We start from the raw sequence: 60142 nt of genomic DNA, 5'->3' as shown, positions 1-60142 counted from the left end.
TAGTAGATTTCCCATGAGAGAGGGGAAGGCCTTCAATGAAATCGAGGCTAACTTGAGACCAAGCAGCCTCAAGAATAGGCAGAGGTTGAAGCAATCCGGGTGAAGCACTATTGTCATACTTAAACTGTTGACAAATATCACACTCTCGAATGAATTGTCGGATTTATTTCTCCATATTTGGCCAATAGAAAAGAGAAGATAACCTCTTATATGTGGCCCAAAACACCTGAGTGGCCCCCAGAACTAGAGTTGTGGAAAAGATGGATGATTTTCAGACGCAATGCTTCATCATTCCCCACCACCAACCGCCCTTTTCTTCTCAACTGATCCCCCATCCAAGAAAATTTGGAAGTGGTAGTAGGATGCTGCCTCAGTTCAGTAATGAGTAGCTTAAGGGAAGGGTCCGACTCCCATGTAGCCTGAATGGAAGGGTACAGATCTGTAGTGACAGTGGTGATGGCCATACAAAACACCTCCGAGGAGTGCACTCGAGAGAGTGCATCAGCAACTACATTCTCCACGCCTTGTTTATATGTGATAACAAAATCAAAGGCCATCAGTTTAGAGAGCCAATTAAGTTGCCCCGGCGTAGTTAACTTCTGTTTCATCAGATGACTGAGAGTTTTATGATCAGTGCGAACTTCAAAGGGCATAGCACTCAAGTAGTGGCTCCAATAAGTAACTGCAAAGACAATGGCTAGTAGTTCCTTGTCATAAACAGAAAGGCTTTTATTTTTTAGAGATAGAGCTTTGCTTATAAAAGCAATGGGATGATTATGTTGCATCAGAACAGCTCAAATGCCATAGCTACAAGCATCCGTTTCCACCACAAAAGGAATAGTAAAATCAGGCAAGGCAAGCACCGGGGGAGAAATCATAGCTTGTTTCAAGGTCAGGAAAGCTCTATCAGATTCAGCGTCCCAATGAAATGCATCCTTCTTCAAAAGATCCGTGAGAGGCTTACATATGATGCCATAGTTCCGGATGAATTTCCTATAATATCCGGTGAGGCCAAGAAATCCCCTTAGCTTGGAAACATCCGAGGGAGTAGGCCAGTCCTGCATTGCTTGCACCTTCTAAGGATCAGTGGATACACCCTGAGCAGATATGATATGGCCCAGATACTCAATATGGTGTTTAGCAAACTCACACTTGCTAGCCTTGGCAAATAAAGAGTGCTCCTGGAGTTTCTGAAAAACCAGCTGAAGATGCTCAAGATGGACCTTCATATTCTTGCTATAGATCAGAATATCATCAAAAAAAACCAACACAAATTTCCTCAAGTAAGGTCGAAATACATCATTCATCAAACCTTGAAATGTAGCCGGTGCATTGGTGAGGCCAAAGGGCATCACCGCAAAGTCATAGTGGTCATCATGAGTCTTAAAAGCTGTTTTAGGAATGTCTTGCACCTCCATTCTGATCTGATGATAGCCAGATCGCAAATCAATCTTAGAGAAAACCGTGGCTCCCCTAACTTCTTCCAATAGTTCATCAATGAGGGGAATAGGGTATTTGTCCTTGATAGTAATCTTATTCAGCCGTCTATAATCAACACACATGCGCCATGTTCCATCCTTTTTCTTAACTAGCACAACCGGGGAAGAAAAAGGACTAGAGCTCGGTTGAATAAACCCTTGCTGCAGCAGTTCAGAAACTTGTTTCTCAATAATATTCTTTTGTATAGCTGAGTGCCTATAAGGCCTCGAGTTCACAGGGGTGGCCTCAGGCACAAGGGAGATTTTATGGTTATGGGAGCGCATGGGGGAAGGGCTGTAGGTTCAGCAAAAATAGACTTATGCTCTTCCAGAAACTCTTGAAGATGAGGAGGGAAAATAGGCTGCTTTGTTGCAGTAGAGTCTTGTATTGTAAGGAGGAATGGCCCTCCACATTCATTTGGATGCAGCACAGCTGGATTCCCTCCGTATGGGCCAGTAGCTTGTTCATCTCTCTCTCAGACACAGCCTGAACAATTTGCTCATTATAGCCACCCCTCAACAGATGTCGTTTCCCATTCAAAGTAAAGTCCATGGTTAGATTTTTAAAGTTCCACTGGATGTCTCCTAAAGTCTCCAACCATTGGATGCCCAGCACCATATCACAATTGCCTAGGGGAAGGAGGAGCACATCAGTCGAGAAGGCAGTGCCTCTCAAACACCATTTCAACACCTTGCACATAAAGTTACACTCAAGACGATTTCCATCTGCCACATCCACAAACACAGGAGTCACAGCAGTGAGTGAGAGACCTAACCGCTTAGCTAAGTGCAAATCAAGGAAGTTGTGTGTGCTGCCCGAATCTATGAGAATATGAAGAGCCTTCTTTCCCATACGACCAGTGACTCTCATAGTTCAAAAATTCCTTGAGGAAGAGCCATTAATAGCATGTATAGAAATCAGAGGATGCTCATCTTCACCACCATCATCACTTAATGGATCAGAAGCTAGATCCTCAGAGTGTAATCCATCATCGATTTCTAATAAGTAAAGTTGCTTCCTAGCGCAACGATGTCCACGTTCAAATTTTTCATCACAGCCATAACAGAGGCCTTTTGCACGTTTATCAGCCATTTCCTCCTCAGTCAGTAAACGCTTAGACTTAAAAGCAGGAGTAATAGGTGTAGGAAGCAGTGGTGTGGAAGTGTTAGAAGAGCGAGCATCAGAAGAATTAAAGCGACGATTACTAGAAGTAAAATTATCCTTCACTGGCACAGACATATCTTGTAATCTAGCTAGAGCATACGCATGAACTAAAGTTTGAGGCATGAACATATTCACCGCCTTTTGAACAATCGGTTTCAAGCCATTAATGAAGTGGTTAATCGCATACGCTTCAGATAGAGACACACGACCCAATAACAGTTCAAAACGATCATGATATTCAACAAAGGAACCTGTCTGTTTGAGCGCGAGGAGTTCAGTCATCGGATCTCCTAGAAGTTGATCTCCGAATCGAGCTTCAAGCGCTTGCAAAAACAACGGCCACGGAGTAGACATAGCTCGATCTTGGTATTTGGACCAATTTTAGAACCATTGAAGAGCTCTTCCTTCGAAATTGATCACAGCTAGGCGGACTTTAGAGTCCTCCGGGGTCAGATCGACCGCGAAAAAATTATCGCAACGAAGGATCCAGCCGGCCAAGTCCTCGCCGGCGAAGATAGGGAATCCGACTTTAGATTGACGCGTAGCGAAGTATTGCTGACGTGGCTGGGGACCTCCGCCACCACCAACACCACCAGTAAATTGCCCAGCGCCCATGCCATGAGCATGGGGAGCAAAACGAGTGAGAAATTCATTTTGTTGAAGTTGCAGAGCAAGGAGACCTTCGCGAAGCTCCTTCATTGCCAGATCGTGAGATCCATCCGTAGTGTCACAGATCTTATCAAGCTCGTCACGTTTCCTATCAGAATCAGCCACGCGATCGGAGAGATCAGCCATAGCGGCATCGAGCATCTCCTCCAATCGGCGCATGTCGCCGGAGCGTGTTTCAACCATCACAGGAGTAGGATCGGGTAAGCTGATACCACTTGGTGCAGAATTGGGGTCGATGGGGCTATGAACGGCGACCGGAATTGCACCTACACAATATGAGTGACGCGAGGGAGATAACAGAGTAGAGGAAGGGGAATTTTGCATTAATTCAAAGCATGACTACAAAAGGAATTGAAAAGCAGCTTATATAGTAACAATGCAACTAACAACAACTAACTAACTCATGCTATGTGTTGATTCAGCTTTGCATCACACAACTCGTGTGTGCATGCACCCCTGCACACGTTTATTTCATGTAGCCACCTCAGCATTTATTTCAACGTTCATTTCATGCATCAGAATCCCAGTGGTGAGGGCAGCGCGGACCTCCGGCAAGAAAGCCTCGAGTTGAGACCCTAAGGCCAACACCCGATCACTCGTCGAGGAGGACTCAACATTAAGCTCGTCGACCATTGCAGTAAACGCCTCGGTCTTCTTGTCAAGATCAACTGCAGTCTTCTCTAAACCCTCCATCCGCGTATCGGTGTTAAGCGTGTTTACCATGATTGAATACGTTCGCCGCACCAATTGATAAGAGTAAAGGTGCGGAATTTCCACAGAGCACGAGAGATGCTCTGTTGTTCAGCGAGAGAAAAATAAACTCACACCAGAATAAACAATAATAGGGAAGATAACACAGAAATCAAATATGGGGGAAACTCGGCTTTATTGAATGAGATAAGCAAACGGAATTACTGAAAGAAGAATCCTCACTATGGAGGCCTACGATATACGATCGCCCAATATCAATTCTCCAAGATGATTTTCATCATTTCAAAGTCCCAATATATAGACTTATAAAAGTGATAATTTTGCAACAGTCTGATCTAGAATATTAACTCAAACCTAATCTAATAATAGTAACTACTAGCCGAGAGTATGTTGCTGCCGCGCCTCATTCCTCCGTCATTTCCTCCGAGTTGGTTGGCCAGATGACCTGGCGATTTCCCCGTTTGTAGACCTTCCACTGTGTATCACTGACTGATGCAAACCAATTCTTTTTATTATTTGAGGTTGTCTAGAGAAATTGTATGGTTGAATTAGGGGTGGGTAGACGGTTCCCAGTTATTCGGTTAATCAAGAACCGAATCGAATAAAATCGATTATCGTTTAACCGATAACCGAAAAGCATGGGTTTGGTTCGGTACTGGTTTTAGTTTAAAATATAATTCGGTTATAAACCGATAACCGAAAAAAACACCTAATAAACAAAAAATATAAGTAATATAATTGAATATTACTCCCACCTTCCATCATTAAATGTCTCATTTTTCCTTTTCCGTACGTCCGCCAATAAATGTCCTAATTCCACTCACATTTTATTATAAACCCAATATATAATAATAGACTTCACATTCCACCAACTTTTCTACTCACTTTACTTCATAAAGTCAAGCAATCTCTTAAAACCCGTGTCGGTCAAATATGTGACATTTAATAAAGGATGGAGGGAGTATAAAAATATTTAAATATCATAAATAAATCTGATATTGAAGTGGGACAATTAATCATCCCACCAAAATCCTTATTAAGAATGACCCATATATTATACTCCCTCCGTCCAGTCTAAGTGGAGCATTTCTGATTCGGTACAGAGTTTTATGTAGTGTTGTTTTGTGTGTAAAGTAAAAAGAATAAAATAAGAGATAGAGAAAAAGTAAAGAGAGTAATGTTCTATTTTTAGAAATGTGCCATTTAGAATGAAAAATCCCAAAAAGGAAAATGTGTCACTTAAATAAGGAAGAGTGGAGGAAGTATTAAATATTAAACTCACTTAAATTTAGACTATCAACATTTATAACAAGAAGTCTTTTCCTCTGTTTCTTTAAAAACCGATGTGGGAATAGTAAGTGTCTCTCTTTAGCCTATTTATCTCCATTGTGTCTCTACTTAACTTTCTTTTTATTGTGATTGTATACATATTAAACATTCATTTTTATAGCACTTCTTAAACTATTTTTTTATGTTCGAATATTTGAAATTATTATACTACTATAAATACTATAGATAATCATAAGGATATTAGTGTAATTTCAACCACATATGACTTCATTTGCTATATGTTACCTGCCTACATCAACTATCAACTAGTCAACTAGAGACTTAAGATGAGAGTTAGAATAGGATAAGCAAAAGTGGAAATAGATTTGTCCCATATTGGATGTGAAACTAATGATGGAAGAAGAAATTGTTATAAATTATGATAAGTGGGTTGCCTAAGCTTGAAAATTCTGTATTTGAGATATGTAATCCACCAACTAAAAGCCCAATTAGTTTAAATTTTATTATTTTGATTTCAGTTTTATTTCAAGAACTGATTTAACTGAAATTTTTCAATACCGGTTCTGGTTCTTTTTTTAGTTCAATTTTTCGTTGGTTAACTAAAATATCGGTTCGGTTATTAACCTCAGTTTCATAATAGATGTCACACTTTCCTTTTTAGTTTATACCACAAAAGATGTTACATGTCCCATAATAGATATCATTTTTAATTTATCCCACATCATTATATTTAGAAATAAAATTTTCAATATTAATGCAAAATTAAACTTGGAACTAAACTCATATGATTATTAATGTTCATTCAATTATTTGCGAGCTGTATTTATAGTATTTGAAATTAATGTGATAATCCATAGTATTCTCATTTATTTTATTATGTTTCTTTTTCTTAAAAAAATAATTTCAAATTTATTTATATATTTTCTACTCCTTCCATCCCAAGATAAGCGAATCACATTCTTTTTTGGGATGTCCCACTGTAAGTGAGTCATTTTCTTTTTTAGCAAAAAAATCATCTCTCTTACTCCCGTTTTTTAAAAATGGCAACTATTTTCATTTAGGGTCGTTCCTTAAAAATAGAAACTTTAGAATCTTTCTATTTTAGGACATGGACCCCACAATCCACTAACTCTACTTTCACTACTTTTTCTCTTCTTATCTCTTACTTTACTCATTTTTCTTTTCCTCTCTCTTACTTTACCAATTTTTCTCACTTACTTTACCAATTGTGCATTAAAACTCATGACGTTTCAAATGTTTCTATTTTTTTAATACGGAGGGAGTAGTTTATTATCCACATACTTTATTCTTTGTTTACTTCTCTACTTTTTTTATCTAATACTTTATTCTCTCCATTTTAACTCTTTAAATATCAATTCCTTAAATCTCGTGCTCAAAATAAGTGTTTCGCTTATCTTGGGACGGAGGGAGTAATACCTAATTATGTTATTTATGTCAAATTTGATAGTTCTACTCATTTTAACTTAATATTTTCTATGTCCGCAAAAATAGTCACATATTTTCATTTCGACCCGTCAATAAAAACTAGTCTCATACTAAAAATATAAAATTTCACCAAAATAAATCACTGCTAATAACGTAAGTCTCATGTTTAATTAATTTATACCAAAATAAATCACTGCTAATAACATAAGTCTCATGCTGGGACAGTGGTACGGGAGCAAGGGAGCGGTCGAGGCGTACGAGTGGTTCAAGCCGAAAGGTGAAAGGTGACTTTGGCACCGTTTCGTGTGGAAGGACTTTGTCCCGCCAAAGTACTCCTTCACTACTTGGCAAGCTCTCAGAGGACGACTTCCAACGAGGGACAGACTGGGCTACAAGAACATCGACCAATGCTGCCCCTTGTGCATGGCGCATACGGAGTCCGTGGACCACCTTTCCTTAAAGGCCACAAGACTTTGGCAGTTTGGAAGGAGATCAAATCCTGGCTGGGACTGAGGAGGAACATCACTACTATCCCGAGCGCCATCAAGTGGATGCTCAAGGAAAGAAGCGGCGCGGCAGTTATGCTTAAGGCTAGGAGACTAGCCCTCATTGCAATGGTCAGCCTGATTTGGCGAGGCAGGAATGCCTTCATATTCGACGGATCAGCATTTGAACCCAAGCACCTGGTGTTTGAAGTGAAGAAGGTAACATATGCAGTCTTATACTTATTTTATCTGCATGATCAAGTGACCGAGCACTTGGGAGTCTAGCGTTGCTCTCGGCCACGAGGGTACTCTTTTTCCTCTTAGGGATTTTTTTCCACTGGGTTTTATCTCTAGGAGGTTTTAATGAGGCCCTACCCCTACCTCCATTGGGGTAACGTGGACGGTTTCAACGAGTACAAGCAAACATTGACGGAAGGATGTACTGGAGTTTGTCGAGTGGATCCCATCATGAAGACTTAACCGATGTGAAGTCCTATGTTTGATCTTTTTCATGTATTGTTTATGTATGGTTCTGGATTGTAATACCGTCTCTATGGGTACCTTTTCCCAAGAGGTTACTTCCCCCCCCCCCCCATCGGCCTACATAGCTTCGGCTTTTAGGCATGTATCCCTCGGGTATGCCCGTGTCTTGCTTGTACTTTAATTTATGTTATATTCCATTCATTGATTCATCAAAAAACAATACTCCAATTAGTTTTTTTCTTTTTAGATCTCTCATGTTTTTCCAATTTCTCATTAAAATATGCATCGACTCCAAAGTCTCTATTTTTAGTGAACAAAGAAAGTATAGTATTTAATTGTTTTTTTCAAGTTCTAGATTATCAGTACCTTTAATACGAATTTAATGTAGTACTATATTCGTTCAACAAAACAATCTACTAGTACTAGTTTTTTTTCTATTTTGGTTCGTCCATCAAACTAGTCTTTATCCATCTATAATATGTTTATCTTTTTAAGAGCAAATTGCTTGTAAAAAGTTATGAACTTTCAAAATAGTTTGGCTTTTTCCGTGAACTTTAAATATTGCATGAAAGTCATGAACTTTACCAGACTGTGTAAATTTCCCATATGACCCGACCCATAGATTTCCGACACAAACATATCCTAGGTGGCGCGCCGGAGGCGTGGCTTGGAAAATGACAAATTTAGGGTTCAATTCAAATTGTGGAATTAATGCTACTTTTATGCTGAATTCGATTTGTAGAATTCGATATGTATATGTTTATGTCGATTTGTATGCTGAATTCGATTTGTGAAATTCGAGTTTTATGTTTTCATTTGTGTTACTTGTATTCGGTTGTTTTACTACAATACTTGGGAGATGAGTAGTTTAATTTGAAAGAAGAGAAGTTGACGTCTTTGCCAATATAATCGGGAGATTTGAGTCTTTGAATGAAGTAAATTTATCTTAGGAGCTTTTAGTAGTTGTTGCCTTAGTTCTAGGAAGGACACTTCGGTTCTAGGTAGCAATCTACAAATTGTATGCTTCGGGAGAAGATATAGTTTTACATCTATGATAGCTTAGTAACTCTAGAGACCGTAATTCAAGGAAGTCTTTTGGATATTAGCTTTTGATTGTGGTTCCTAAAATTCTACATTCCTTTGCCTGCTTTGTATCATTTGTTATTTATATTTTTATGTTTTCTGTTATTTGTTTATTTTTCTTTTGCCTAGTTTAATTAATCCAAAACCTCTTGTGTCTCTAGATAGTATATGACAATTAGTATATAATAGACAGTTGCAATCTTATTCCTTGTGTTCGATATCCCGGTCTTGACCTTTAGCTATACTAGATCTACCTTGTATACTTGCAAGTATTTTTAGTGTTAATAAATATTGCATCAAGTTTTTGGCGTCATTGCCGGGGAATATTATTGCTTTAAGCTGATATTGTAGAAATGTTGATAATACTAATATAGAGTGTAATATTATGGTTTTGTTTTGTTTTATTTTATTTTGTTTTTTCGAAGTACTTGAGGAGAGCAAAGGGCACAACAATGCCTTATTCCCTATATAGTAGGCTTCTGATTTGGACATGGGATTGTGAGAGCTTTGAAGACGTGATGAGTGGATTCTTAGAAAGAAGTAAGAGATGTGCAGAGAAGTTATCTGAAATCAAGGATTGGTGGGACACTGGTATGAAAGCTTTGACAAGTTTTATGGAAGATACAGAAAAGTGATATGATGGGCTACTCAAAGTGATGAGTGAACATATCCATACATTCGACGAATGGGTGATATCTTTCAAACCCCCTCTCTGAATAATTTTAATTGCTTTTATTGCTGACAAAACTGATTTTGTTGAAAATCCACAATCAAGTCATGCATGGGGGAAGGTAGGAGTAAAGCTGAAAAACCCAAGGTTAAGCTGGAATATTATCTGAGGTATAATTTGTGTGGGTTTAATTTTATGTGTCCATGGTCAAATTCTGTGTCTGCACAATCTTCCGCTGCATAACTGGATAAGCTCCGTAGAGCGTGGGTAAGATATAAAATTCCATGTTAACTGCTCTCTTCTTTTTGTTAATTTTCTAGTTGAGTTTGTTTTTTCTCCGTAGAGCTAAAGTTTCTCTCCTTAGAACTGAAGCTCGTACTAGTTTAATTTTGATTTTTCTTTTGCTTAAAAAACCTTCTGTTTCATGTTTAGTTAGATTTTTTTTTTGAAAAAAACCTTCCGTTCTTTTAAATTCTTTTATTTTGAAAAAAAAAAGTTTGATTTTTTGTTTTCTTAATTACCTTCTCCCCTCTCCTTTTATTTTCCACAACTCACACACTCACACTTCAAATTTACATCACCTACTCAAATTCCTTGGTTTCTATCAATGATTCTTGTGCTCATCTATCAACCAACGCAAGGTACATTCTTCTTGTAATTTTTGAGCATTGACCTTTAATCTTTTCATTGAATGACTTTGTTGTTGGTACATATTTTGGTAGAAGTTTGATTGGGGATGATATTACTTGTGATTTATTCGCGGTACAATTGCGAGTATTAGATTTATTGATATTTGGTGTGCTTGAATGATTGATTTTTTGTGATGAAATTTGAATACCCATTTGATTTGATTGTTGATACACATAGTTCATGTTCATAGTATTGTGAGACTATTTTATCTTGCATGAATTGTGTATATTTTAAAGTTTAATTGTTTTGCTTGATTTTGGTCTATTGTTGAAAATTTTTGCGATTAATTGGGGGATAGAGATCATGATGGGGGGATGATTTTAAAATCAAGGTAGTTATTTGGTCTTGCATGTGATTATTTTTACACATTAATTTGATTCAAGTTTAGGGGATTGTCAGATATTGTGTTGTACCCTACTACAATTTCTTAATTATGTGCTCACATTGCGAAATTGTAGGTACAAAAGGAATCACAAAGAAATTTCAAAGAATTGAGGATAACTTATGAGCTAGAAAGAACGTCAAGCTAAAGAAGTTAACCAAGCGCTTGTTGGGAGGCAACCCAACATTGGTATCACATTTCTTTTACATATTTAATTTTGTTTTAGTTTATTTTGTTTTCTTTGTTTACTCACGTCCCTACCGACTTTTCAAACTTATTTTTAACGTAGTTTTGAATAAGTTTGGGGGGATGAAGTGGTGGGCCATGAGTTTAGTTGTTTTTGCTTACTTTTGTTAGTTTTGTTTTTGTTTTTTTAAAAACCCGAGGTGAATATAGTCATGAGCATAACATAGAAAACTTAGAAATACTCATGTTTAAGGACATTAGACCGAGTTGCCTATGATGAAAAGTTCTATTATATTTTGTTGCCTATGATGAAAAGTTCTATTATATTTTGTTTGAGTTGACTTGATACATTGATTTGATAGCTTTGTGAAAAGGTGCATATTTAATGAATTGTTTGTTTGCCTTGAATCATGCTTAAACCTTGTGAGACTTGAGCCATAAATTTCTTTTTGTGTGATTTATCTGCATTCATGTACTTGTTTCTAGAACTTGCTCCCGGTCTGCCTAAGTCTACATAGTGTTTAAATTATAAAAAAAGGACGTTAGGTCATCCTTCTAAGCTACTTTATATATATATATATATATATATCCAAATTTAAGACCTTACTCAAAATATTTTTCCTACTTAGCCACTTTGTGCCTTTAAAGCCTTTTTCTTTGGAAGTTAAATAGAGGGGGAATATCCATACACTCTTGGGGAAAATTAATTTATATCTTGTGAAAGAGTTGGAGAGATAAGGTAGAAAAAAAGTAGTGCATTTAAATGTGAAAGTTGCATAGACATATGTGGTTTGAAATATAAATTTTGTTGTACATTAAAAAAAAGAAAGAAAGGATGCATTAAAAAAAGAAAAAAAAATTGAGGAAGAAAATAAAGAAAAAAATGAAAAGAAAAGAAAAAAATCAAAGGAATTTGGGAAGTGAGAAGAAATCTGGACAAAGTCTAGAATTTATTGAGATTTGAATTGTTGGTTGGATGCTATATTTGATGTAGTAGAAATTGATCATTTTTTCTATGTTGGGTTTAGTCACTTTTTAGCCAAATATTTCCTCACCTTACCAAAGAGCCTACATTATAACCTAAAATAAAGACCTTTCGGATTTTTTATTTTAATCATAAAAAGTAGAGGATGAATTAGACTTTGAGCAAGCCTATGGTAAAGTTTGCATGTTGCATGATCTGAGAGCATATATTCTTTACCTTATACACTATGTGAGTGAGTGATAAACACACTTCTAAACACTTATGAGCGCATGTACTTCAAGGTGATCAACGAGCTAGTAATGAAAGTGCATTAATAAGTTTTTCTTGATTTGATTTGTATTCTTGTCAAACTCTTTATTTTTTGTTATATACTGGGGCAACTATGAAGTCTAGTCCTTAACATCTGTGTTTCTTATTTAATTATTCTCTTGTTTTGTTTGAGGACAAACAAATAATTAAGTTTGGGGGAGTTGATAAACACGGTTTTTGCATGGTTTTAAGGCCTAGATTTGGCTCATTTTAAATGTCAATCTTGCAAATTATGTTCTTAAATTGCGTTTATTATACATTTTGGTATTTTGAGATGTTTGTTGATAAATGATAGAAAAAGATAGAAAAAATGTGCAAAATGGCCAAGGTGCAGCAGCCTCTTTTCGAGCCCATCTGCCAACGAGTTTGAAGTCCAATCAGTGCTTAATATATATCATTCTCTTTGTCTTCGAAAGAGCTTCGTGTGTGGACTTTGAACATCTAAATCAGAGTTCTGTGGAGAAGGTTATGGCTATTTTACGAATGTTGCGCAGTGCAGTCAAAATTAGGCGGAAATTAAGGATGGAAAGAAATTGTTGCCAAATCTATCCTATTAATTGAGGAATTCGAATTTACCATCTTTCCCATTACCCGGAGGATACTTATGACCAATTATAAATCCTTTTCAAGCCTTTATATACCCCATAACTTAATTCTTAATATTCATTTCAAAGCCTCCAATCCTCTCCTTCTTTATACTTCTTCCATCCCATATTCCACATATTATTCTTCCATCTTCCATTGGAACGGAGCTCTGCAGATCCAGGCAAGAAAAGACTGAAAACTGCATAATTCAACATTGGGTTTTGTTTTGTTTTTCTTCATGTCTAGTACTTTTTGTTGTTTTACTTGTCTATGAGTATTAAACATCTTTTGTAGAATTTTTTGTAAACATGCTATGATTTTGAGTTATTTATTCATTTGTTTTTCCTTGTTAGCTCTTGTAGTTATTTCAATTTCTCTTGTGCTTATACATTTGTTTACTGACCATCTTATAAATGCATGTGGATTTTACTACAATACTCGGGAGATGAGTAGTTTAATTTGAAAGAAGAGAAGTTGACGTCTTTGCCAATATAGTCAGGAGATTTGAGTCTTTGAATGAAGCAAATTTATCTTTGGAGCATTTAGGAGTTGTTGCCTTAGTTCTAGGAAGGACACTTCGGTTCTAGGTAGCAATCTACAAATTGTATGCTTCGGGAGAAGATATAGTTTTACATCTGTGATAGATTAGTAACTCTAAAGACCGTAATTCAAGGAAGTCTTTTGGATATTATCTTTTGATTGTGGTTCCTAAAATTCTACATTCCTTTGCCTACTTTGTATCATTTGTTATTTATCTTTTTATGTTTTCTGTTATTTGTTTATTTTTCTTCTGTCTAGTTTAATTAATCCAGAACCTGTTGTGTCTCTAGATAGTTTATGACACTTAGTATATAATAGACAGTTGCAATCTTATTCCTTGTGTTCGATATCCCGGTACTGACTTTTAGCTATACTAGATCTATCTTGTATACTTGCAAGTATTTTTAGTGCTAATAAATAGTGCATCACCCTCTTTTTAATACGGTAAATTCATTTTTCACTAACAATACTTTAATTATTTTTTCTCTATTTTTTTTAATTTCACCAATTTTTTTATTAAAATTCATTCTATATACAATATAGACTATACTTTTGGATGTAAATAGTACTTTTTCCATGCTAAGGTAGTTGAGTCGCACAATATTTCTTTTGGGTTGTCTCAACAGTGCCGGATTTAGGGCGCGGGAGGGATAAGTCACCCCCTCCTGACCATTCGGAGAGCATAATATCTTCTAGAGTCTAGCTGAAAATAGCATATCCGTCCCCTCCGTGTGTAGAAATATACTGTTTTCAATCCATGTTGCTCCTTCTATCCACAAAAAACAGTATTCCCTCCATCCCACAATAATATGCACTCTTTCTTCTTTTGTCTGTCTCACAAGAATATGCACTTTCTAATTTAGAAATTACTTTCTCTCTAATGAGGTGGGACTCATTCTCCACTAACAATACTTTAATTATTTTTTCTCTCTCTTACTTTAATAATTTTACATTAAAACTTGTGCCGAACCCAAAGTGAATATTCTTTGGAGCCAGAGGGAGTATCATTTGTGGACGGCATGAGTTTTAACGAGAAATTGGTAAAGTATGAGAGATGAGGAGAAAAAGTGGATAAAGTAAGAGAGATAAGGAGAAAAAGTGGGAAAAGTATGAGAGAGAAACTTTCAATTTTTAGAAATGAGACTATTTTTTAGGGACATCCCAAAATGGCAAAATGAAACTATTTTTCGTGAACCTAGGGAGTACATAAATTATGTAGTCCAATGATTTAACTTTTTAATATTTCAACTAAGAGGTTATGGTTCAATCCTCAATGAGAATATATTTTTTCTTTTTTTTTGTCTATTCTCTATTTTACCAATTCATAATTCTTTTTATTATCGATAAATCTAAATATTTACTATTTTACCTATATTAATTTTGTATTTTTAATTATAATTTATTTTATTTTATTTTATGTTTTATTTATTTTGAAAATTTTAATTATTTATTCCAGTAAACATATTTGTTTAATATTTAAAATAATTTTTTATTTGTTTAAATTAAGACGTTTCTCTCACTTATTATGTCTTTTACGAAACTCACCAATGAATTAAAAAAATGAATTGTTTACAATTGTAAAATCTTCAATTTCTTGTAATGTAATGAGGAATGATAACTGATAAGTATTTAGGCATTTTATTCGAACTCAATAATTATAACAAAAAAATCAATCAATTCATATATATGTCTTTTATGAATACTGCGTACGTACAAGCTAATGCATCTCATTAAAAAATTAAACATAATATTATTTTGTTGGTTATATTTTATTTTAAATTGAAAATAAAATTGAAGTATAATATTAATTTTTTCTACGCGAAATTTTTAATATTCTTCTAAACATGTACTACAAGTGATTAGTTCAACTTTAAAGGGAAAAAGAGAAAAATATTTATTTTTACAAATTAAAATATTAAATTATACCATGTATCTCGACTAAGATGACATATTTCTTTGTGGGTATGAGATTTTATAAATTTTTTGGTTAACATGTTTAATTGAAGAAAGAAAATGTGGGTACGGGTATTAAATGGAAATTGAGCAGAAAAAAGTGGTTGAATGATTTAATTAGAAAGAGAAAGTTTCTAAAAATATAAATGTGTCATCTTATTTGGGACAAACTGAAAAGGAAAATGTGTTATCTTAACTGAGACAGAGGGATTAGTATTTAATATTTCACACCTCCATTTTTTAGTTCTGGATTCGTCACTGCGTCTCAAGATAGTTAAGTTGTACTCCATTCGTCCACAAACCAATATCTACATTTATCATTTCGGTCCATCAATGAAATAATGTAGTACATTTTTTCTTTTTTCCATTATTGATAAATAGACACAATTTCCATTAACTCATTACATTCATATTTTATTACAAACTAAGACATAAAATCGAGACCGGCATTCCATTCACTTTACTTGATATTTATTAAAATTCACATTGTTTGACTTTGTTAGAAAATTAGGAGGAAAAAGTGAGTGGAATGTAAGTCACACATTTATCTATTAGTTTTGTAATAATTGTGAGTAAAATAAGTTATTGCAATATGAGATCAAATTACTAAATATAATAAAAGTGAAATGAGAAAATTATATTTTCGCGATGGATCACACATTCCACTAACTTATTCTCAATCACATTTTATTACTTCTTCCGTCCCACTCTAAGTGACACATTTTCCTTTTCGGGATGTCCCACTCTAAATGACACATTTCTAAAAAAGTCAACATCACTATCTCTACTCTTTCCCTATCTCTTACTTTATTCTCTCAACTCAACTCATAAATAACACAACATAAAATCCTGTGCCGAAAAGGAAATGCTCCACTTAGAGTGCGACGAAGGGAGTATAAGTTACATATTTTAAAACTCCGACTGAGTCTACTTGGGCCAAGTATGGGCACAGAGGGAGTAAAATGCGCGTCCACTTTCAATTACATATTTTATGTAGTTCTTTTTATGTTTAATGTTTATAACTCGTTGCACTTGATTATTCCTGAACTTTTGTTCGACTAATTGATCGTTACCATGATTATTGTCAATCTCTAATCGGTGATTGCTTTGATTTTTTTTAAATAAACTTCTATATAAAGGAGGAAATTACAAATGAGGTAAAGAGGGCTCGAACTCGGCACCTCTAGACACGGTGATAGCTTTGATTGATTTATCTTTATGTGTTCATACTGTTGGGGTTTGATGCTCTTTGCACAGCGGGAGACTTGTACAAAATAAATAAATCAGATAAGGATCTATTTGACCGATTATGAGATTAATCAGTTCACATGTTAAACACATAATTGCATGCTAGAACGCAAATAATTCATGCTTAAGGAATGTAAATCCTAAAACATGATTTCTACGGGTTAGAGTTACCGATTTAATTCTCCAAAGAATCGTCGATTGCTCGCGCCTTCTCCACGTGATGATCTTCAATACTAGACCACAGATCTTCTGAGTGTAGAGAGGAGAGGGACGAAATTTTCTAAAAATTAATTGTGTATTTTATGTCTCATTTATTCTCCTATTTATATTAAGTTAATATTAGGCTCAGTCAGGGATCTATGGAAGGTTTTGGATATGGTCTCACCCAATTAGCTTTTTACTAATTAAATTGAATCCACAATTTAATACAAGTTTATATTGAAATATTATTAGCAGCCACTACAGAAATAATATTACCCTGCCCATCTAAATCCGAAATTACAAGTAATCCGGGTTTCCGTTTTGTTTATTGTTTATTTTCCGCGCTTAAGATATAAATGTCCATTAATTAATTAAAGTCTGCTATGGACATCTTATTAATTCCAATAGTGGACTTAGCAAGAAACATTTATTTATTATTCATGGAATAGTTAAATTACAACTGGCCAATTTCTGAATAATAAAACCTTGTTCGAGCTCCTCTTGAGGACATTATTAGGTTGCGAAAAACTCGCACCATTTGATAAGTCAAAGTAGTGCATAATCAATACCGTATGCTCAATGCTAACGTATCTAGATTAAGAAATAGTTATTTATCAAGACCTCGTCTTTTAGTAGATAGCATAAAGACACATCTTACTGTTAGATCCATTCAGTGCTATACCACACCAACGTCACCTTATTTCAGTAAGGCTTAGAAAATAATCGGACTGACATTGCAGCCTTTCGCGATAGCTAGCCAAAGCCTATTTAGGTTGTGAAATTCTTATTTCTCTTTTGCAAAGCATTGCATAGAACCGACTGTGTTACCTTAAAGTGGACGTCGCCCACAACCAGTCTACTAAGCAGAAGACTGAGGCTTTGTTTGCTTCTTATACATTTAAATGTTTGTAAAACATCTTATAAATGCACAAGCAAACACAATGTAATAATATACTGATTCTATTCGTGCGAAACTGCTCGAATAATATTGAATTGAGTTAAAAGTGGATTGTAGAGTTTTTCGTATACAAGCAAGATTCTGTTCGCGCAAACTTGCTCGACACATGCTTTTCAGTATACAAAACCTAACAAATACAAGAATTGTAACATGAGTATTGATGCATGATGTGGAGCAATCGTTGTAAACCTGAGTCGGATAAACGTAGAACTAATTATAATAACTAAAGAGTTAGTGAAATCATTATCCTTGAAATTTCACAAAATGCGTAGTACTATTATTTCTTAGTGGATTCGCCACTGGTGGCGGGAGCTTCAAATTGCTAGTGACGCCGGTTTTTGGGAAATTAAAATTGGGTGTTTTGGGTAAAAAATTGGGTGTTTTGAGCTCCAACCATTACACTAAACTCAAACCCATTTTGGTGCAATTGTCACACTAAATATTGATTTTATTCCAATCATTTACATTAAATTCAAACCAAAAAGAATATTCCCCACCCATTTACTTTTTATTCTTTCCAATCATACCTATATATTTTATCTAAATTACACACTAACCCATGACACTTTGTCAACAACTTAAATTAAATTTAATAATATAATAAGATTTATTAATTAATATAATTATGTAAGAAATCTATTATTTATTAAATAATAAATTACATAATTTTAAAATATATTTATTTAACTAATGAATATGTACGTGAGTATTAATTCAACTAATAAACCAATAGTCTTCCACAAATATTTATATTTACGTGTCTACATATGAGGTATTAATTTAACTAATAAAAATTGGATTCTGTATTTGGGAGCAAAACATCGTCTGTTTGTTTAGTAAAAAATAGATAAACTTTTTTCATATATTGAATAATATTAACTTTTACTAATATGGATCAATCCACTAATTAATAACTAATTAAATATTAATAGAACTAAATTAGGTTATTGTTTCATATCTTCGTCTTCTTCATGCCGCTGCCTTCTTTTTGTAAGTATTTCTATTCTTTCTATAAATTTTTCTGTCTCGTAATTTAATTTCTCTTCCTTCCCTTCTTCTATTTGATAAATATAAGTTTATTTGAATTTGAATGCAATAAATCAAAATTTAATAAGTATTTTTGGTATACTTTTAGTGAAAACCTAAAGCTAGGTATTTTTTTTTCAAATACTTATAACGAGATTTGTTTGCTGTACTATTGGAGGTATTATTATACTACATTTTAAATTTTACAGTACTGTTGGAGATGGTCTTAATAGGGATAGAATGGTCTCATAATTGAAACAAACAATCTACATTGCAATTTTATGGATACATTAAATACTACTCCCCCGTCCCATAATAGATGTCACACTTTCCTTTTTAGTTTGTCCCACAAAAGATATCACATTTCCTTTGTTTTTGGATAAAGCTCCTTCTCACATTAATATAAATATACTATTTTCTCTCTCCACTTAACACACAAAACAACTTCACCTAAAATCTGTGTCCATCCCCAAGTGTGCCATCTACTATATAGGATAGAGGGAGTACCAAACACTGTATTGTGACCCAAAATCCTAACCACAAAAGTGTGAAAACCATAGTAACCATAAAACCTTGTTAGTGACTAAGAGCATCTCCAAGGGGAGAGGTAAATGGAAAGGTAAACTCTTATAATTATAATATTTACATTTTTAAAAAAAATCATTCTCCAATGGGAAATGTATTTGAGAAAATAATATATCTTTTCTCATTTTGAAGAGGTATCTTTACATCTCCATTAATGGAGAGGTAAAATCTTATTACTACCATATTTGTCTTCATTTCATGAAAAATTATTCTCCAAGGGAGAACGAATTTGAGAAGGTATTACACTTTATGTTTTTTAATGCATTTTGTACTATTATTTAAAAAAAAATTATTTAGAATATCCTATTCATTTGGAATGTGTTACTTTTTGAAATGTATATTTAACTTTTTGAGAAGGTAAATATATGATATACTTCTTTCATTTATCTTTTTTTGTTGGAGATGCTCTAATGGTGTACCAAGAGCCCCCCTAAACAAATACTCCTAATTCTGCAATTAAATGTCTCATTTAACTTTTTTCGTCCGTCCACCAATAAATGTCCCATTTTACTTTACTATATTTGGTAATTGGCCCCATTCTATTAACTCATTTCCTCAAATTTTATTATAAAACTAATATATAAAAGTAGGACTCACATTTCATTAACTTCTTATATCCACTTTTCTTTACAAAATCAAACAATTTCATAAAATCCGAGCTGGTCAAATATGGAATATTTATTCATGGACGAAGGGGTAGTAATTCACTAAGAGCATCTCCAATGGCGGACGTCCGGTCGGACATCCGCGACGGGCGACCGGGACTTCCGCCATTGTAACGAAGCAACTCGGATACGGACGTCCCGTAAGGACGTCGGATGTCCTCTGACGTCCGGGCGACGGGCGGGCGGACGTCCGCCATTGTGGCGTGGGTCGGACGTCCGGGTCGGACATCCGGTATTAATTAATTAATTATTTTTTAAAACTCTATATTCGTGTTGAAATTTTATTTCCGTAAACGTAAATTGCTTTATTTGTGAATTTGTGATTTTTTTTATTGCGGGAAGTCCTAGTGGGAAGGGCGATGGAAAGAGCGGATTGTGCAGGGAAGTCCTAGTGACGTGGCAGTGGGATGGAAAGTCCTAATGACGTGGCAGAAGGTGTTTTTGGGAAGTTCTAGTGGATGTCCGAGTGGGACATCCGTGCATCGGAGATGCTCTAACCGTCGCCAATAAAAGCGCGTCGTGTTGACGAGCAACGGAAAGTTTCTCTGATGAGCAAAGCACGCGCCGTCACTCGCGTATGACGTGGCATCCTAACAGTAGCTGTGGCGGCATGCGCGCGTGATAAATAAGCAGCGTGTGGTTCGATGGCAACCACTCGCAGAGCGTTTTAGAGAGAGAAAGCAAAAATAAGGAAAGATTACTGGAGAGAGAAAGCGAGTGGGAGTTCGGATCGAAGAACAGAAAGCACGAGAGAGAGTTCCCTCCTTCTTCGTCTCTCCCAAACCCTAATTTCCCTAATTTATGTTTTCGCTTGTCTTATCAATTTTTCTTTCCACACTCATTTCTGCTTAATTTTATCCATTTTCGAATCTTTCTTCATCCTTTTGGGGGTATTGTTTATTGTTCTGAAATTCGGATCTGTGTGAAATTCCGTGGTTTTAATTTAATTTTGCAACTGTCTTCATTTCTGTTCGTTATTCCTTATACTTTGGGTCTGGGCGTTTGTTCTGCGACTCTAGGGTTCTTTAAACCCTAGATCTTTTTTTCGATTTTGCTTATTCTAGGGTTCTTGAGTCTCGATTTGGGAGAAAGGGTATTTTATTAAGGAATTGGGGATTACATGTATGGCTTCAGGGACTTTAGGGGATTTCAATGATGATTTGAATTGGAGAGGGAAGTGTCGATGGACAGAGAACAGTAAAGTTTATACGCGGAAGAGCCACAAGAAAGCCCTTACCCCCTCAACAAATCAGGCTTCAACAAGCGCTCAAGTTACCGCTGCCGATGCTGAGGAGCAGGCCACAGTCCCTTGTTCGACAGCCACACCCAATGGGACTGCAGATTTTTGTGCTTCTGAGGTAGTTGTAAGGTCGGAGGATGTAGATTCTTGCCAAAATCAATCCGAGCAAGAACAGAGTCGATCATTGGACAAAAAGACAGATTCTTCAGGCCAGGTACTGCTGCTAGAAGAGAATGAAAGTCAACACGTAGCGGAGAATGGTTGTCAAACTGGTGATAGGCTTAAAGAAGGTCGACGTACTCAAAGTCCAGAGCTTGCGGATCAAGATAAAACCCCTTCAGCTGATGGTGAGAAGGAGTTAGTGCCATCACTGTTAAGTGAAAATGATCATCCTAATTTTCATGTTCCGCAAGCCAATGGCCTCACTAAGGTCAATGGATCTTTGGAATCACCTGAAGTGGCCAAAGAGCAGCAACTCGTTGGGAATGAGGCACGGGATGATGAAGAAATGAGGCCTGCTTCACCTCAAGCTTCTGAAGGTAATGTTCAGGGTAATCTCAATGGAGTTGTGGTGCCACTGGTGGTATCTAATGTCGATGATAGGATTATATTTAATTTATGTAAAGCGACACCAAAGAATGAGATAAAGGTTCTTAGGAAGAATCTAGAGCACGAGCTTGATCAGGTTAGGAGGCTAGTTAAACAGTTTGAATCCAAAGAGAACCAGCTTGCTTTACATAATAACCAGACCAGCAACAGTAACCTTAGTAATAAAGGTAATTATGTCGATGCTGAAGGTGCAAATGCTGGTGACTATGTTCAGTCTCAAGCCCTGCATGCCCGAAGTAATGTGGTTGACCGAAGGTTGTTGTTGAGGGTGAACACAGAGATGGGTGCAATGGGGCACAAAGAAATGAGACCTATCGGATTAGCAAGGGTCAATTCAGATATGGGTGCTGCACGGAATCTAGAACCTCGGGTGTATAGTAGGCAATTCAGTGTGGCAGTAATAGATAATAGGTCCAATGAGTTTATTGAGAAGGAGAAACGTACCCCGAAGGCGAATCAGTATTACAGAAATTCAGAGTTTCTTTTGGGAAAAGATAGACTGCCTTCTGAAAGTAATAAGAGATTGAAAACAAATAATAGGAGGAAACGCAGCGGAGAACAAGAACATGCCATGGGATTTGGCTTTGGGTTTGATAAGAACAGGAATCAGGTTTTGAAGAACTGTAGCAGCCTACTTCAGCGGTTGATGAAGCACAAGTTTAGTTGGGTTTTCAATGAGCCCGTGAATGCCAAGCAACTTGGATTGGTTGATTACCATGATGTCATTAAGCATCCTATGGACTTGGGTACCATTAAGACTAGATTGTCACAGAATTTTTACAAGTCTCCAAGGGAGTTTGCTGACGATGTACGACTAGTTTTTCGCAATGCCATGACTTACAATCCGAAGGGGCAGGACGTTCACCTTATGGCAGAACAATTGTCACAGATTTTTGAGGAGAGGTGGGCCATTATAGACTCTCAGTACAATTCTTATTGGAAATATCCAGAATATCAGGAGGGGGGATTACCCACACCCTCTTCTAGAAAGGGTGTGCCATATTCTCATTTTGGCCCTGCTTCAGTTCCAGTCTCTGCGCCTGCTGCTTCAGTTCTGTTGTATGACTCTGTTGCTCCGGGAAGAACTTCTGAGAGGCCTGAGCCAGTGACACCATTCATGGCTGTTGATCGAAAAATTCATCGACCTCATGTTGGCAGGACTCCTGTTCCCAAAAAACCTAAAGCAAAAGATCCTAATAAAAGGGACATGACTTATGAGGAGAAGCAAAGACTCAGCACCAACCTACAGGGCTTGCCTCATGAGAAGCTTGATGCTATTATTCAGATCATTAACAAGAGAAATACTGCTCTTTCTCAAAATGATGATGAGATTGAGGTTGAGATTGATAGTGTCGATGCAGAGACTCTCTGGGAGCTGGACAGATTTGTGACTAATTACAAAAAGAGTTTGAGCAAAAATAAAAGGAAAGCAGAACTCGCTCTTCAAGCAAGAACCATGGGGAATCGGAATGCCTCGTTGGTGGTAAGAGGACGGGCTTTCTTTTCTTGATTGCATAACAATGTGAATGAATTCTTCTGCCTGATCCTAATCATGTGTGTTGAACCAAATTGCAGAACTCAACTCCTGCATTGGCAATCCAGATGGAAAGTAGAACAGGTATTATGAACTTTTTCATTCAGGAATTCGAGGTTTCTCTTTATGGACTCTTGGAGGCTTAAATCTGACATTTGTTTTCCCTTACTTTCCCCCCCTTTTTCTTTCCAAAGCTTTAAAAAACTGTGTCACTCTTGTAGATGATGACAAAGAGGGTCAAAACAGGAGTAGGACCAGCAGTTCTAGCAGTTCTAGCAGTGATTCTGGGTCGAGTTCAAGTGGTACATTTTTACTTTCTAATCCTTACTGTTCTAGGTTGATTTCGTCAGTCTGTTGTATATGATTTTCACTGTTTGTGCGATCATTTGCAGATTCTGATAGCGACAGTTCCTCTGGGGATGGATCCGATGCTGAGCATTTGCCTAAGACATGAAGAATCTTTCTGACTGAGGTATAAAAAGATTTCTGCTTGGTACTAGGTTTGTTGGTTAGTTATTTTCATATTTTGCTTTTTTGTTATCATTTTCCCACAAGCTGTCACTGATCATCATTTAAAAATAATTAAATCCTCCTTGATTGAGCTTTGAATTTAAGGTCCACTTAGATCTGACTCACAATGTGATATCTAACTAATCATTATGAGGAGTATATAACTAACGATTATGAGAAATGTTTTATCATGCTGAAAGTGGTAGTCTATAAACTGTGTTCTGGTGTACGTAATTTCAAAACTGATGTGAAAGTTTTCGAGTTCTGAAATTTTGCTATAAACTGTATTGTGAAGCTTGTTAAGACAAATCTGTTCCCCTAAATCTATGACTTGTGTCTGAGGGTATATTTGTTTTATTGGTTGCATAGATATCTTCTTTCATGTAGGTGTGAACCTGATTATCCCCTAAGGAAGTATACTCGGTCCCGTCAGTATTTGATTATTTTTGTTGAGACAGTAAGCTTGAGAAATTTGAATCCTTTGATTGAATGTGTCAAAACTGACAATTTTTTGTCTGTATGGATATGAAACCTCAGCTATGGATTTTTGTTGTTTAATGTAGTGAGGAAATATGTTTCTAGGTGCTCTTGTGGCCAGGGAAATGTCAATTTTGTTTCATGGATTGTGCTGTTAGAGTTTGTGGGCTGATCCTGATTGTGTTTTTTCCCATATCTTAGTATTTTACATGAGCATTTGTCCTTTTTGATCAAATGTTGGGTTTGTGCTATGCTGAGTTTGACTTGATTTTCAGAATTTGCAGGTGATGCTTGTTGGAGTAGGGGTAAAATTCTTGTGATTGGGTTCTGCTGATGGCAGCCCGGGATCTATGTTGAAAATACGTAATGGAAGACTGTATTATTAAATGATGATATCAACCGATTTTCGATGGTAAGGAACTTGTGATAGGATTTTAGTTGATAATTTGACTAGTAACAAAGGGGCTCAGAGCCAAGATTGAATAGGAGATTTAGTAAGCTGTATTATGGTGTTTTTGCAAATTGTATTACAATAGCTGTATATAGCTTTCAGGCTTAGGAGTGCTGTTAATTTTGTTTTTAGGCCAATGGTTTGGATTTCAAGCTGGTTAATAACTTTCGCTAGTCCAGTTATCCGTGAATAAGCAATCTTCCAATTTACATTTTTGCTGCATTTCAAAATACCATTTCCAAGTCATAATTTGTGAGACGAGAGATAAAAGAGAAGAATCAGAAATAGAAAAAACAAAGGGAGGAGAGGATTGTGCAGATAATTTTTTTATTGCGAAAATAGTATTTCTTTTGTCCTATAAAAGATGGTACTGACATAGAAGATGTTTTTTTTATGTTAAGTGCAAATAGAAAATATTATATTTATATTAATATGTAAACAACTTTTACTAAAAAGGAAATGTGATATAGGGTTTAGGTGATATCTTTTGTGAGAAATTTTAATATTAGTATAATCTTCATTAGATGGATTTTAGTGTTTTACTAGTTGAGTAATCAATTTCAGTTTTGAAGGGGTTGACAGCGGAAGCGTGAATAAATCAGAGAAAATGAGTTATTTAGCTGATTATTTAGACAAAATCTATTCGCGCAATTATCACATGTATCATGCTCATAACTTGAATTAAAACATACTTTAAGATTAATTTAAACCTAAAACATGCTTTTCTACGGAGCAGAAATATACCTTCTTGATTTTCCAAAGGATCGTAGATGGCTCGCTACTTCTGCACGTGAAGATCTTCGATACTCGACCACAAATATTTTGACTGGTTCCTGAACTGTATTCCGATATTAGTGTGAGCTGATCTTATCAGGATACTGAGACTTAAATAAAGAAGACAGAAAAATCTCACGAAGGAGAGCTGAGAAAATTCGACCACTCCTTGGAGAGGGGGGACGAAAATTCTAATAATAATTATGTATATTTTCTGTCTTATTTATTCTCTTATTTATATTAAGTTCATATTAAGCATAATAAGGGATCTATGGAAGGTTTTGGATATGGCCTCCCCCAATTAGTTTTTTACTAATTAAATTGAACGCACAATTTAATACAAACTTATATTGGAATATTATTATCAGCCACTACAGTAATAATATTGCACTGCCCATCCAAATCTGAAATTACAAGTAATTAGGGTTTCCGTTTTGGTTATTGTTTATTTCCCGTACTTAAGATAAAAATATCCGTTAATTAATTATTGTCTGTTATAGACGTAATTAATTAACTTCTTATTTATTCTAAGAGTGGACATATCAAGAAACACTAATTTATTATTCATAGAGTAATCAAACTCTTACTAGCTAGGTTCCGAATAATAAAACCTTGTTTCACGTTCCTCTTGAGGACATTATCAAACGAGACTCACATCGCGCACGTTTCAATATAATAGCAATCCTAGCACTGCTAGATATTAATCACCACTACTCAATATATCAGGATTATTGGATTACTAAAAACCTGTACCATTTGATAAGTCAAAGTAATGTATAATCAATACCGTATGTTCAACGCTAACATATATTGATTAAGAAATAAATATTTATCAAAACCTCGTCATTCAGTAGATAGCATAAAGATATGTCTTTCTGTTAGATCCGTTCAATGCTATACCACACCAATATCATCTTATTTCAGTAAGGCTTAGAAATATGCGGACTGATATTGCAATATTTCACGATAGGTAGTCTAAGCCTATCTGGGTTGTGAAATTCTTCTTTTTCTTTGTTCATAACGGTCGTGTTACCTTAAAGTGGACGACGCCCACTACCGGTCTACTAAAACAAAGACTTAGACTTTGTTAAGATTCTTATACATTTAATTATGCAATAAAACAATCATTAAATGTAAAATATAACAACATTATGACAAAAATAATCATTTTTATTCCTTGAAAAATAAAATAAGAGTTTTTACAACATTCAATCACTCGAAAGGTGATTTCTAGTATACAAACTCTAACAATCTCCCACTTATACTCAAAACTGCTTTCGAGTATACAATAATGTGCAACTACGTCTAATTTCTCCCACTTATACTGGAAGTGAGTTGAGGTCTTGAGTGAGTCGAACTCCCGTTCCTTCAACATGGCGTTCAAACGGTGTAACCGCTAGTGCCTTGGTAAAGGGATCTGCCAGGTTGTTCTTTGACCCAATCTTGACCATTTGTATGTCTCCTCTCTGCACAATATCTCTTATGATATGATACTTCCTCTCTATGTGTTTGCTCGTTTTATGAGCCAGTTTTTCTTAGAGTTTGCCACAGCACCAGAATTGTCACAATAAACCGAGATGCTCTTGGGAAAATTCGAAATCACACCTAAGTCCAGAAGGAAGTTTTTCAGCCATACAACTTCTTTTTTAGCCTCTAAAGCGACCACATATTCAGCTTCCATGGTAGAGTCCGCAATGCATTTATGCTTTACACTCTTCCATATTACGACACTACCTTCTAAGGTAAACACATATCCAGAAGTAGATTTTCTCGAGTTATGATCAGCTTGAAAGTCTGAATCAGTATATCCCAAAGGACAGAGCTCGACTGCATTGTAAACTAGAGCACAGTCTTTAGTCCTTTTCAGGTACTTGAGTATGTTCTTTACGGCAGTCCAATGTTCTTGGCCAGGATTCGACTGATATCTTGCAACCATGCCAACAGCAAAACAAATATCAGGACTTGTGCAACGCATATCATACATGAGACTACCACTGCTGAAGCATATGGTATCATTCTCATCTCTTCTATCTCAGACGGTGTCTTAGGACACATCTCTTGAGATAGATGAATTCCATGTCTGAAAGGTAAGAAACCTTTCTTGGCATCTTGCATGCTAAAGCATCTAAGTACAGTGTCGATGTAAGGTTCTTGAGATAAGCACAACGTTATCTTTTCACGGTTACAAATAACCTTGATACCGAGAATGTGTCCAGCTTCTCCCATATCTTTCATCTCGAACTGGTTCGACAACCATGTTCATACTGATGACAACATCTTTTTATTGTTTCCAATTAGATGAATGTCATCTACATATAAAACTAAGAACACCACATTTCCTTTTTCAATCTTCTTATACACACAGCTTTCATTAGAGCATTTTTCGAATCCAAACTTCTGTACAGTTTGATCGGAACACTGGTTCCATGATCTAGATGCTTGCTTGAGACCATAAATGACCTTCTTAAGCTTCCAAACCATGTGTTCCTTGCCCTTCACGACATATCCTTCGGGTTGTTCAATGTTATATCAACAATGATAATCTGTCAGTAAATAACAAGATCTCGTCTTAATGTTATATCAACAATGATTAAGAAATAACAATCACCGAGACCTCGTCTTTCAGTAAATAACAAGAAAGACTTATTGAAGGGGTTGGCAGCAGAAGCGTGCGTGATTTACCGATCATATAAACATGATCTATTTAGCAGATTATTTAGACAAATTCTATTCGCGTAATTATCACATGTATCATGCTCATAACTTGAATTAAAAACATGCTTTAGTACATAAAATCCCTAAAGCATGCTTACTACAGAATTAGCCAATTTACCTCGTAGATTCAATCAAGAATCGATGATGGCTTGCTCCGTCTCCACGTGAAGATCTTCAATACAAGACCTCAGATCTTCTGACTGGTGTCCCGGACTATACGCTGATATTTGTGTGGGCAAATCTCACCAACGTACTAGGACTCGAATAATGGAAGACAGAAACTGCTCATGGAGGGAGCACAAATTTCGAGCTCTCTCTTTCTAGAGGGGGACGAAAATTTTGTATATTAAAAAGTGTATCTTCTGTCTCCTTTATTCTCCTATTTATATAAGTCACATATTGGGCCCAGTCAGGGATCTAAGGAAGAATTTGGAACATGCCTCACCCAATTAGCTTTTTACTAATTAAATTGAACCCACAATTTAATATAAGCTTATATTGGAATATTACGAGCAGCCACTACAGAAGTAATATTGCACTGCCTTCCAAATCCGAAATTACAAGTATTCCGGGTTTCCTTTAATTGCATTTGATTTATTTCCCGCGCTTAAGATAGAAACATCCATTAATTAATTAATGTCTGCTATAGACTTAATTAATTAACATATTTCGAATTCCAAGAGTGGACTTAGCAAGAAACTCTTATTTATTATTCATAGAGTAATCAAACTCCAACTAGCTAGGTTCCGAATAATAAAACCTCGTTTCGAGCTCCTCTTGTGGATGTTATTACACGAGACTCTCCTCGCGCACGTTTCAACATAATAGCAATCCTAGCACCGCTAGATAATGATCACCACTACCCAATATACCTGGATCGTTGGGTTACGAGAAACCCACACCTTTGGTAAGTAAAAGTAGTGGATACTCAATGTCGTGTGCTCAATGCTAACGTACATTGATTAAGAAATTAATTATCAAGACCTCGTCTTTCAGTAGATAGCATAAAGACTCGTCTTGCTGTTAGATCCATTTAGTGCTATACCACACCAACGTCATCTTATTTCAATAAGGCTTAGAAATAATCGGACTGACATTGCAACCTTTCGCGATAGGTAGTCTAGCCCTATCTAAGTTGTGAAATTCTTATTTTTCTTTGTTTAGAACTGACCGTGTTACCTTAAATTTGACGACGCCCACAACCGGTCTACTAAAACAAAGACTTAGACTTTGTTACGTTTGCTTATACATTTAAATATGCAATAAACAACCATTAAATGTAAAACATAACAATATTTTGACAAAATTAATCTGTTGCATTTATTGGAAAATAACCATTAGAGTTTTACAGTATGCAATCACTCGAAAGGTGATTTCTAGTATACAAAACCCTAACAATCTCCCACTTATACTCAAAACAGCTTTCGAGTATACAAAATGGTAGTGCACACGTCTAAATTTCTCCCACTTATACTGAAAGCGAGTTGAGGTCTTGAATGAGTCGAACTCCCATCCCTTCAATGTGGCATTCGAACGGTTTCACCGCCCAAAGCCTTTGTAAAAGGATCTTCCAGGTTGTTCTCTGACGCAATCTTGACCACTTATATGTCTCGTCTGTGCACTATATCTCTAATGATATGATACTTCCGCTCTATGTGTTTGCTTGCTTTGTGAGCTCTTGGTTCTTTCGAGTTTGCCACAGCACCAGAATTGTCACAATAAATGGTCATGCTCTTGGGCAGATTCGAAACCACACCTAAATCCATAAGGAAGTTCTTGAACCATACCGCCTCTTTTGCAGCCTCCGAAACGGCCACATAATCAGCTTCCATGGTCGAGTCCGCGATGCATTTCTGCTTCACACTCTTCCAAATCACGGCTCCACCTCCTAAGGTGAACATATATCCTGAAGTAGATTTTCTCGAGTCCTGATCAGCTTGAAAGTCTGAGTCAGTATATCCCAAAGGACAGAGCTCGGCTGCATTGTAAACTAGAGCATAGTCCTTAGTCCGTTTAAGGTACTTGAGTATGTTCTTTACGGCAGTCCAATGTCCTTGGCCCGGATTCGACTGATATCTTGCCACCATGCCAACAGCAAAGCAAATATCAGGTCTAGTATAAAGCATAGCATACATGAGACTTCCAACTGCCGAAGCATATGGAATCCTTCTCATTTCCTGTATCTCAGACTGCATTTTAGGGCACATCTCTTGAGATAAATGGATGCCATGTCTAAAAGGTAAGAAACCTTTCTTGGCATCTTGCATGCTAAAACGACTAAGTATTGTTTCGATGTAAGATTCTTGAGATAAGCACAATATCTTCTTCTCTCGATTCCGAAGAACCTTGATCCCGAGGATGGGTCCCGCGTCTCCCATATCCTTCATCTCGAACTGGTTCGACAACCATGTTCGAACTGATGACAACATCTTTTTTTTGTTTCCAATTAGAAGAATGTCATCTACATATAAAACTAAGAACACTACATTCCCCTTATCAACTTTCTTTTACACACAACTTTCACTTGGGCACTTTTCGAATCCGAACTTGCAAACAGTTTGATCGAAACATTGGTTCCACGATCTAGATGCTTGCTTGAGGCCATAAATGGCCTTCTTAAGCTTCCAAACCATGTGTTCTTTGCCCTTTATGGCATATCCTTCGGGTTGTTCCATGTAGATGGTCTCCTCAAGACAGCCGTTGAGAAACGCAGTCTTAACGTCCATCTGCCATACATCCCAATCCATATAAGCTGCAATAGACAACAGTATCTGGATCGATTTGAGCATGGCCACTGGGGAGAAGGTCTCATCATAATCGATGCCTTCCTTTTAGGTATACCCCTTGGCCACTAGTCTTGCTTTGAAGACTTTAACTCGTTCATCGGGTCCACGTTTACGTTTATACATCCACTTGCTCCTAATGGCAGTACAGCCTTCGGGTAGGACGGACAAATCGTAGACGTCTTTGTCTATCATAGATTGTAGTTCCGAATCCATTGCTTTCACCCATTCGCAATGATCGACATCTGCCAGCGCTTCCGCAAAGTTCTAGGGTTCTAATACATTGCTGTCCGAGGAGTGATCCATAGATTCCCCCAAACCAATGTATCTGTCGGGCTCATGTGAGACCCTCCCACTGCGGCGCGGCACTACAATATTTTGAGTAGAAGTTGAAGTTTCGGGAATTGTTTGTACACTTGGTACTTGTTCTTGGTTAATGGAACTTGTGACAGAAGTTAGCTCATCAAGAGCCACTTCGCTGCTGGGTTTATGATTCATTACATAGTCTTCCTCTAAGAATGTTGCGCGAGTGCTCACAATGACTTTTTTTTTTATCTCGGAGACTAAAGAATTCATAACCTTTCGTCCCTTTGGGGTATCCTATAAACAAACATACCTCCGTCCTAGATCCTAGCTTAGTTGGATCCTTTTCCAATACATGAGCCGGGCAACCCCAAACCTTGAGATGTGCTAGATTGGGCTTACGCCCAGTCCACAACTCATATGGAGTTTTAGGTACGGATTTTGATGGTAAATTGTCTAAAATGTGACTTGCAGAAAGCAAGGCATGTCCCCAAAACGTAATAGGTAGACGTGCATAACTCATCATCGATCGAACCATGTTTAATAAGGTCCTGTTCCTTCTTTCAGCCACGCCGTTCTGCTGGGGCGTGCCCGGCGCAGTCAGTTGGGATTCAATTCCCACTTCCGATAAGTAGTCCAAAAATTCGGCACTGAGGTATTCGCCTCCACGATCAGATCGTAGGCATTTGATATTCTTCCCATGATACTTCTCCACAAGAGTCTTAAATCTTAAAGTCTTTAAACTTGTCAAAAGACTCTGACTTGTGATGCATCAAGTAGACATATCCAATTTTCGAGAAGTCATCAATAAAAGTGATGAAGTATCGAAAACCACTGAAGTAGGAGCTGAGTCGGATCGTGTGTGTTTCGTGTGCTTACAGGGAACACTAATACAAGTGCTCGGTCAAGACACCGCGCTTCTTAAATCCACCGGATCACTAGGTCCAGGAACCCAAGGAACACAGAGTGTAGTTGTCGTTGGACACGCTCGACTCTCCTTCAAAAATTAATCCCTCAACCCAAATTACTATTAAATTAGTATAGGGAAGTGGGGTCGATCCCACGAAGATGGATTCGTGAGTAGTGTTTAGAGACTCTGGAAACAAGCGGCTGCTGCCACGCAAAGGGTTGAGGTTTATAACAACTACCACTAGACCTAGGCACGGAATTTAAATGCTAGACCTAAGAAACAGAATACTTGTAAAATCAGACATCAACACCGAAAGAAACAATAACTCGCTAGACCGTGTAAATGATTAACTAAATATGACTAGGCAGGAAGAATTAAAAAGTGGGGACCAGGACATTCAAATAAGGTAAGTACGGTAAAAGCTGCAACTAACAAACTCATGCAATTTCCTATCCAACTCAGAAACGTAAATGAAGAAAACAGAGCATACTCCTAGATTCGAACAGAAATAGAAATCGAGATGCCGGAAACTCGCTACGAATTGGAAGTACATCAGATCTACATAAACTGAACGAAATGAAACGAAAACACGTAAGCTAGGCATAAAATTAAACCAACACGACTCAGATTCACGTCGAATGCTTAATCCACTCCGGATCCAAGACATCCGAACTCAACACCCAGCACAATCACAGACAACCCTACGACATCAACAGATCTACTCAAATCAACTCCAGATCCCAACAATCACAGACAACCCTACGACATCAACAAGTTAAGAACCCGATTCATCCACAAACAAACTCCATTCTCCCAGATCCAACCACAAACCTGCGATAATCTAGAAAACAACCACTCCAACAATCCAACTCAGAATTCAAGTAAACATAATCGACAAACAAAGATCAACACAGTCGGCATAAACTAAAACGAAACTTGCATAAACACAGAGAATATCCAGAAAACAAAGAGGTCCGAGCCTCGAACAGCGAAGCTCGGCGAATTCAGCAGAAACGTAAACAGAAAATAAATTGTTTCTTCGCCCTCAAGTAGGACGGTGTTACCACCAAATCGAAAAGTGTGTAAGCTAGAAGTGAACCCCAAGTATGCCCTGAATTTCCCACGAAAGAACCCAAGTGTGTGAAGAAAAGTGAACTAAGCTACAAGCTGTTGGCGAGGTCTCCAACCGAGAAGATCCCTCCAGCGTGCATGCTTCTCTCTTTTATAGACGCGGACATAACCTTCTAGAGTCTTCGTAGAAATCTCTATTCTACCCTTCAACTCCGAGGCTTCCTCCGTCGAGCAATTTTCCGCATAATGTCCACTCTTTCGCCTTCTTCCTAGGTCCACGCGACTGTCTCCCTTCTTTGCTGGACCTGGCGAAAATCTTCACACACCTGGCTTAAAACGCGTGTTAGACCCAGAAATTTCACGAATTAAAGCCCTAGACCTATGCATGAAATTAGCCTTATCAAACTGCTCACACTTAAACCATGCTTGTCCTCAAGTATGAAAGACAAGAAAATGAAATAAGGCGAATTTCAATGCACGGTTCCCAAGAACGATCCTACAAACAAGATTTAACAAAAACAAAAACCTAGACCTAGAAAACTAATAGACCCAGAAAAGAAAATAACACACAAAGAACACAAAACACAACACATAATCATGCACTAGCTTCAACTTTTAGGCGACTGTCCCCACAAGCTTAAGTCTTCTCCGATCGTCTACAGTCTCCAAATCCTCCTTCTTCCTTCGTCAACCCAAACGGTTCGTCAGTTTGTCAAGAAACCTATGGATTTCCTAGCGGTTAGGTTCGCTCGATCACTCATTCCTCACCAGGGATGTTAGGACCAAAAACGCTCCAAGGTTAAAGTTACACCACTGATGCATTGGGTTATGAGAGTTTTCCCTTTTTATTATCTCCCCTCTTTTCTGGGTAAGGCAAATATTTCCTAGGTCAGGTAATTTTTACTTCCTGCCCTTAGATAATTAAGCTCCTTTTTCTCTACTTTTATTTTCCCGCTGGACTTCGTCCAGCTTATACCTCCTTTTTTTATTTTTTTTCTGGACTTCGTCCAGCTTATACCTCCTTTTCCTGGACTTCGTCCAGCTTATACCACCAGCTCTGGACTTTGTCCAGCTTATTCCTTCATAACCCATTTTTTCTCCTTTATACTCTATTCCCTAAGCATCAAGTGGCTGCCCATTTTTTACAAGTTAGCTCAAAGTGTTTAGGCTTATAACTCACTTTATAGTAAGGCTGCACAGCTAGGTTATCTAAGGTATCCTCTATCGTCCTCACTTCATCCAAACCGCTTTTAGTTTATTAAGGAAGAGGGCATCAAAGTTGACGTGTATCCTATCTTCAATCGCTCTCACTAAGGGAATATTTCTGCCTTATTGTATCCACTAGCTCATGCAACACGTAACACACAGACAAGACCTAAAAAAAACTATAAGACTTACAGTCACAGACTGCACCTATTCCCTCCCCCTCCCACTTCACTCAAGCTTGTCCCCAAGCCATCCTAGTGAAGGGGGATAAATAGGGAAGTACAAACATGTAAAACAGAAAACCAAACAAATAAACAACGTGCCAAAACAAACAAACTTCTCACACTTAGACCGTACACCGGGCTAAGTGGGAGAAAGCACAACAACCAAAACCAAACATGTAAAACAGCTCAACCCCTTCTCACACTTAGACCAGAAATTGGGCTAAGTGTGGAAAGTAGCAACACATATGTACAGAGCAAGCATGCTGGCACAGAACATTAAAACAAACAAAAAGCAGAAACAGAAAGCAATAAAAGACGAAAAGTAAAAGTTACTTGGGTTGGGGGAAATTAATTCGGGGTCTGGCCCCCTCGGGAGCCACACTTGGGCGGCACAGCCTGTTGGGTCACTTTAGCTTTCTTTCTTGCCGGTGATTCCGGCTTCTCTTTCCTCTCGTCAGTCTGTCCGGGTACGGTGTTCTTCAAGGTCATGGGTCTAGTAGAGGACGAAGTGATTAGAGGCTTGGTAACTTGTGGCTGCTTCCGGATAGATAGATCTCCTGGACTTGGAGCCCTGGGTCCGCCACTAGGTCCAGGAAGTAATATTGGTGCGTCCAGGAATTTCTCGCGCAACCACTTCATCATTGCCATTATTAACGCGACACCCTCCGTCATCTTCTCAGTGCATCGGGACGACATTGCCACCAGATCAGAAACGCGCCCCTTGAGGGCCACCATTTCCTCCCTAACCGTCTGAACCTCCGATCTCATTTCTACCATTCCCGTTCGTACTCCGGCAACTTCCTTCCTTACTCTCTCAGCTTCACCACTGTCTTTTCCTTTACCCCGCAGGGCCACAATCCCTTCCATCACTTTTTGAATCTCAGATCTCATCCAACTGACTTCCTTTCTCATTGCATCCACCTCCACAACTGGCTTCCTGGCATCACCTGCATCAGCAACGTCCTTCACACCCGCCACCTCTTGTTCCTATTTGATCTGGGCCTCCGATTTACCAACTTCGTAAAAACAGACATCCCTCTTGTGCATGATTAGCAGCCCCTTGTTGAAGAAGTACTCCATATTGAAAACCTCGGGGGGTAGACACATCTTCACCTCCCGGCAAGCCTTGTGGATCTTCATAATCACATTGCGCTGCAGATAAGCTCCCAGAAGGTGGCATGTGTATAGATGCCGGGAGGGATTGGCAGTTACTTGGTGGCAGGCTTGAGCTAACCAGTAGCCCAAATGAACACGTACACCCGTGGCCATGCACCAGGTAAAGTATAAGTCGGCGGTTGTCAAGGCGGTGTTGGCTGTGCCCATCAGGTTGTAGCTAATAAAGGTTTGGGCGAACCTCAGAACCCTGTCTTCGATGTGGTAAGCCTTCGAACAACTAGTTTTAAATTGACCCACCCTCGGATGAGTCAAGAACTCCCATGCGCTCTGCGCTTTGAAACCTGGCGTGAGTTTTGGTGGACCAACCATTCTCTCATTCCATAAACCTTCGTTATCTTCCGTACGCGTTAGCAGACCCATCCGTAGAGTCCACTCCCTGATACTCATCACATGCTCTTCATTGAAGAGCCTGAAGTTAATGGAATCGGCATCCAAGTCGGTGGTGGATTTAAACCGGAAAGTCGAGAAAAATTCCCGTGCCACGTCTATCGGAACCTGAAGGGTGCTATGCTTTAGCAACCAGTCAAAGCCGATTGCCTCTATATACCCCCGAAACTCATCATTGCTTGAGATCCCCTTAAGCTCTGCTGAATCGTACATCTTTCCCGATTTGGCATGTTTCCCCACGGTACTCTTCTCCGCATATATCGCTGTACGTTTTGGGTCATTAAACTTCCCCATCGCATTCAGCAGTTCCTTAGTTATCCAGATTTCTTTCGGCTCAAAATTGAGCTCCACTCCTTGTTCTTCCTCGGAGTCACTGGACTCATTAGGGCTTTCCGACTCGGCATCGGACGATATTTTAGCAGGTGGAGAGGGAGAATGGTCGGCGGACTTCCCTCTTGCTTTCTTGGTCGAGGAAGGAGCGATCTGCTTCCCCTTCCTCTTCCTCTCGACCGCGCGTCTGCGCTCCTCCTCGTCGCTCTCCCCATCGTCAGGTCTGGGAGAATCTGCCTGCTCAGGTGCTGCGGCCCCTCGACCCAGCATGTCCTCCTCCGTCTGCTGGACGGTTTCGTCTATCTCATCAAGCAGACTCCGACGAGCCTGCCTCCTTGCTTCCCTTGCGTTTACCGGTGAATCGGTCCCATCGGGGACATCAGTCAGATCCACCATTAGAGTCATCCCGTCGTCGACGGGTTCCTGTGCCTCGCCAGACGCGAGGTCGTCTTCCTTCCCAATCAATGGGGTTGCCCCCTCGATGTAAATAGGGGTCTCTACCCCACCCGGACTTCCCGTAACAAATTGGGCTTCGGTGCCCTCAACCACTTCTGGGGTTTCCCCCGCCGATTGTCTTTCAGAAGTTAGGGCTTCGCCGCCCGTTAGAACATCGCAACCAACAACAAGGGTTTCCCCCTCGACCAACTCCTCCAAAACAGGGGTTTCCCCCTCTGTAAACTCCTTCACAACAAGGGTTTCCCCCTGTGTATGGCTATCAGTAACAGTAGAAAGACCCACCCCCACAGATTCAGGCAGGGTGTCTCTCTCAACAAAATCCACGGCGGCAAACACATGATTTACCTCCTCAGTGACAGAACCTAACCTAGGCTCACTTATGGCCAACAACTCCAACCCCGCGGTCAGATCTGCTTCTTCTTCGCGAGATTCTGCGGTGGTTGGTTCTTGAACAGTGACGGCTTCTTCTGGTACAGCGGTGGTGCGTTCTGCGGCAGCCACCGGTTTGGGTGTTGAAACCCCTGAAGTTCCCGGTTGTGATACGGCAGAAGTAGAAACAGCTGGTGCAGATTTCCCCATTACCGCCGCGAACATGGCAAATGCCTCCATCACCTTTTCTGGTCCCCCAAATTTTTGTAGTATATCCGCCATAAACGCCGCCGCACTTGAATCGGCGGATCCTGAAGTGTTTCCGGTACTCGGCTTGTTATCCATGAAGAATTCTGTAGAAAATCTTGACAAAAACTAGGACAGAAATTTCTTTGATTAGGGTTAGAGAAAGAAAACCTAGAGAGAAGTTTGGAGAATTCTGGATGTAGAGAGAGAGTGAATAAGGAAAAATGAAAAGAGAACACGGTTATTAACCGATAGGTATGGGAGAGGACGGTTTGCAGGCATGACGCTAGCGACTGTACGGCTTCCCATAAAGGTGTCCTTTGAAATTCGAACCGGTGCCAACTCCCTCCAAAACTTTACTTCTCAACTCCTCGCCCTAGCAAATTCCTTCTGCAAAACCGTACTTAGGAAAAAACATTAAAGAAAAACTTGAAAAGCCAGACTCCTCGGTTTTAGGGTATGACAGTATCAAAAACATTCCTAAAGAGTCTGGTATTTCGAAAATATTTTTGGAAGATTATTTTTTTTGTTTTGTTTGGGTTTTTCTAGATTTACGAAAAGTGATTAAATATTTATAAAATTTCTTACGAGTGTTCTCAAGATTCCCCGGGTCAGGGTATAAAAACTTTTCAGTCACTCGACCCAGGAAATCTTTAAGAACACTTCCTTCCTAGACCCGTTTGCGGATATTAAGAAGCACGTGTAGCGGCACTTCGTCCACTACACACATCTCCGAGGCATCCCTAAACACCTTCAGACGATGACCATTGACAAGGAAAGGAGTAGAGTTTGAAGAACTTCCCTGGATTTCTACTGCTCCATTTGCACGCAGACTCACAACAGTGTATGGCCCAATCCATTTGGACTTTAACTTGCCGGGCATTAACTTGAGCCGGGACTGGAACAGGAGAACCTTCTGCCCAACTTGCAGTTCCTTGGTCCGGAGATTTTTATCATGCCACAATTTGGTCTTTTCCTTGTACCACATTGCTGACTCGTAAGATTCAAGTCGCAATTCTTCCAACTCTTGGAGTTGCAGTTTCCTCTCTCCCTCACAAGCTCAAGGACTCATATTAATCTCCTTGACCGCCCAGTACGCCCTGTGCTCAATTTCCACCGGTAGGTGACACATCTTGCCAAATACTAACCTGTAAGGAGACATTCCAATGGGCGTTTTATATGCTGTTCTATATGCCCATAATGCATCATCAATTCTCTTGCTCCAGTCTTTCCTCGACGGATTCACCGTTTTTTCCAGGTTCGCTTTGATTTCTCTATTTGATATTTCCGCTTGGCCGTTGGACTGAGGATGATATGGTATGGAGAGGCGATGGTGAACTCCGTACTTTCTCATTAGAGCTTCAATAGTCCGGTTGCGGAAATGCGTCCCATTGTCAGATATTATAGCTCTGGGTACTCCGTACCTGTTGAAAATGTTAGCTCTAAGGAACTTCGCTACCTCTTTAGCTTCACACGATGCAGTTGCTTTTGCCTCTATCCACTTCGAAACATAATCTACTGCCACAAGTATGTAGGTGTTTCCGTATGAAGACGGAAATGGACCCATGAAGTCCATCCCCCAAACATCGAAGATCTCACATACAATTATTGGAACTTGTGGCATTTCGTCCCTCCTGGAGATTCCCCCGGTCTGTTGACACCTCACACAGTTCTGACAGAATTCAAAAGCATCCTTATTCAACGTGGGCTAGTAAAACCCACTGTCCAACACCTTCCTTGCGGTCTTCCTAGGTCCAAAGTGACCTCCACACGCTAGGGCATGGCAATGGTTCAGCACATCCCTCTGTTCCCACTCTGGGATACACCTCCGGATAACTTGGTCGGCTCCCATTCACCACAAATACGGGTAATCCCAGAAATAGTACTTGGCCTCACTCTTCAATTTCATCTTCTAGGCCCGGGAGATTTCTTGGGAACTGGGTACCTCTCCAGTGACTAAGTAATTTGCCAGGTCAGCGAACCATGGCTCAGTGTTTGTCTGACATTTCCCTTTCTCGGCATCCCCTGGACCTATTAATGCCATGAGCTTTTCCCAATTGATGGGTCTAGGGAGTTCTTCCAGATAATACAAATGCTCCTTGGGGAATGCATCTGGAATTACTTCCTCGGTCTCTCCTTGAAAGATACTACTTAGGTGGTCAGCCACCTTGTTCTGAGTTCCTTTCTTATCCTTAACTTCCCAATCGAATTCTTGTAAAAGTAATACCCAACGGATTAATCTTGGTTTAGACTCCATCTTTGCCAGCAAGTACTTAATAGCTGCATGGTCCGTGAAAACGATCACCTTCGACCCCAGTAAATACGGGCGAAACTTCTCAAATGAGTATACCACCGCCAGTATTTCTTTTTCGGTGGTGTCATAATTCTTCTGAGCTTGATTCAGTGTTTTGGATGCATAAAAGATCACATAGCTTTTTCCATCAATTCTTTGACCTAGCACTGCTCCCACGGCATAGTCGCTTGCGTCACACATAATTTCAAAGGGTAGATTCCAGTTGGGCGCTCTAATAATGGGGGCAGATACTAGTCTATCTTTCAACAACTGAAAAGCCCTTTTGCACTCCTCATCGAACTCAAACTCCACATCGTTATGCAATAAGTGAGTGAGTGGTTGAGCAATCTTTGCGAAATCCTTTATAAACCTCCTATAAAATCCTGCATGCCCTAGGAATCCTCTCACCTCTTTCTGATTCGTCGGGTAAGGCAATTTTGAGATGACATCGATTTTTGCTTGATCTACCTGTATGCCTCTTTCCGATACCACATGCCCTAGGACAATTCTTTCAGGGACCATAAAGTGGCATTTCTCGAAAGTCAAAACCAAATGCTTTTCCTGGCACCTCCTCAGCACTATATCCAAACTCGCCAAACACGAGTCAAATGAATTCCCGTACACAGTGAAGTCGTCCATAAAAATCTCGATGCAATCCTCTAGGAGATCCGAGAAAATACTCATCATACACCGCTGGAAAGTCCCTGGCGCATTGCAGAGACCAAACGGCATCCTCCTATAAGCGTACGTTCCAAAGTGACACGTGAAAGTTGTCTTCTCTTGATCCTCGGGATCCACATAGATTTGAAAATATCCACTATATCCGTCCAGGAAACAGAAATATTGCTTACCTTCCAGCCTCTCCAACATCTGATCAATGAAAGGTAGCGGGAAGTGATCCTTCTTAGTAGCCTCGTTCAGCTTCCGGTAGTCAATACACATCCTCCACCCAGTAACAAGTCGAGTGGGGACCAACTCATTTTTATCGTTCTTAACTACCTGTATTCCTGACTTCTTTGGTACCATATGTACGGGACTAACCCATTCACTGTCTGGTATGGAATATATGATTCCTAGGTATAGCAGCTTCAATACTTCCTTCAGCACTTCTTCCCCCATGTTCGGATTCAACTTGCGTTGCGGATCCCTACAGGCCTTTGCTCCTTCTTCTAAACGAATGTGATGCATACACATATCTGGACTGATTCCAACCAAGTCAGAGAGCGTCCACCCAATGGCTTTCTTGTTTCTCCTAATTACATTCAACAGTTCCTCTTCTTGTCCCTCGGTCAAGCTGCTGTTAATAATCACCGGGAAGTTTTCGTTCTCCTCTAGATAAGCATACTTGAGCCCCGGTGGAAGTGTTTTCAATTCTTTCTTGGGGATATCTTGTTCCTGGGGCAAGGGAATTTTTTCTGTTGTCATTCCTTTCTTAGACTCAGCAGAACTGTTCATGCTCGCCACATAAGGTGTCTTCCTTGACCTAACTAGCTCCGGACTTGTACAGAATTCCAGAATTGCTTCCGCTAGTTCCTCATCTGATAACTCATTTGTGTTCATTGTTTGACACCAACTGGCTACTTCTCTATCAATGGCATGACCCATCTCAGAATTCTCGATCTGTTCCTGCATTAACTCTGTCTCAAGATATTCCTGGACCAAGGGGTTAATAACATCTATAGCATACAAATTTTCAACGTCAAGAGGTCTTTTCATTGCCTCATCTATGCTGAATGTATATTTCTCCCCATTGTAATCAAGGCAAATAGTACCGTCAAAAACATCAATGATAGTTTTAGCAGTCCGTAGAAAAGGTCTCCCTAGAAGTACTCCGCCAGACTCTGCAGACTCATTATCACTCATCCTTATCACATGGAAATCAGCTGGGTACAAGAAATCATGTACCTTTACTATCACATTCTCAAGCACACCTTCAGGACAAATGCATGACCTGTCTGCCAATTGGATCACAACTTTCGTGTCCACCATGCCTACCCCTACTAACCTCTTGTATACAGATAGCGGTAACACATTTATCGACGCACCTAAATCACACATAGCATGCTCAATTTTCACGTCACCAATAGAGATGGGTAAGGTAAACATACCTGGATCATTGCATTTTGAAGGCATCCTCCGCTTTTGAATCACTGCCGAGACATTCTCGCCTATCAAAATTTTCCCACTGGGTCTAACCTTTCCAGCTATAAATTCCTTGATGAACTTGCTAAACACCTGCAATTTCAAGGCCTGCAGGAATGGTAGATTAATGTCTAGTTTCCCAAAAATGTCCATGAAATCCACCGGCTCTTCTTTCTTCTTCTTGGCTTCCCCCCGGCTCGGGAAAGGCTTCAATCGTTTTCCTGCTCCTGTAGAACTGTCAGCTGAGAATTCTCCAGTCTCCTCCCTTTCTGCCTCGTTCTCAAATACTGGCTCTGGATCGAGGAAGAATGGCTCAATTGACTTAGGCAAGGGTTTCACCAAATCTCCTATCTTAAGGTCATCCTTGACCAAAGAACTTTCTCCTTCCAAGTTCCCAGACCTAGGAATAGTATCTTCTTCCTTACCTTCCTTGGGGCTTATCGCTTCCTTCGTTCTCACCACTGGCCCATCATATGCCTTCCCGGATCTCAAGGTAACCTGACTTATATTCGCCCTATCTGGTGGCCTTACTGAGGCGGGAATCTTTCCCTCGTTTCCCTCATATCACTCAAAGCAGTGGCTATCTGGGACAATTGTTTAGCCAACATATCCATGGCTGCCTTTTGCTCCTGTTGAGCATCTTGAAGCTTATGCACTACGTCATTGTTCGATTGCAGGTTGCTTTGCATATGTTGCTGAGAACTGACGAGGTCGTGCACCATATCATCGATACTCTTTGGTGACTTTTGTGGTTGACTGGGCCCTGGCCCTATACTCAGCGTCGGTCCACTCGCTTGATTCTGACGAGCGTTCCCTTGACCGCCTGAAGAGTTGTTGTATTGATTTCCTTGGCCCTGGTAATTATTCTGAAAATTCCTTTGATGCGGTGGCACATAAGAGTTCCCTTGATTATTCTGATTTCTGTTCCCCCAGCTTGAGTGGTCTCCTTGGTTCCGATTGATCCAGCTGCCCTGCCCCTCTTGATTCCTTCCTGACCAGTTACCTTGCCTTTCGGGCTGAGGTGCAAACTGCTGACTTTGTTGTGGTACTGGCTGATTCTGCTCATTGTCAGTCCATCTGAAATTCGGATGATTCCGCCAAGGTGCATCTCTCTGTCTTCCTGGATTCCAGCTCCCATCGGGATTCCAACTACCCATTGCATTGACCTGGGCCTGATAATCTCCTTCCTGGGTCCCGGAGATTTCTCCTTCCCTTGTGAAGTCAGTGGATTCGTTTTCTCAATCGCGTTCAAAACAGCCTTCTCGAGTCTATCAATCCTTGCCTCCACTTTATCATCTTCTTGCTCTCTTACGGCATGCACCGACCCTCTTCTCACAGAATTCCTAGGGTTATCGTACGCCTTCTTAGCGTCGATCAATTTTCCCAGAATTTCCCTTGCTTCACTTCCCCTCTTTCTTGTGAAATTCCCCCCACTCGAGGAATTCATTAAATCCTTTGACTCAGGAGTCGCTCCTTCGTAAAACAGAGAGTAGGTCTCTGCCTCTATCATTTGGTGGTGTGGGCATGCATCCAACAATCCCTTAAATCTCGACCAATACTGACTCAAGGATTCGTCGTAATCCTGCTTACACTCTAATATTTCTTTCTTTAGTGCATTCGTCTTGTTGGATGGGAAGAAATAATCTAGGAATTCCAATTTGAAATCCCTCCATGTGCGAATACAATCCGGGGGTAACCTTAATAACCACGTGTTAGCTTCCCCCTTCAAGGTAAACGGAATCGCACGTAGGCGATAATCCTCCTCTGTTGCATCATTCGGCCTCTTCTGAATACCACACAACTTGCTGAATTCATTTAAGAACTCATACGGACACTCATTTCTACGCCCAGAGAACGTCGGCAAGATGCCGAGCACGTTTGTCTTGATCTCAATAGTCCTCTGGCGTGGATTCATCACTATAGCTTGAGCTGGTTCTCCATCTAAATGGGCAGTGAGAGAACCGATCTCTGGATCTGGATCTACTACCTGCGCCATGACTATTTCCTCTGCTTCCCTTGTTTCTGACTCTGTTTCTGATTCGGGTGGGGATTCTGGATCTTCGCATCCTGACGACGTCCAAGATTCGTCGCTAGTTAATTCACTCGGGAACGGATCTCCTGTGGTGAACCCTGATCTGGTGGTCACAGTAGAGGCTGTATCCTTAACCTGCCAAGTAAACTGGCCGTACTTCCTCCCAGACGAGTTGCTCTAGTAGGTAGATCCTGAGCCTCTGCTCATAAACTACAAACAAAAGAGAAAGAAAACAAATCAAAACTATTTACACCACAGACTCTGAACACTAACACTAAGCACGCCATCCATCCCCGGCAACGGCGCCATTTGAAGTAGGAGCTGAGTCGGATCGTGTGTGTTTCGTGTGCTTACAGGGAACACTAATACAAGTGCTCGGTCAAGACACCGCGCTTCTTAAATCCACTGGATCACTAGGTCCAGGAACCCAAGGAACACAGAGTGTTGTTGTCGTTGGACACGCTCGACTCTCCTTCAAAAATTAATCACTCAACCCAAATTACTATTAAATTAGTATAGGGAAGTGAGGTCGATCCCACGAAGATGGATTCGTGAGTAGTGTTTAGAGACTCTGGAAACAAGCGGCTGCTGCCACGCAAAGGGTTGAGGTTTATAACAACTACCACTAGACCTAGGCACGGAATTTAAATGCTAGACCTAAGAAACAGAATACTTGTAAAATCAGACATCAACACCGAAAGAAACAATAACTCGCTAGACCGTGTAAATGATTAACTAAATATGACTAGGCAGGAAGAATTAAAAGCTGTAAAAGCTGGACATTCAAATAAGGTAAGTACGGTAAAAGCTGCAACTAACAAACTCATGCAATTTCCTATCCAACTCAGAAACGTAAATGAAGAAAACAGAGCATACTCCTAGATTCGAACAGAATATAGAAATCGGGACGCCGGAAACTCGCTACGAATCGGAAGTACATCAGATCTACATAAACTGAACGAAATGAAACGAAAACACGTAAGCTAGGCATAAAATTAAACCAACACGACTCAGATTCACGTCAAATGCTTAATCCACTCCGGATCCAAGACATCCGAACTCAACACCCAGCACAATCAACTCCATAGCTCCGATTCTCACAGATCTACTCAAATCAACTCCAGATCCCAACAATCACAGACAACCCTACGACATCAACAAGTTAAGAACCCGATTCATCCACAAACAAACTCCATTCTCCCAGATCCAACCACAAACCTGCGATAATCTAGAAAACAACCAACTCCAACAATCCAACTCAGAATTCAAGTAAACATAATCGACAAACAAAGATCAACACAGTCGACATAAACTAAAATGAAACTTACATAAACACAGAGAATATCCAGAAAACAAAGAGGTCCGAGCCTCGAACAGCGAAGCTCGGCGAATTCAGCAGAAACGTAAACAGAAAATAAATTGTTTCTTCGCCCTCAAGTAGGACGGTGTTACCACCAAATCGAAAAGTGTGTAAGCTAGAAGTGAACCCCAAGTATGCCCTGAATTTCCCACGAAAGAACCCAAGTGTGTGAAGAAAAGTGAACTAAGCTACAAGTTGTTGGCGAGGTCTCCAACCGAGAAGATCCCTCCAGCGTGCATGCTTCTCTCTTTTATAGATGCGGACATAACCTTCTAGAGTCTTCGTAGAAATCTCTATTCTACCCTTCAACTCCGAGGCTTCCTCCGTCGAGCAATTTTCCGCATAATGTCCACTCTTTCGCCTTCTTCCTAGGTCCACGCAACTGTCTCCCTTATTTGCTGGACCTGGCGAAAATCTTCACACACCTGGCTTAAAACGCGTGTTAGACCCAGAAATTTCACGAATTAATGCCATAGACCTATGCATGAAATTAGCCTTATCAACCACCTCTTGCCTCAGTAGACATTGGTCCACATACATCGGAATGAACGAGCTCAAGTACTTCCTAGGCCCTATTGCCCTTAGCCTTAAAAGGCCTCTTGGTCATCTTGCCTTCTAAGCATGACTCACACTTATGAAAAGGTTCCTCCTCTAGACCTTTGATAAGATCTTGTTGAACAAGAGAATGGATCCTCCTTTCATTGGCATGACCAAGTCTAAGGTGGCACAAGTACGTTTCGTTCATTGAACTTGAAGGTTCCTTTCGTTTCTTTGAAATTTTCGATGTTGTATTGAGTTCTGATTTGCGATTATTAAACTGTGTAGAAGTGATTGTATACAGATTGTTTTCCATGATACCACGACAGATATAAGAACCATCTTTCTTAATAACGTAGTTGTCATTAAAAGAAATCGAATATCCATCATAAACCAATTTAGAAACTGAAATTAAATTTCTTCTAAAAGAAGGTATCAACAAAACATTCTTCAAAATCAAAAATCTATCACTACTAAAACGCAAATAAATGTCTCCCACTGCAACGACTGCCACTTTGGTAGCGTCGCCCAGCTGGACTTCGATCTCACGATCATGTAGCCGTCTTGTCACTTGCATTATGTCAGGATCAAAACAAATATGATCAGTGGCTCCTGTGTCAATAACCCAAGTGCAAATTGATGTCGAAGTCAAACAAGACTCGACAACTAGAGCCTGGTGCATACCTGTAGCCTTGCCCTGTTTAGGACAGTCTGGCTTCCAATGCCCCTTCTCTCCACACTTGAAACACTTCCCCGTGGGCTTCTTGTTAGCCCTCTTCTTCTTCTTTCCCTTAGCTATCTTGGCCGGTCCTGAGTTCGGTGCCTGCCTTTTTCCTTTGCTAGGCTTTAAGCCAGAGGAACGAGGCGCCGAAATCATCATGGCTGCCTTAGCCTGGACCATAAGGTCCTCTGCCGACTGAAGTTCAGTCAACAGCTCTGCCAAGGTGTAATTCCTTTTGTTCATCTCGAAGTTGAGCTTAAACTGTTGGAAGCTAGGGGGAAGACTTTGAAGGATGATAGTCACCTGGGACTCGGGATCGATCGTCTCTCCTAAGACCTCAATTTGGTTGAGGAGGCCCATAATCTCGAGGACGTGGTCCCTCACAGACGAGCCTTCCTTCATTGTCTTCGACATGATACTCCGAAAGGCTTGAGACTTAGTCGTTCGATTCTGAGTACCAAAAAGATTCTTGAGATTCTGCATAATCTCGGCGGTAGTTTCCATAGCAGAATGCTGATGCTTGAGTACTGATGACATAGATGCCAACATGTAGCACTTAGCCATCTCATTCGCCTTATGCCACCGTCTGTGTGCATCTCTGACTCCTGCCGCAGCGTTAGCCGGCGGCACTGGAGGTCGCGGGGTGGTGAGCACAAAGATGTACTCATCTGTTGTGAGAACGATGTCCAAATTTTGTTTCCATTCAATGTAATTTTTGCCCTCGAGTTTATTTTCTTTGAGAATTGTAGAAAGAGGATTGAACGACATATTGACGATTTGATTTGCACTGCAAAACAGAGTATTTTACTATTGTCATAAACTTATGTAAGAAGTTTGATTAGATTAACCATAAAAATTTTCAAAATCTTACAACTGTAAAATTAAAATTTTGTACCGACGAATAGTCCAGAGACCACAGAGTCTCATAAATCGTGTGTGAACTTCTGAATCTCGCAGTTTCTTAGGATTATTGTCCCCATAGAGCAGGCGGCGATAATATTGGAAACTACATTCTAGTTCATACTATTTATATTTGAGAAGTCCGCCCTCATGAACTTGCAATTTTCTTAGGATTATTGTCCCCACAGAGCATGTGGCGATAATATTAGAAAAAGGCTTCATAAATTGCAGACCATATGATGGAGACCATATACAAACGTTGAGTTCGTAATTATAGCTTAGATATTTTGGGTTATGGTTTTTCTTTAATTATCCTTAGCCTTAGGGCAGAGAAATGCTTTCATTAAATTCTATTGGTATTTAATTTGTTGGATAATTAAATCTTTTATTAATTGGTATCTTCCTTTAGGAAATTATTGTTCTTGAATATAATTCTTATCCATGTCTACTATAAGATATGTCTAAAATAAATAAATTATTTAATTCTTAATAAGACATGAAAAATTAAATTCAAATTAATTCCGTGTTCAAGATTAGGAAGGGATATTTCATTATTTAATGTATTTATACATATCTATCCTTTTTAGGATCTTAGATATATAAATATTAGGAAACTATTAAATTATTCTTATCCATATCATCTAGGAATCAAAATAATATTATTTATTTCCATAGATATAGAAAATAATAAAAATATTCCTTAAATCTAGACAAATATTAGGAAACTATTAAATTATTCTCATCTATATCATCTAGGAATAAAATAATATTATTTATTTCCATAGATATAGATAATAATAAAAATATTCCTAAAATCTAGACAAATCTTCCAAAAAGATTTTATTTCCATTAAATAATAATATTTTAATGATATCTTTTAATAAAATAATTAAATAATCATTAAAATAATCCTTCATCGTTATCTGATCGTACGAGGTTCAACCGAACGATGAACGACGAAGATCCGACGAATTCGTCGTCGAATCACGACGCACGCAGCGTCTCGGACACTAGCGAGCGCCCGTCTCGGTCGTCTCGACCGTCGGGTGCCGACGCGTCTCGGCCAGTTGAGCACGTCGGGTGACGCGGTCCTCAGCCAGCGGCACGCACGACGGTGGCGCTGCTCTCGGCCAGTTGCTGTCACCCGTCTCGGCCTATCCGAGCGACGATGCTCCCATCGCAGTGGGACACGGTGCGCAACTCGGCGAGTCCGTCTCGGCCAGTTGCGACCGTCGGTTGCCGAAACTTCTCGGCCAGGCGCTCACGCGGCGGTACGCACCTCTTGGCCAGCGTCTCTGCACCCGTCTCGGACATCCGAGCCGTCGGGTGGCGCGAGCTCTCGGCCAGCGGCGCGCACGGTGGCGCGCCTGCACTCGGCCAGTTCCGACCACCCTTCCTTCCGCCTAGGGTTCCAGCTCTCGGCGCCTGGTGTCTCGGTGGTTCTCGGACGAACCAACACCCCGTGCCAGCCTTCACGTCGGCCTTAGTGCGGGGAATGCCTGGGGTTTTGCGGTCTCGGCCAGCGTCGCGCTCGAGCCCACGCTTGACTGCGCGTCGCCCCGTGATCGCGATCCCTCGGCTCCCACTCAATCGACAACCCTATTTCACGATCACGCGTGGTGCAATCCGTCTTGGCACAAGCGCTGACGGTTCGCACGTCTCGTACGATCGAGTAATTCAAGTTCTTTGATTCGATAGTTCTTGAGTTCATCATGCATAATTTATTAAACAAAACACCAAGAATATGCTTCGCAATCTAATAATACATGCATACATGAATTTCGCAAAATTTAAATCCAAATAATCAGAGCCAAAGACTGGCTCTGATACCAATTGAAGGGGTTGGCAGCGGAAGCGTGCGTGATTTACCGATCATATAAACTTGATCTATTTAGCAGATTATTTAGACAAATTCTATTCGCGTAATTATCACATGTATCATGCTCATAACTTGAATTAAAAACATGCTTTAGCACATAAAATCCCTAAAGCATGCTTACTACGGAATTAGCCAATTTACCTCGTAGATTCAATCAAGAATCGATGATGGCTTGCTCCGTCTCCACGTGAAGATCTTCAATACAAGACCTCGGATCTTCTGACTGGTGTCTCGGACTATACGCTGATATTTGTGTGGGCAAATCTCACCAACGTACTAGGACTCGAATAATGGAAGACAAAAACTGCTCACGGAGGGAGCACAAATTTCGAGCTCTCTCTTTCTAGAGGGGGACGAAAATTTTGTATATTAAAAAGTATATCTTCTATCTCCTTTATTCTCCTATTTATATAAATCACATATTGGGCCCAATCAGGGATCTAAGAAAGAATTTGGAACAAGCCTCACCCTATTAGCTTTTTACTAATTAAATTGAACCCACAATTTAATATAAGCTTATATTGAAATATTACGAGCAGCCACTACAGAAGTAATATTGCACTGCCTTCCAAATCCGAAATTACAAGTATTCCGGGTTTCCTTTAATTGCATTTGATTTATTTCCCGCGCTTAAGATAGAAACATCAATTAATTAATTAATGTCTGCTATAGACTTAATTAATTAACATATTTCGAATTCCAAGAGTGGACTTAGCAAGAAACTCTTATTTATTATTCATAGAGTAATCAAACTCCAACTAGCTAGGTTCCGAATAATAAAACCTCGTTTCGAGCTCCTCTTGTGGATGTTATCAAACGAGACTCTCCTCGCGCACGTTTCAACATAATAGCAATCCTAGCACCGCTAGATAATGATCACCACTACCCAATATACCTGGATCGTTGGGTTACGAAAAACCCGCACCTTTGGTAAATCAAAGTAGTGGATACTCAATGTCGTGTGCTCAATGTTAACGTACATTGATTAAGAAATTAATTATCAAGACCTCGTCTTTCAGTAGATAGCATAAAGACTCGTCTTGCTGTTAGATCCATTCAGTGCTATACCACACCAACGTCATCTTATTTCAATAAGGCTTAGAAATAATCGGACTGACATTGCAACCTTTTGCGATAGGTAGTCTAGCCCTATCTAGGTTGTGAAATTCTTATTTTTCTTTGTTTAGAACTGACCGTGTTACCTTAAATTGGACGACGCCCACAACCGGTCTACTAAAACAAAGACTTAGGCTTTGTTACGTTTGCTTATACATTTAAATATGCAATAAACAACCATTAAATGTAAAACATAACAACATTATGACAAAAATAATCTGTTGCATTTATTGGAAAATAACCATTAGAGTTTTACAGTATGCAATCACTCGAAAGGTGATTTCTAGTATACAAAACCCTAATACTTATCTCAACTGTTAGATCCTTCAGTGCTATACCGCACCAGTGTCGTTTATTTCCTAAGGTAAGGAAACATGCGGAATGACACTGCAACCTTTCACGATAGGTAGCCAAAGCCTATCTAGGTTGTGAAATTCTATTTATCTTCTACAAAAGACCGACTGCGTCACTGAAAAGCCTATCTGGAGCTAGAGTGTGTACGGTGTGTTCTACTGTTCTAGGTTGAGCTACTAATTTCAATGAATCCACTAGATCACTAGGTCTAGGAACTCAAGGGAATATAGAAGACTCAGTCGTTGGACACACAAGCTCATATTTCAAAGATCCCTCAACCCGTTATACTATAGATTAGTATAGAGAAGCAGGGGTCGATCCCACGAAGATGGACGCGTAAGAAAGCATCTAGAGACCTTGGTTTAAAAAGCGGCTGCTGCCACGTAAATTGGGTTGAGGTTGACTACTATTAGATCTAGGCACAAAATCAAACACTAAACCTAGGAAATTGTAAACATCATGCTGACATCGAACATTCTCATGACTACGAAATAACCAACTACCTTTCTAGACTTAGCAACCAACTTCCTAATTCAACTAAACAGAAAGCGAATAAAAGTGGGGACCAACTTCCAGAAATATCAAGTACGGAAGGAAAGCTGCAACTAACTAAGATTTTTACTAACAGCAACACGCATCTCATCAACTGAATTAAACACGAACATGAAGAAAACAGAGCATGTATCTAGATTCGAACAAAATATAGAAATTCGGACGTCGGAAACTTGCAAACAGCCGGAAATAAAATAGATCTGCATATACTAGATGGAATGAAAAGAATACACGAAAGCTAGGCATAAATCTCGATCACTCTGTTTCAGATCCAAACGTCGGATGCTTAACCCACTCCGGATCCAAGCAATCTGAACCCAACAAAAACCTGATTAAACTCCATAGTCTCAGATTCAACAAATCTGCTCCGATCAACGCTAGATTCCAACGATCTTACTCAAACTCAGCGACCAACATGAAATTCATACATCCAACTCAGCGATCGCAACAAACTCAAAATGATAAACTTCCATAATCGAAATCAACAGCAGCTCAAACACAGAAAATAGAAATTGCATAAACTACGGAAATTCAACAGCAAACAGCGCCGAGCTTCGAACTGCGAAGCTCGGTGAAATTCGCGACGATAAAGTAAAATGAAAACGATTAAAGTGTATCTTCGCCCTCCGCGAGGACGGTGTTGCCCAACTACGGACTAGCAAAGTAAAACACAGACCCCTACAATTTCCCGATAAAACCCAAAAGTATGTAGAAGAGAGTGAGCTAGAGCAACAATCTGGTCATCAGGTCTCCACCGAGAAGGTCCCCTCTGATTGCATGCTTTCTTCTTTATATAGGTGCGAACATAATCTTCTAGAAGCCTTCGTAGAAATCTCCATTCTACCCTTCAGCCCCTTGATTTCCTCCGTCTTGTAATTTTTCTTCAAATTGCTCACTTATTCGCCAGTTTCCTTGGACCATGCAATTGTCCTTCTCTATTCCTGGATCTGGCGAAAACCTTCTACATACCTGGCTTAAAACATGTGTTAGACCCCGCAAATGAATGAGTTTCACCCCTATATCTATGCATGAAATTAGCCTGGTCAAACTGCTCACACTTAAACCATACTTGTCCTCAAGTATAAAGACAAGAAAAAGAAATAAGGCGAATTTCAATGCATGATTATCCTATGACCAACTCTAAAAAAACAAAAAAATTCCTAGACCTAGACATAAAACAGACTCAAAAAGAGAAAACAAACACTTAAAGAAAAACACGAAGAAAAACACATAGGCATGAACCAGCTTCAATTTTAGGCAGCCATCCCCACAAGTTTAAGGTCAATCCGATCGTCTACAGTCTCCAAATCCTCCCCTTCACCTTCTTCTACCTAGTCGGTCTGTCAGTTCGTCCAGATAGCCTATTGACTTCCCACTTATTGGATTCACTCGATCACTCATTCCTCACCAGGGATGTTAGGATCGAATCGCTCTTAAGTTAATGTTACACCACTGATGCATCGGGTTATGAGAGTTTCTCCTTCCTATAGTCCTCCTTTCTTTTTCCTTTTAATTCCTGGGCAGGTTACTATTGCTTCCTGCCCTTAGGTATCTTTTTCTTTTATTCCCCCCTTTTTATATTTTCCCCTGGACTTCGTCCAGCTTATACCTCCGATTTTTTTATTTTATTTCTCCCCTGGACTTCGTCCATCTTATAGCTCATTTTCCTGGACTTCGTCTATCTTATACCTCCAGAAACCCCTTTTTTTTCTTTTTCTCCTTCATACTATACTCCCTAAGCATCAAATGGTAGCCCCCATTTTTTTACAAGTCAACTCTCAATGTATAGGCTTATAACTCACTCTTAAAGTGGGGCTTCACAACTAGGTTATCTAAGGCATCTTCTATCGTCCTTACTTCATAGAGACCGCATTCATCTTATTAAGGGAAAAAGACATCAAAGTTGACATGCATCCTATCTTCAATTGCTCTTACTAAAGGGATCTTGTCTTATTATATCCACTAGCTCATGCGATACTACGAAAAAAACTGAACCTAGAGACACCTATACGACTCCCTCCCCATCCCACTTCACTCAAGCTTGTCCCCAAGCTATCCCAGTGAAGGGGGGAAACAGGGAAGTACAAAACAAACCACTACGAAACACATAACCAGCATAACGCACACTCAAAACAAACTTCTCACACTTAGACCGAGCACCGGGCTAAGTGGGAGAAATTCCAACAAAACAAAAACCACAACATGCTTGAAAAGAAACACAAACTTCTCACACTTAGACCAAAGATTGGGCTAAGTGGGAGAAGACAAGTATAAGCGCAGACAAATATATACAGAGCATGCCGGAAAAAAAAACACACAACACAAACATCAAACAAACAAACATAAGACTGAAAGAAAATAAAAGAGAAAAACTAAAAGTAAAGTTACTTGGTCAAGGGGGGGTTCATTTCGGGTTTTGGCTCCCTTGAGAGCCAACCTGTGGTGGAACGTATGGGCAGGTTACTTTTGCTTTCTTTCTTACCGGCGACTCCGGCTTATCTGTCTCCTTCTCACTTGAACTGGACATTGTCTTCTTAACTGAAATGGGCTTTGAGGCAGACGGGGCGGTCAAGGGCTTTGACGATGGTGGGGGATACTGGGGAGTTAAACTTCCCGGCCCTGGCTGGGTAGGCATGTGACTAGGCCCAGTAGGTAATTTCGTCTGCGGCTCAGCAAAGTTCACCTTCAGCCATTTCGTCATCATCATCATTAACTGGACGGCCTCCGCCATCCGATCATTTTGCGTAGATGATTTCCCCACCGAGCTCTGTCCGTATCCCAGCCATTTCTTTCCTGGCGTCGCCGAGTTCCTTGCTCATCACACCCATTACCTTTCTGAATTCACCCAATTCTTTGTGCATCACACTCACTTCTACTTTCATCTCCTCCACATCCATACTAGCTTTCAACTCACCAACATCCTGCTCTAGCTTGACCTAGGGCTCCAACCTGCCTACTTCGTTGAAACAAACATCCTTCCCATGCATGTACAACAACCCTTTGTTGAAGAAGTAGGTACGTTGAAAACCTCCGGGGGCTCACACATATCTACCTCGGGGCAGATTTGGCGATCTTCATTATCGTGTTGCATTGAAGATAAGCCCCCAAAAGGTGACATGTATACATATGACGGGAAGGGTTTGCGGCCATTTGATGACACGCTTGGGCTAGCCAGTAGCCCAAGTGCACTTTGACGTCCTTGGCCATACACCAAGTAAAGTAGAGATCTGCCGTAGTCAAGGCAGAGTTGGCTGTCCATGACTTGAATCTGAAAAACACAAAAAAAACTTGGAAGAAAATTTTAATTAGGGTTAAAGAAAGGTGGGTTTCGCGAGAGAGAGAGAGCTTTTGGGGGATTTTTAGAGTTAGAGAGTGTTTGTTTTTAGAAATAAAGAATAAGGAGGGAAAATAGGTATTAGATAGGAATGAGAACGGTTTGTAGGTGGTTGCAGACATGAGGTCAGCAACCGTACGCCTTCCCATAAAGTGTAAATTTGAAATTCGAATTGTACCGCTTCCCTCTCAAATTAAAACACTCTGCCCCATGTAAACACTCTTCTCTGCCACACCACACTTAGAGAAAAACAACAAAAATGAAACGCCAGGTTCCCAGGTCAAGGATTTAAAATATGACAAAACAATTTCCCTAAGGAAATCTGGCATTCCGAAATTTTTTTTAGAAGATTAGAATTTTTTCTTTGTTTGGAAATTTTTTTCATTTAGGAAAACAATTAAATTATTTACACATTCAATTTGGCACTCTCGAGATTCCCTGGTTCAGTGAATAGATATAAACATCATCCCAATTTACCTGACCCAGGAATTCATCGAGAGCACTGCTTGCTAAACTAATTAGGCGATAATGGAGAGTGCGCGTAGTGGCATTTCCTCCACTACACACAACTCAGAATTATCCCTAAAAACCTTTACCCTATGACCATTAACAAGAAATGGAGTAGAGTTTGAGGTACTACCCTAAATTTCCACAGCTCCGTTTGCTCGAAGGCCAACAACAGTGTATGACCCTACCCATTTGGACTTTAGCTTCCCAGGCATCAGTTTGAGCCTAGATTGAAAAAGGAGTACCTTTTGCCCTACTTGGAGTTCCTTAACCCGGAGATTTTTATCGTGCCAGAGCCTTGTCTTCTCCTTATACCACATTGCGGACTCATATGACTCCAGTCTCAATTCTTCCAACTCTTGAAGTTACAATTTCCTCTCTTCCTCACAAGACTGGGGTATCATGTTAATCTCCTTGACCGCCCAGTATGCTCTGTGCTCCATTCCTATGGGCACATGGCACATCTTGCCAAAAACCAACCTGTAGGGTGACATTGTTAGGGTTTATATACTAGAAATCACCTTTGAAGTGATTGAATACTGTAAAACTCTAATAAGTATTTTCCAATGAATGCAACAGATTACTTTTTGTCATAATATTGTTATGTTTTACATTTAATGGATATTTATTGCATATTTAAATGTATAACCGAACATAACACAAGTCTAAGTCTTTGTTCTAGTAGACCGGTTGTGGGCTGCGCTCAATTTAAGGTACGCGGTCAGTTCTGAACAAAGAAAAATAAGAATTTCACAACCCAGATAGACCTAAACTACCTATAGTGAAAGGTTGCAATGTCAGTCCGATTATTTCTAAGCCTTATTGAAATATGATGACGTTGGTGTGGTATAGCACTGAATGGATCTAACAGCAAGACGAGTCTTTATGCTATCTACTGAAAGACGAGGTCTTAATAATTAATTTCTTAATCAATGTACGTTAGCATTGAGCATACGATATTGAGTATCTACTACTTTGACTTACCAAAGGTGCGGGTTTTTCGTCACCCAACGATCCAGGTATATTGGGTAGTGGTGATCATTATCTAGAGGTGGTAGGATTGCTATTATGTTGAATCGTGCGCGAGGAGAGTCTCGTTTGATAACATCCACAAGAGGAGCTCGAAACAAGGTTTTATTATTCGGAACCTAGCTAGTTGGAGTTTAATTACTCTATGAATAATAAATAAGAGTTTCTTGCTCAGTCCACTCATGGAGAATAAAATATGTTAATTAATTAAGTCCATAGCAGACATTAATTAATTAATGGATGTTTCTATCTTAAGCGCGGGAAATGAATTAAACAAATAAAAGGAAATCCGGAATACTTGTAATTTCGGATTTGGAAAGGCAGTGCAATATTACTTCTGTAGTGGCTGCTTGTAATATTCCAATATAAGCTTATATTAAATTGTGGGTTCAATTTAATTAGTAAAAAGCTAATTGAGTGAGGCCATGTCGAAATTCTCCCTTAGATCCCTGACTGGGCCCAATATGTGACTTAATATAAATAGGAGAATAAAGGAGACAGAAAACACAATTATTAGTGCAAGAATTTTCGTCCCCCTCTAGAGTGAGAGAGAGTTCGAAAATTGATCCCTCCGTGAGCTGAGTTATGTCTTCATTATTCGAGTCCTAGTAATCTGGTGAGATTTGCCCACACAATTATCAGTATACAGTCCGGAACACTAGTCAGAAGATCAGAGGTCGAGTACTGAAGATCTTCACGTGGAGACGGAGTAAGCCATCATCGATTCTTGATTGAATCAACGAGGTAAATTGGCCAATTCTGTAGTGAGCATGTTTTAGGGATTTTATATGCTAAAGCATGTTTTAATTCAAGTTATGAGCATGATACATGTGATAATTACGCGAATAGAATTTGTCTAAATAATCTGCTAAATAGATCAAATTTAAGTGATCGGATCTTATGCACGCTTCCGCTACCAACCCTTCAACTAGTATCAGAGCCAGTCTTTGGCTCTGATTATTTGGATTTAAATTTCGCGAAATTTATGTATGCATGTATTATTTGATTGCGAAGCATGTTCTTGGTGTTTTGTTTAATTTATTATGCATGATGAACTCAAGAACTATCGAATCAGAGAACTTGAATTACTCGATCGTACGACACGTGCGATCCGTCGGCGCTCGCGCCGAGACGGATCGCACCACGCGCGATCGTGAAACAGGGTTGTCGATTGAGTGGGAGCCTAGGGATCATGATCACGGGGCGACGCGCAGACGAGCGTGGGCTCGAGCGCGACGCGGGCCCAGACCGCAACCCCTAGGCAGCCCCCGCACCAAGGTCGACGTGAAGGCTGGTGCGGAGTGGTGGTTCGTCCGAAAACCACCGAGACACCAGGCGCCGATAGCTGGAACCCTAGGCGGAAGGAAGGGTGGTCGGAGGTAGCCGAGAGCGGGCGCGCCAACGTGCGCGCCGCTGGCCGAGAGCTCGCGCCACCCGACTGCTCGGATGTCCGAGACGGGCGTCGAGACGCTGGCCGATAGGGGCGCGCCGCTGCGTGCGCGCCTGGCCGAGAAGCGTCGACACCCGAGGGATCAACACGCCGAGACGGGCGGGGCGCACCTGGCCGAGAGGAGCGGCACCGACGTGCGCGCTCCTGGCCGAGAGGATGCGACACCCGACGAGCCAGGCGGCCGAGACACTGGCCCGCCAACTGCGTGCCTCGGCCGAGACGTTGCGTGCGTCGTGGTCCGACGAAGAACTCATCAGATTTTCGTCGTTCATCGTTCGTGCAAACCTTGTGCGATGAGATAACGATGAAAGATTATTTTAATGATTATTTAATTATTTTATTAAAAGATATCATTAAAATATTATTATTTAATGGAAATAAAATCTTTTTGGAAGATTTACCTAGATTTTAGGAATATTTTTATTATTATCTATATCTATGGAAATAAATAATATTATTTTATTCCTAGATAATATGGATGAGAATAATTTAATAGTTTCCTAATATTAATCTAGATTTTAGGAATATTTTTATTATTTTCTATATCTATGGAAATAAATAATATTATTTTATTCCTAGATGATATGGACGAGAATAATTTAATAGTGTCCTAATATTAATCTAGATTTTAGGAATATTTTTATTATTTTGTATATCTATGGAAATAAATAATATTATTTTATTCCTAGATGATATGGACGAGAATAATTTAATAGTTTCCTAATATTTATATATCTAGAATCCTAATTAGGATAGATATGTAGAATACATTAAATAATAAATCTTTTCTTCCTAATACTAAACATGAAAATAATTTGAATTTAATTTTTCATGTCTTATTAAGAATTAAATAATTTAATTATTTTAGATATATCTTATAGTAGACATGAATAAGAATTAAAAACTAGAACATTATTTTCTTAATGGAAGACGCTAACTATAAATAAAGGATTCAATTATCCAGCATATTAAATACCAACAGAATTTAATTAAGCCTTAATCTGCCTCAAGGCTAAGGATAATTGAATAAAAACCATTACCAGAAATATCTAAGCTGTAATTACGAACTCAACGTTTGTATATGGTCTCCACCAATTGTTTGTAATTTATGAAGCTGTTTCCAATATTATCGCCACCTGCACTGTGGGGACAATAATCCTAGGAAATAGCGAGTTCATAAGGCGGACTTCTCAAATATAAATAGTATGAACTAGAATGTGGTTTCCAATATTATCGCCACCTGCACTGTGGGGGCAATAATCCTAAGAAACTACGAGATTCAGAAGTTCACACAGAATTTATGAGATAGCTTGATCTTGTTAGCAGCACATAAGCATTGTTATGGGAGTGTGTTGTAGAAATGTGATTCTGTAATGCTAAATTCGGTGGTCTTGCTTAGGCAACATTAGGCGGCCATGCCACTTTGTGGTCTCTGGACTATTCGTCGGTGTTGTGACCAGTAAAAATTGTAAGATTTTAATGCGTATTAACTTCCTCTGGAGGATACAAATTTAATTTTACTGTTGTAAGATTTTGAAAAGTTTTATGGTTAATCTAATCAAACTTCTTACATAAGTTTATGACAAATGGTTAATATTTTGTTTTGCAGTGCAAATCAAATCGTCAATATGTCGTTCAATCCTCTTTCTGCAATTCTTAAAGAAAACAAACTTGAGGGCCAAAATTACATAGAATGGAAACAAAATCTCGTCATCGTTCTCACAGCAGATGAGTACATCTTTGTACTCACAACCCCGCGACCTCCAGTGCCACCAGCTAACGCTGCGGCAGGAGTCAGAGATGCACACAGACGGTGGCATAAGGCGAATGAGATGGCTATGTGCTATATGTTGGCATCTATGTCATCAGTACTCACGCATCAACATTCAGCCATGGAAACTGCCGACGAGATCATGCAGAATCTCAAGAATCTTTTTGGTACTCAGAATCGAACGGCTAAGTCTCAAGCCTTTCGGAGTATCATGTCGAAGACTATGAACGAAGGCTCGTCTATGAGGGACCATGTCCTCGAGATGATGGACCACCTCAACCAAATTGAGGTCTTGGGAGGGACGATCGATCCCGAGTCCCAGGTGACTATTATCCTTCAGAGTCTTCCCCCTAGCTTCCAGCAGTTCAAGCTCAACTTCGAGATAAACAACAGGAACTACACCTTGGCAGAGCTGTTGACTGAACTTCAGTCGGCAGAGGACCTTATGGTCCAGGCTAAGGCGGCCATGATGACTTCGGTGCTTCGTTCCTCTGGCTTCAAGCCTAGCGCAGGAAAAAGGCAGGCACCGAACTTAGGACCTGCCAAGATAGCTAAGGGAAAGAAGAAGAAGATGGCAAACAAGAAGCCCACGGGGAAGTGT

The 60142-nt window shown here is 39.6% G+C and overlaps 1 protein-coding gene across 3 annotated transcripts; it reads left to right on the top strand.

The window, feature by feature from the left end:
• Positions 1–20445: 20445 nt before the first annotated feature.
• LOC121784727 (transcription factor GTE4-like) lies at positions 20446–24807 on the top strand. Of its 3 annotated transcripts, none has more exons than XM_042182942.1 (5): positions 20446–23125; positions 23218–23260; positions 23398–23478; positions 23569–23648; positions 24439–24807. In XM_042182942.1, exons 1-4 carry the CDS (start codon positions 20918–20920, stop codon positions 23628–23630), a joined length of 2394 nt encoding a protein of 797 aa, XP_042038876.1. In that variant the 5' UTR covers positions 20446–20917; the 3' UTR covers positions 23631–23648; positions 24439–24807. The 3 variants fall into 3 exon arrangements, with proteins under 3 accessions (XP_042038876.1, XP_042038875.1, XP_042038874.1); XM_042182941.1 differs by having other exon boundaries at positions 23371–23478; positions 24448–24807; XM_042182940.1 differs by having other exon boundaries at positions 23371–23478.
• Positions 24808–60142: the final 35335 nt, after the last annotated feature.

The sequence above is a fragment of the Salvia splendens genome, chromosome 21 (genome assembly GCF_004379255.2).
Source record: "Salvia splendens isolate huo1 chromosome 21, SspV2, whole genome shotgun sequence".
In the NCBI taxonomy this organism is placed as follows: domain Eukaryota; kingdom Viridiplantae; phylum Streptophyta; class Magnoliopsida; order Lamiales; family Lamiaceae; genus Salvia; species Salvia splendens.
This window is presented reverse-complemented; position numbering and strand designations above follow the sequence as displayed.

Bases quoted from the DNA above. Each gene is read 5' to 3' on its own strand.
- LOC121784727 (XM_042182941.1), top strand. From the start codon at position 20,918: ATGGCTTCAGGGACTTTAGGGGATTTCAATGATGATTTGAATTGGAGA. The intron at 23,261-23,370 runs GTATTATGAACT...TTCTTTCCAAAG, and splicing joins CCAGATGGAAAGTAGAACAG to CTTTAAAAAACTGTGTCACT. The intron at 23,479-23,568 runs GTACATTTTTAC...GATCATTTGCAG, and splicing joins TTCTGGGTCGAGTTCAAGTG to ATTCTGATAGCGACAGTTCC.